We start from the raw sequence: 69,684 nt of genomic DNA on the forward strand, positions 1-69,684 counted from the left end.
CATGGGGGGCAATGTGGGGGGAACTTCAGAAGTCCTGGGCCCCTGAGGAGTTGCTCAAAATGTGGCATTTGTCTCGCGTTAGAAGGGGAAAGCTTCCTGGTATGAGCTCATCTGGGTGCAGTTCCTTCAGCGGCACCCCAAGATGGAGCCATGTTGCTAGAAATTCTTCACTAGAGGAAATATATGAATAATATCTATCTTCTCCTCCTCATAAGGTCCCAATGACAATTCACGGGTGTATGAAGCACAGGGGACCCCAGCACACCCCCCCTGGGCGGTCTACACTCTACATGGATGACAGCCACTCTGTGTCTGTGAGGAGGGAACATTTTCCCCTTGCATGCTGACTTTTGTTTGTCAACTTGACATACCCTAGGGTTATTCTGGAGGAGGGAGCCACAATTAAGAAAATGCCTCCATCAAATCTGGCCTGGAGACAAGTCTTTCGGACATTTTCTTGATTGATGATTGAGGTAGGAGGGGCCAGACCCTCTATAGGTGCAGCCACCTCAGGCAGGTGGTAACCAGGTTGTATAAAAAGGCAGGCTGAGCAAGCCATGGGGAGCAAGCTAGTAAGCAGCACCCCTCCATGGCCCTGCTGCAGTTCCTGCCTCCAGGTTCCTGATCAACTTGCCTTCATGGTGGATCACAAGTGTAAGCTGAAATATATCCTTTCCGCCCTGTACTGGCTAGTTTTGTGTCAACGTGACACAGGCTGGAGTTATCACAGAGAAAGGAGCTTCAGTTGGGGAAATGCCTCCAAGAGATCCAGCTGTAAGGCGTTTTCTCAATTAGTGATCAAGGGGGGGGGGAGGTCCCCTTGTGGGTGGTGCCATCTGTGGGCTAGTAGTCTTGGGTTCTATAAGAAAGCAAGCTGAGCAAGCCAGGGAAAGCAAGCCAGTAAAGAACATCACTCCATCGTCTATGCATCAGCTCCTGCTTTCTGACTTGCTTGATTTCCAGTCCTGACTTCCTTGGTGATGAACAGCAGTATGGAAGTGTAAGCTGAATAAACCCTTTCCTCCCCAACTGCTTCTTGGTCACCATGTTTGTGCAGGAATAGAAACCCTGACTAAGACACTCCCCAAGTTGCTCTATAGGTCATGGTGTTTATCCTATCAATAGAAGCCTAACTAGGACAGAAACTGGCTCCGGGGTCATGGGGTACTGCAGTGACAGACCTCCCTGTGTTGTTCTGGGGAGAAACATGTAAGTGTATGTTTAGAACTCCAAGTTAGAAAAGTCATTCAGGGCTCAGAGCTTACCTGGACCTTGCAAGGTAGGAATATTGAAAGCAATGTGGACGGCAGAGGCCTGACTGCCAAGTATTCCAGGGAAGGATGAGAGTTTTTCAGAAATTCTATTGGGGCTGTTCATATGATATATTTGACTTGGGCATCTGTTGTTTTTGGATTAGAAGGATAACTCTGTGGTTAAGGTCACGGCTACTCTTCCAGAAGACCCAGGTTCAATTCTCAGCACCTACATGATGCCTAACAACGATTGGTTCTAGGGAATCCAGCGCCCTCTTCTGGCCTCTTGGAGTACTGCATGCATGTGGCACACAGCCATAGATGCAGGCAAAACACCCATACACGTAAAAATGAAAATAGATAAATCTTCAAAACGGAGAGAGAGGGTTTTTCTGGTTAGCTGAGGTTGAAGAATCAGCCGCAATTAACAAGAGATCAGAGTGCCCTATTCTTCCACGGCCTGTATACTCTAGACCCTTCCTGAGAAGTTAGGGTAGAATTGCATACAAGCAGCTGGATATTTAGGTGGAGGGTCTAGCATCCATCCCTGCCCCATCTTTTTAGAATGGCAATGGTCAACAAGCTCATCTGTGATGATCTTTTGCAAGCAGACACAGTTGTTCTTATGGAAACGATGGTTGTCTTATTCAGAGGATGCCACTCTACCACCAGAGCCCCAGGGAGAGCCCAGAAGTTTCAGAGAGACACAGCCAGAGCTGGCCTGGAAGCAGAAGGTAGACTCTCAGACCTAGTTAAACTCCAGAATTCTTCCGGCTCCCACGGGTCCTTTGCGCCTCTCACTAATATGGACACAGGTGAGATAGACAAGTGTGGATCGCACGTGCAAGGGATAATGGCAAGGCATGGGCATGAAGCATCCACACAGAGCACAGGTGAGATGCACAGGTGCAAGGCACAGGTGTGAAGGACAATTATAGGTGCGAGGCACAGCTGCGGAACACTCGTGCAAAGGACAAGCATGGTGCACAGGTGTGGAGGCCAGGTGGAGGAGGGCACAGGTGCTATGCTCAAGGGCAAATGCCAGTGATTTGTTTCTGTAAGCCTGCGGGGTACCACCATTCAGCAGGCACCCCCCCCCCAAGCATCTACCACGCAGCAGTCCGCAGAGACACAGCTGAAAGGGTGGCTGGCTGGCTGCTTTCAAGGACTTTCCATTCTAGAGGGAGAGGGGGAGGGAAAGAGTGCATCTCAATAGCTGCTCTTCTCATCATGCTCCAGAATTCACAGCGTAGCTTCATGGCCAAAAAAACAGTTAGGCAGCACCCCCCCACCTCCAACCCCTGCACATAAAGAAAACCCAAGCCGGGCGTGGTGGCACACGCCTTTAATCCCAGCACTCGGGAGGCAGAGGCAGGCAGATTTCTGAGTTCGAGGCCAGCCTGGTCTACAAAGAGAGTTCCAGGACAGCCAGGGCTATACAGAGAAACCCTGGCTCAAAAAAGAAAGAAAGAAAGAAAGAAAGAAAGAAAGAAAGAAAGAAAGAAAGAAAGAAAGAAAGAAAGAAGAAAACCCCAACCAAACCCAGCAAATGGGACAACAGTCAAGACTCAGAGGTTCAAACGCAGAGGTCAAGAAGAGCAAGAGGAAGGATCTGCATAAACAGTCCTTCCTCACCAAGCCTTAGCTCCCTTCCCTTCTACAGATCCCAGTACACTGCACAGCTGCCTTTGCATCTCAGAGCCTAAGTGTGCGGGAGGGACTCCCCAACTGAAAGGAGACCAGAAGTGGGGCTGTGGTCCTCCTGATGCTGGAGGAATTCTTTCTGGAGAGGGGACACTGGACCTGGTGGGTTCCAGTCCTCCCACTGGATACTGGGGACACTTGGGAAGTCAGCCATGCTTTCCTTTTTAACCCCTTTGGTCCTTTAAATGCATGTGACGTTTAAATAATATTTAAGCACCAAGGGAAGGGAGCCCAGTTGATCTCTCCAGCTGCTGAGTTATTGATGGGAGGCCACAAGGCATGACAGTCAGTCAGCATCTGGTATTGGTTAAGTCTTATATCCAAGTTTCTTTGGCCGATCCTACCAATGGCCATACTTTGGGGACTCAAAGCACCGAATTTTGGCCTCTGGAGACTATCATCAGGACCAGATTCTTTCACTGGCTCTGAGGGAGGCATCTCTTATTTACCCTGTCAGCTACTCAAGACTCCCCCCACGCCAGCCTTGCCCGTCATAGCCTCTCCTCTCTGCTGTGTTGTCACTCCTCTATGTGGGGCACTGTATTGGCCTCGGTCCCAGTGTGATGATCTGGGCCAGAAGTCCCATCTCAAAATCCCTGGGCACAGTCACAAAGTCCCTCCTGCTGTAAGGACTATGTCAGGTCACAGGGACAGAGATGAGAAACATCTCTGGAAGAAGATATGACAGCCTGGAACCGAGCGTGGCCCCGGCAAGTCTCCCACACTGCTGAGCCTGTCTCCCTGACCTCAGCACACAGAGCCACCAGTCCACAGGCTTTCATCCACCTCACAGAGGACCAGTGGCTTCACTGGACAAATGGGGTATTAACAGACCTTCAGAGCACCCCACGCCACCCTGCCCCTGAGGCTGTGGAGGAAGTAAAGAGAAAGAAGTTTTGCACATGAGTTAAGATGCACCACACAACACTCAGGAGGCAGAGGAGGGTGGTCTCTGAACATTGGAGGCCAATGTGATTCCCATGGAGAGTTCGAGGCCAGTCAGAACTATGTAGTCTCTCTCTCCTTCCCTCCCACCCCCTCTCTCTCCCCCCCCCCACAGCAGACAGACAGAGAGACACAGAGAGACAGAGACAGAGACAGAGACAGAGAGTCACAATATATTTCCTTCACACAGGCAATTAGCAAACTTAAAGACTTCTCCATTCCTCAACCAGCAAATAAACCAAAGAAAATAAACTGCTATGATCCGCAGGTGCTGATGGCTCTTGCAAGGGACAAAGCCTGCGGATCAGAGTGGATGGCCCCCTAAGTAAGGAACTGCACCTGGCTGCAGGCCTTGCACCGTGTGCTGCTTGCACGAAGAGTAAAGTAAAAGAGAAAGCAGACATGGGGGGGGGAGTGCTGCTCAGTGGGTAGTGTTTGCCTAACATGGTCAAGGCCTCGAGTTCTCTCCCCAGCACAGCATAACCCTGGTGTGGTAGCGCACACACACACACACACACACACACACACACACACACAATTCCAGCTGTGAGAAGACAGAGTCAGGAGAGCTTAAAGTTCAAGGTCACCCTCAACTATGGAATGAGCTGAGTCCAGCCTGGGATTCAGAAGACAGACTCAATAAATAAATAGATAAATAAATAATAGCCAAGTGCACATTAGTAATTCCAGCATTTGAAAGACAGACCCATGAGGAGCTCTGTAAGTCTGAAGCCACCCTAGTGTACATAGCAGGTTCCAGGCCCAGTCAGCGCTACACAGTGAGATTCTGTCTCAAAAAAATAAAATAAAATAATGAAATAAACAGAGAAGGTTAGGACAGAGCACCCTCAGTAAACTACGATGTCTTCCCGAAACACTGGTGAGGATGGGGAGAGGTGACTCTCACGGAGGATAGCCATGGAAATGGCAAAGCAACCTGGAACACAGTTGGGTGTCTCCTCACACCCTAAGCATACACACATACCACAGAACCCAGCAATCCTGGGCCTGTTCCCAGACAAATGAAAACATATGTTCACACGAAAACCTATATGCTTTGCACTAGAAACAATCCAGCCGTCCTTCAGCAAGGGATAGGTTACATAAACTGTGCATGCCCATCCCTTGGAAGGCAATTCCAAAATCAAGACAAGAGGCGGGCTTTTGATACCTGAACCCAGTTGGCAGGCAGGCAAGGCAGGCAAAGAAGACTGCTGACTCAGCAACCGCACACGCGTTGGCCCTTTTGCGCGTTTTCTTGTACAGTTTTATTTGTATCACAGTGGAGGAGGACAAGCCAAGGCCAGGGCCCACGTTATTTTTAACCGGGTCTCATGTAACCAGGCTGGCCTTGAACTCTGTAACCAAAGATGATCTATAACTCCTAATCCTCCTCCTCTAATTCCCAAGTGCGAAGATGATTAGCTGTGCACCACCATACCCAGTTAATCTCTTATTTTAAAAAAAAAAAAAAAAAAAAACACTTACTTATTTATTGGAGGTGGGTGATGTGCCGTGGTACTCCTGTGGAGGTCAAAGACTGGTTCTCTTTTTCCACTGTGTGGGCCTTGAGGCTCAACCTTAGGCAATCAGGCATGTGCCAAGTATCTTCACCGCTTAGCCACGGTACCAGCCCTGTATTTTTTCTTTTCTATTTATTGGTTTTTATTTGTTTATGTGTATGACTGTTTTGCCCATGTGTATCTGTGTGTACCACATGTGTGCCTGGTGCCAGTGGAGGTCAGAAGAAGGCATCAGACCCCCTGGGACTGAAGTACAATCAGTCGCGAGCCACTGTGTGGGTGCTCGTAACTGAACCTGGGTCCTCTGCAAGAGCAACCAGTGTTCATAATTGCTGAGCCATCTCCCGAGGCCCCTGTATTATTTATTTCTTATAACTCCGTGTTATATCTGTGATCTGCTCAAAATAAGAAAATTTAACATGAGCCAGGCACGGTGACCCACGCCTTTAATCCAAGCCCTTTGGAGGCAAAGGCAGGCGGATCTCTGGGAGTTTCTGGCCAGGGTTGCTAGAGAGTTCCAAGCCAGTCAGGGGTGCTTAAGTAAAGGGAAAGGGATGTTTGATTTGAAAGTGAGATGGTGAGTGTATGTGGTCACATACCAGAGGCCTCCTGGGTGGCCAAAGGGTCCAGCACCATCAAAACCTTCTGTTCCTGTGTCTCTCCAACACCTCGGGAACCTCAGCCAACACCCCTTCAAACACAGTCAGCTCAGACTAGATGCCTCATGAGAACATGTTAGCCCCAGGTTTTGTTCCAGCCTGCCCTCTGCCAGGTACACCTTCCCTCAGGGAGTCTGCCTCACTCTTGGATTGTATGGGCCCCTGGGTCTACTCTGAATTTGGCTGGATCTGAATTTGTAGCCACCAGGAGGGCTGACACCTTACTTGTCATCAGTGAACACAACTTCTGAGCCAGCATGGTTTCACTTCAGATGAGCAAATGATGGGAGAGAAAGGGTGTGTATGTGAGAGTGCATATAGATTGGCACTATTGCACTCTAGAACTTTCCAACCATCTCTATACACACACATACACATACACATATACAATAACCAGCAACCATCTACACTGAGTCTTATGCAAGGAAGCCTGGACCCTGGATAGGTTTCCTGCCTGGGAAGTCCTGGTCCTGGAGTGACCTCTTCATCTCTTACCACCTCATCAGAAAAGGAGAGTGGGGGGGTCAGGTAAATTTGGGTGTTGGACATGTGTTGGTGTAGAGCATTGGGTATTCCCACAAGAACAATTCTTCAGCTGCAAAATGGAAATGGCACAGAGCTGTGACCCACCAGGAACTGAGCTGGGCCCTGTGGGGGAGGGAGACAGGATAGCGTTTCTCTTCTAATCAAGGGAATGCTGACGTGTCCCAGGTAGCTACAAGCTTTAAGAATCTTAGCCGGGATATTTGCAAATGTTCTCTGAGACTCAGGACAAGGACTGAGTCTGTCAGATTTTTTTTCTCACACCTGGAAGCTTTCGGTGGGCATTTAAGGACCACCAAGAGATATGTTCTGGGGGTTCTGCCCCAAGGGTGACTCCAGGAGCCTCCTACAGGGAGGATGGGATATATAGCTTGCGCAATGCACACAGTAGTATACAAGGAGGAGCCGCCCTGCTGAGATGATGGGCGTGTCCGCAGCCCCTTGAGCGTCCCAATTCCGTTAGCTAAAGACAGAGCCTCTACGGACTGGGCGGGGTCTCGCAGGGGCGCGGGCTCCGCGGGCGTGGTCTCTTGTGGGCGTGGCCTCCGCAGTCCCTCCCCCAGGCTGTCCGGACTCTGCGCGGTGGAGGCGGCTGCGGCGGCTGCACGGGGACCGAGGTGAGCCGCGGTCGGTTCTCGAGGCGAGGCGGGGCGGTAGGGAGGGTCCCGGGCTCGGGAGAGGGAGCTTCACACGCTTTCGCAGGAGGCGAGACCCGGGCGGCGCCGCGAGTGCTTGTGAGCGTGTGCGCGTGAGTGCAGCCGAGCGTCCGGAGGTAGGGTAGGGGTGGGGGCGGCCGGGGGTGGGGTGGGCTGGAGGAGTACAGCATCTCGGTCAGCCTTTCGGGATATTCCCGGTTCGTCCCTCAGAGGCCCCTGCCCCGCCCCCTTCTCTTGGTGTCTGAGTTTCTCTCCATCTCTGTGGGTGGGTCCCGCTGGGGTCCGTCCAGCCCTCTGTCCAGTCGCCTGGCCGTCCTATCACCCTCCCTCCATCATGATCCTCCTCAATGCCTCCTCAGTATCGAAGTCTGCCCCTCCCTCTCTATCATCCCCCTTAATAGAGCAAACAAAGATGGTCGAGGGAGGGGGACCCTTGTTTCCAAGCCGTTCCTGGCTCAGGCTATGCCCCCACACCCTCTGGCCTCTTGCCTCTGCCCTGACCCTCCAGCCACCTCGAGCTGAATGAGAGCAGCAGGCTGATCCCACACAGTCAGAGGCCCGGGGGGTGGGGGGGGGGAGGAGCACTTAGGTATCTGTCACTCTCCCTGGCCACTGACAGGTAGGGCAGGACACCTGGCAGATTAGCCCGGCCAGGGTCTGAGCCCGTGACCAAATCACATGATTCCTACACGCCTTCCCATATGAGCAGTAGAGTATAATGCTTTCCAAGATTTCCCTTGCCGAGCCAGGGTGAGAAGAAAGCATGGAGCTTCGGGAGGGTCCCTGGCCTTGCAGGCCCCAGAAGGCCAACTCCATCCTGTCCCCTGAGCCTCCATATCCCTGTCAGGCATGGGTGGGAGTGACGCTGTGAGGGGCTGTGGAGACTGTGACTTGACAAGGAAGTAGAGGGACTGGGGATATGCTTGGCTGAGAGAGTGGCTGCACCTGCTTGTGTCCAGGTTCCCAAAGGCCTTGGGCCTATTCCCTGGTCTGCATTCAGAGAGGCCCCATCTCCCTGTGGCTTCTGCCAGGGTTCACCCTGGAGAATCTCTCCTTGGAGAGGCTAGGGGCTCTCCTCATCAGATCTCTGGGCATCCTCAGTCCTCTTTGAGGATGTTTGAGTCATAGGATGCAGGCCCCTGGGTTGTCTTGGGATGCTTCTGGGGCCCCGGGAATCTGCATCTGTCCCTCAGTCCCTAGCCCTGGGCTGGCACATGTTCAGGTGTGAGCCTCATGGAGAGGAGGCTGGCTGACAATGGGTTCACCCTCAAGAAGGGTCCCAAGGCTCAGCTGTGTCCCTGAGCCAGCCATTGCTCTCTGTGAACCTGGGTCCCCTTGCCAGAGGTTACGACCTCCTGAGTGGTCCTCCGGCCGAGTCTAGTATCCAAGGCTCTTTGTTGAACGGTAGGTCACAGGTTGCTATGAAACCAAGTCAGCCTGAGCCAACTCCAAGGCCCACTGCTGAGTGAGTGTGTAGCTCTGGGGGAATCACTGTTTCTCTGATTCTTGGTGTCTCCTCTGAAAACTAGGACTTGGTATTTCTACCCACACTGGGTACCCCAGGAGGATCCACTGATGTGCACAGAAGTGTGTGTGTGTGGGGGGGGAATAGCAGCCCCAGGGTGGGTAGCATTTATTTTCAGGATAACTGTGTTAATGGAGGGTGATGGTCACAGTTGTATTTCCTCACCAGCAGGGAAAGTATTTGTGCAGCGGCTGCTTGGCAAATGGCTTTTGTTTCTAATGGATGGCTTGAAAGGCCTGGGCTGGCTGGGCGGAAATGCCTGGGGAGGAAGAGCGGGCACTCCGTGTGATGCCAGCTTCTATGAGCAAGAAGGGGCCTGCAGGGGTGGTGGGAGAGCCGCCTAGAGAACTCCCCACCCAGTCAGGGATTCAGACCCAGGAACGAAGCCCTCAGGTGGCTGGAGGGACTGGAGGTGGGACTGAGACCTCACAGAGAGAGCCAGGCACTCGTGACAAATGGATGGAGAGCTGGAGATCCAGATGAGGGTAACAGATGTCCCCTGCATTACACAGCAGGACCAGGGGATCCTGCCCTGAAGCCCAGGAGGCCACAGGGACCAGTCACTCCCCATTCAGAGGCAGGAGGTGGGAAGCAGAGGTCTGCTAAGAATGACGCCTTAAATACAATGTAACAATGTTCTTCTCTTTTAATCCCGTTCATCTTCATGTCTCAAAACTGAATCTGGATACAAGACTTTTCTTTCTCTGGATGCCGGACAGTATCTCAGCTGGCATCATAGCTCAGTTAATGGAATGCTTGTCTGGCATTTGCAAGGTCCTGGGTTCGATCCTCAGCACCACATAAATTAGGCATGATCCCAGCACTGGGGATGGGGAAGCAGAATGATCAGAACTCCAAGGTCATCTTCAGCTCCACAGTGAGTTTCAGACCAGCCTGAACAAGAGACTCTGACCTTGTCTCAAGAAGGGGGGGAAGGGAGGTTGGGAAGACATTTCATTGTTATCCAGGCTGGCCTTGAACTCCAGGGCTCAGCCTTGGAGTGAGTGCTAGGCTGCCAGTGCACACCACCACAGCCAGCACAGATAGGGGCTTGAGGGTTTGGAGTCATGTTTTCACGGAACCTTGGGAGCTCTAAACTCGAGAGCTTTGTAGTCAGTGCTGTTCTCGGCTTTCAAACCCTCAGGCCCAGGAAGAGAAGCCTAGGAGATGAGGGCATGAGGGGAAACCCAGAGCCACCTGCTCCAGGAAGGTACCTGACCCCCTGGGAGCTGTGGTTCCCTCCTCTGAAGCGTGAGAGTGGGAATAGACAGTTTGGGGCTAAGTAGAGGCTCTGGCCCGGCTGCCAGGGTCTAATCTGTGCACCTTTGCCAGCCCAGCAGTCTTGGCAAATTTCCCAGCCTCTAGCTGCTGCCTGCTTTGTCTATCAGATGATGAAAATGGCCACCACATGCCTCATGTGTCACAGTGAGAATTAGAGGGTTGCCCCAGCCAGGAGGGTTCTCTGCTGGTGAGGTAGGAAGAGGGCTCTGGCGATGGGACTGGGGTGACCCTATTGTAGTGACACCATCTTATAAGTACTGTTGGACTCTTGCGGCACTGCAGACTCCAGGGAAGCCGTCCAGGCCCAAGCTGTAGTGCCACTGTGGGCCTTGACATCAGGCCCACAGTGATCACCTGGAAGGGATCCAGGTGAGGTAGGGACAGGTGCCCACATCACAGAGTACAAGAAACCTTTAGCGGTCCTGTGCCACCTGTAACCACCCCAGAGGAGGGGAACCTTACTGCCTTGAGTCTACTGACCTCTCTGTATTGGCACATGTGGGGAGGGGACAGGGCAAGGCCCCTTATTAGAAGATGGTCCGGCAGGCGTGCAGAGGCCCTGTTCCACTTGGTCCTGCTGCAAAGCTTGGCTCACCCTAACGGAACAGGTACCCCTGTGTCCTGATCATCTGCTCGATGCTGGGCCCTTTGGGAGCTTCTCTGGCCTCTGTCTACTCTTGCAGAAGCCCAGGAGGTTGTTGTGTTTCTGCCCAGTTAGCAGATGGGTAGACTGAGGCCCAGGACCAGCAAGGAAAAGGGCCAGGGCTCAGACCTGGGTCTCTGTAGCCAGCCACTTGACACTTGCCATGTTGGTTTGCTTGTAGATAAGGAGAAGATACCTTATCATCAGGGGCTACCATGTGGGCTCCCTGGATCCCAGCATCAGTTGCATGCATTTGTGTGTGTGTGTGTGTGTGTGTGTGTGTGTGTGTGTGTGTGTTTTCTAGAAGGTTCTCAAAGTTTGCTTGCTAGACAGGTTGAAGGCTGTCGTTAAATTTTAAAATCATTTTGTCCAGCAGGACCTTGCACCCAAAGGTCAGTCCAGGAGAACACCCAGCCTGGAAGACAGCCCCCTTAGCTCTAGACCCAAGTTCTAGACCTGGCTCCACCCTCAACACCCTCTTTGAGTTTGAGGAGTTCTTACTGTCCGTGCCTCAATTTTCTCCGTGTAAAACAAGCTTTCTACCCTGTGTGGCTGCAGAGTGTGACAGGAGCAGCCTGCAGTACTGTGAGCCAGTGTAACCCATCTTGGCCTTAGGAACATTCTAGAAAGACAAATCACAGGTACATAGACCTGCTTCCATGTTGCCCTCTGCAGATCCTGCAAGGTTGCACTATGGTGACACCATTGTACAGGTGAACATGGGGCAGTGAGGTCAGTAGCTACATCCAAGGTCATGCTGCCGGTTATCCCAGTTGGGAGGGAGCTGACTCCCCTAGGACTGCCAGTCTAGGACATGGGTGGTCACAGCCCTCATTTAGATTTGTAGCCTTAACTGTACCAGGAGAAGATAGAGCATGGCTCTGGTCCGGCTGCATGGGCGGGGCTGGGAGGCTCCTCCCACTTACATCATTCACAGCTGTATCCATCCTACCTCTCTTCAGCCAGGCCTGAGACCGAGGGAGATGCCAACAAGGAGAGTAAATAGGATGTGCCCAAAGACCCTCTGGTGGGCCGGTTCCTTGTCACCCGTGACACCGGCCTATTCGTGCCACACAAGGCCTGGAAGGAGACTCCAGCCTCACTTTGCCCACACCCTCAGACCAATGCCATTATTTCCAGAGTTTGAGTTTTGTTTTCAGAACCATGTCTTACCCTGTAACCCAGGCTGACCTGGAACTCACTATATAACCCAAGCTAACCTCCTATGTCTCAGACTCTCAGGTACTGGAATTATGGGTGAGCACCACTGTGCCCAGCTTCTGGTTCCTTTCTTCCTTCCTTCCTTCCTTTCTTTTTTCTTTGTCTGTCTGTCTGTCTGTCCAGATAAGTTTTCTCTGTGCAGCCCTGGCTGTCTTGGAACTTTCTTTCTGTAGACCAGGCTGTCTTTGAACTCAGAGATCCACTTGCCTCTGCTTCCTGAGTGCTGGGACTAAAAGCATGTGCCACCACTGCCTGGCATGGGCTTTTTTTCTTTCCCAATAGATCCTGGAGAAGGGTGGTGTCTATGATGCCCAGCCCACGTGTGTCAGGCGCCATCTGAGTGTGTGTCCAGCTTTTCATATGGTGTCACCCCAGCCTCCTCCCTGTCTTTAGACAATGCCCAGCTCCCAGCTCCTGCCATGCCTGAGTTCTTAGCCAGGCAACACCCTGCATCCAGCACATTCTGTATGTCACACACCCCTTTGTGGGGTCCCCATGTCACAGAGATGTGACAGTCCTCTGCATCTCAGGCTCTGCCAAATGAAACCCAGATCACTGTATCTCAGAGACCTCAGAAGGAGTGAGCCTTAGATGGGACATCATGGAAGGTGCCTAGCAAGCTGGAAAGGCCTTGATGGTGGCTGCTGTCATCCTGAGCTATATTGGCGGTAGCCTTTCTACCGTGCTTGTCCCCAAAAGAAGGGGCTGGGTCTTACATTCCGTGCCCACCTGACTCAATGCAGTTTCCCCGGCTAGAGTGAGCCTTCGTATGTACAAGGCCACACTGCTTTCAAACAACCTCATCTTGTTCCCATCACTGGGGCACCTTGTCGAGCTGGGCTCCAAAATAGGCTTTCCCGGGATTACATGACAGGAAGGGACATCCAGGAGGGCTTCCTGGGGGAGGTGGCTGGCACTGAACCAGCAGGATAGCAGGGCTGAGTCTGGCTGGCATTCTAGGTAGAGTGAAGAAGGGAGCTTCGTGTGAAGGGCATGGCCAAACCTAACCTCAGCAGGGTTGTGTGCTGAGCTGCGCCAAGATACCCTGAAGTCATCTTGGGTCAGAAGTGAAAGGAGATGTCTGGTTATACCTCCTGACACCAGCTATTCTCACCACTTCAAGCCTGGACAGGAAGGGGTGTGCTTTAGGCTTCAGGGCTACGGGCAACCGCCTGGGACCTGCTCCGTAAGCATGATAAAATATTTATCGGAAGCCAGGCAGCTGGGCTTCCCTGCGTAGGCTGCCATGGGCAGCTCCCACCGAAGCTGGCTGCAGCCTCCCCCAGGTTCCGCTGAGTCACAGCCCGTGAGCCCTCTGCCCAGCCCTCCTGCATGCTGTCCCGTGGCCACGTGGATTCCCCGTAATATGTAAACCATTGGGTAGCCCCAAGACCAGGGCACCCAGAGCAGTGAATGCTGAGCCGACATCAGACTGCTCTGGGCTGTGCGGGCCTCCGCCAAGGTCACAGGCAGACAGGCCACGGGTACTCCTTCCCTCGCCCACCCTGCGGCCTCTGGCTCCTGAGCAAGGTAGGTTTTCTGCCTCTTTAGCACGGGGACGCTGAGTCTGTGTGGAGGTGGCATGGATCAGGTCTCTCCGGAGCTGGTGGTCAGAGGAGATTTGCCATTTGTCTGATCTCGAGTCTGTCTCTGAGAAGTGTCTGACTCGGGATAAAGACCATTTCCTAGGTCCAGCCTCGTGTGGCAGTATGGGACTTTACGTTTGAATCGGCAACAACAAAAACAGCGGCAGATGGTCCCTTCCTTCTGCTGCGCGGGGTGCGAGAGCGCCCAGGCTGCCGAGTCGTTTTTTTGCTCATCCATTCATAAAACAGCCGGCAGTCTAGCTTCTGTCATATGTGTGCTCTGTGCTGTGTGACCTTGGGTAGGTTGCTCCACCTCTCTGATGCTCATAATTCCTTCGTGTCCTTCATGTCCTCACATCCCAGAGGCTGGGATGGGCCTCAGTGGGCATTTGGAAAGGCTCCATTTTCCAGAAAGGCCCTGGCACAGCCTGAAGGAGGCTTGCCTGGCGGTAGACCAGAAGCTTGAGGAGAGAACTCGCTGGGCAGGATGGAAGTGTCTCTGAGGTTGTCAGGTTCCCTGGGGAAAATCTGTGGTCCCTGGAGCTGCCGCCACAACATCTGAGGATGAGACAGGGAACTGGCCACACCAGTCACTAGTGGGGACCCTGTGGGCTGCCAAACCAGGGCCACAATTCCAGTTCTGGCCAGGCCACCATGCCTCTGGCTGCCTTTGGTGTCTGCCCCTCCTTCCTGCCTGCTCAGCTGCCCCTCGTAGGCCTCCCTGCTGCCGCCACTTTTTGCTGCTGCTTCTTCTGAAGGGCGCTGTGTCTTCAAGCTCCTGCGGGAAGTTATCCTGCTCTGCAGGGCCTTCCTGTCTGTCTGTCTGTCTGTGCGCACACACACACACACACACACACACACACACATACACGCACACACACACACTCCCAGTCATGTGTCCCAGTGTCTTCCCATGTCAGCCATGGCGTCCTGCTCCTGGCCCTGAAAAGTGCTTGCTACAGCACTTCCGTGTCTTCTCAGGACTCTGTGTGAAAGTTCCTGGGCCTAGAGATGCCCTAGAGTGTCTGTTGGGTGAAGACAGGGAATGCGGGTGGCAGGTGTCCAGTGAAGGCACCGAGGAACAAAATGAACCCTTGTCTGTCTATCTATGCAGAGCTCAGCAAATAGCCTCTGTTTGCCTGGCTTTCAAAGGTGGTGGAAGATGGGCGGTGGGAGGAGAGTAAAGCCATCTGGGCCTGGGAGACAAGTGGGGCCCAGGGCAGGAGACACCTTGTCTCAAGTCCCGGGGGCAGGCCCAGTGTTGTCCACTCTAAGAAGCAGGCAGGGGACAGGAAGACTGGGGCTAATAGCCACTACTAATAGTGGCTGACACATATGCACAGCCGGGCGTGGAAAAGGATGACATGGGAATGCCCTGGTGGGGCTAACGCTTTCTCTAGAGGTTCCTTTCTTTTTTATCTTCTGCTTTTGAAGAGCGTTCTAAGGTTCCTTCAGTGACTTTGTATATATCGGAAGTCCCGTGACAAAAACCTCGAATTCAGTGGCCACAAGGTCGTTCAGGGACACAGCCTGATGAGACAATGGCTGACCACAGTCTGATGGCAGAGGCCGGCAAGCCAGTCTGTTAGGTTAGGTTCGCCAGACACAGTCTGACGGGAGAAGCTGGGCAGACAGTCTGAAGGAGGAAGCTAACCACCAGGCAATCTGATAAGGGAGGTTTGTTGATAGTCTGACAGAGCCTCATGGCTTGCCAAGGTGTCCCTGCTGGTGAATTCCTAGAGCAACATCCGCAGAACTGGGCACTCCTCCCAGCATTCACATAAGGGACTTGTGCCTGTCACTTCTGAGTGTCTAGTATTTGAGAGTTGCACAGCTGAGAGCCAGCTCCCCTCCAGTCAGGCTCCCGGGAGTCCTGTGCTTTGCAGAACACACACGCAGCAGGTATGGGATGTTCTAGCAGTCTTTGCCGCTCGGGGGTGGTAGGGCCTGATTTAGCTAGCCTGCTTCAGCCATAGAGCCTATGGAGCTTACTCTAGGAACACGGGGGCCGCTTGGGAGATCACTGAGCTGTGCGGTCAAGTGTAATGACTACAGCAGGCGGTTGGCCAGAAGGTGGCAGCCTCGTGCAAGGTGTGTACACCGCCTGCCCTGCCCCACCCCCTCCCCAGACACAAGCACTTAGACTCTGATAAAGTGGGTCAGGGCAGAGAGATTTTGAGGCAACAAGATGGAGACCACCTCGCTGCGGCTACTGAGCAGCCCCATCTGGTGCTTTTCTTCACTTGGCAACTCTGGGCCTAGGAATTAGCCAGCCTTGCCCTTTGGAGGGCCAGCATGTGCAGAATGGGAGACCCACTGAATGCCACTGCCTGTAGAACCTACCTTCTAAGCTGGGAGCCTGGTTCTTCTCGTGGGGGAGTGGCACTTCTGGTGGCAGGTATATACCCCAGTGAGTATGCTTCATGGAGATGTACACCAAGTGGGGAAAATAAGGACTGCGTGGCACTGAGCACCCTGGGGCACCAACCTCAGGGTGAGCACCCTGGAGACACCACCCCGAGAGTGAGTTCCGTGGGACTTTACCCTCGGAGTGAACTCTATAGTTCTCCACTGTCAGAGTGAACACCATGTGGGCTCCACCCTCTGAGTGAGCACCATGGGAGCCTCACCCTCAGAGGGAGCACCGTGGGAGCTCCACCCTCAGAGGGGAACCCTGTAGGGCTGAGCATAGAAGCATATCCTGAAATACTTTCTCAGAAGAGCAGGAAAGGTGGTGCTGGCCAAGATGTCTGGGGACAAAGAGCAATGCACAGCCCGTGGAGGGGAAGGCAGAGGAGGGGAGAGAAGGCCATGGGACCCGTGACCAAGAGGACAAAAAAGAGTCATGTGACAGTGGAGACCAGTGGAGAAGGGGCTTGGTGTGAGGTAGCCCTGCCCTACAGGGAGCAGAGTGGACCCTGGCCATTTATAACCCACCTCAGCACCCAGGAGCCCCAGCCCCAGGGCAGCCAGCCCAAGATCCCAACCAAGCCAAGGGGGAGGAGGAATGCAGAGGGAAGAATTAGGTCAAGGAGTCAGAGGGCTTCTGCCAGGAGGGAGCCTGACATTCGGGCAAGCTGGAGCCAGAGGTGACCGAGGTAGGCAGGGTGGCTGCAACGACGGTGTCAAAAGCAGATTGCAATGCATTCCTGTGTGGTTCTCAGTGCCCCATTCCATAAACAGTAAAGGAGTAGGGCCAAGAAAGAGATTCTGTGAGTAAAGGTGGTGGCCTGGGTTTGATTCCTGGAACCCACTTGGTAGAAAGAGAAAATGGACTCTCATAAGCTGGCCTCTCACTTCTACGTGTGTGTCAAGGCACATGAGTGTATACACACCCACACCCACACACACACTAAGTAAATCAAGGTAATAAAAATGTTTAAGTTAGGAAGTGCTATGATGAGCTAAGGACAAGGCTCACCCACATTGACCCCAGGCTGGGTCCTTTTCTCCTCGGAATCCCAGGACTCTCCAGGGAGGCCTAGCTGGTCTGGGGAGAAGGGAAAGCCTGGTCTGGATGAGAGTAGAAGGATCTGGAAAAAGACCCTCAGCTCAGCTTTCCCATACTGGGAGTGAAACCACAGGGTTAGAAATGCCAGGCCTTGTGGCCCACCTGATACCACTTGAGGCAGGAGAAGCACTAAGTTTGAAGTCTCCTAGCCACAGCTACATAGTGAGTTCCAGTCTAGCCTGAGCTACACTGTGAGACCATGTTTCCTTTTTAAAAGATTTATCTTACTTTTATTCATGTGCAAGAGCATGTGTTTGGAGGAGCTCACAGAGGCCGAAAGAAGGGTTACATCCCCTAGAGTTACAGGCAGTTGTGCGTCACACCCCCTCCAATCCAACCCACCCCCGCCAAGTGGGTGCTGGGGACTGAACTACCTTCTAAAAGAGCATTAAGAGCTTAACTACTGAGCCACCCATCTCTAGCTCCCCTGCAAAACAATGTAAGCACATACCTAATTAAGCAGTCCTGGTGAAGGTGTAGCCTGGGTGACCCCCATCTAGGTTCTGTTTGGCAAGGTGGTCCCAAGTTATTCCTGCTATGTGAGGACTGATCTGATTCCTGTAAGACACTCCTGGTCCAGCATGTAGCCTGGCCACCCTAGAAGAGGCCCTCCTTGTAGGGGGGCAGGGTGTCCTGTCCCTTGAATCTCTGCAGTTCGCCATTGCTCGGGAGTGTGTCTGTCCCTTGTCATAAAGATTTTTGTCTCTCAGTGTTGTTTGGCATCCCAGGTGGCTGCAGGTTTGGGACAGTGACTGGAGACCTTTGGGGCCTTTCAGGGTCGGGAACAGGACATTGTAAAAGTTGGCTCCATCTGCCTCAGTTGTTCTTTGTGCCTTTAGCCTTGAAGCAAGATGCTGGGCGGGGGTGGGGGGAGGACAGGTAAAGCTTTCAGACAGACAACCCTTGGGTGACTGACGGGTCTACCCACAGAAGTAAGCAAGTGACCTGCAGTGAAAGAGGCAGGCAGATGGATCGAGGCACGCTGTGCTTCCAGTCTGCCTTTAATGGCCTGGTTGGACCAGAGAGAGCCTGCACGGCGGCAGCGCGCTTTTCATCAAAAGTTAGCTTTCAGGAGCCGATTGCAAGGACATGTCCCTGACACTAATGGCTATGTTCAGAACCAAACCAAAACCAAAACATAACCATCCATCGAGAGGTGGAGCCAAAGAGAGATCACCAGGCCGTACCTTGACCAGGACCGCTTAATTATGCATGTGTGATTAAGTTGTTTTGCAGGGCAGAGCCTGGAAAAATGCTAGGTGGGAAGCAGGCGGGATTCTGAGGTCCCAGAAGGATGGAGAACAGGACCTGGAGGGCTCGAAGGAGGGAGCAGGAATAGGGGCTGGACCCCGCCTGCCTGGGGTCCTGAGTGCCAGGCTTTGGAATTTGGAGTTTTCTCAGAAAGCACAGATCTGAGGATTAGGTAGGCAGGGCAGGGACCCATTTAGAGGGGACCAGGGATCAAAGCCAGTGGCAGGGAGCAGTTGAGCCCACAGATGCTGCTGTTCCCTATAAAAGCTCTGGGGGGCAGTAGAGAGCCAGGATCCCTAGAGGCCTACCCACAATGCCCAGGCAACAGTGGTAGGCCCAGCTGTCCTCGACTGGGTTCCAGTCTTGCTGCCTGATATCAGAGAAGCTGGAGGCTGAATAGGCAACAGGAACTCCAGAGTCAGTCCTGGCCCTGCCTCTCACCAGCCGGTGACCCTGTTGTGACCTCAAGATTTGGAACCTCAGCTGGGCCTCAGTGGCCTGGGCTGGGTTTAGCAGGTACCTGATACACATTGCTGCTTTTCCTGATCTTGGTCCCTAGGTCCACTGGGAATGTCACCATCCAGGGAGTCTCTCCTTAATGGAGATTTTGAAGGAGCTGAGTTTTGACTGCTGCAGTTTGTCCCCGCCCCTCTCCACCATGTGACCTGACCCTTCTCCCAGCTCAGGGATCAGAAAAATTTTCCTCAGATAGTTTCTTGGGTGTAGAAGTCCAGTCTTGCTACCTGATATTAGGAAAGATTGGGGGAACAACCCCCTCGATAGTTAGCACCCTCCTCCGAGAGGCCCTGGCTGGCTCTTTGGGCCTCAACCAGGAAGTAAGGGACACAGGCCAAGGGTTGGTTCTCTCTGTTCCTATCGCCCACGTTGGATCTGGGTCCCTGACAGCGAACAGTTCTTCCTACCTGGCAGGCAGGGCTAGGTGCAAGGTTCAGACAACAGAAGAATAAATGAACTCTCTCCACTCAGCTCTCCTACCACGCCTCTGTGTACTCTGTCTGGGCTCCTCTCGGGTTGCACCCGCAGGAGCTGATTCCTACGTCATTCACTCTTTCCAAGAATGCTTCTAAGGAAGAAAGCTACTGACAAGGAGGTGCTGCGAGGAGACTACAGAGCAGGAAGGCAAACTGGCAACCTGCAGGTCACTGCTGCTGCTGGTGGGTGGGCCTTCACCCGCAGAGTGGGGGAGCAAGCGCCATAGGCATCCACGTGAAACAGGAGCTGAGGTCACGGTGCCTTTGACAGGGCTGGGTCTCCTAAAAGGGAATCAAAGTACCAACTCTGCCACCCCAAGATTCAGCTCCAAAGGGAACCTCACTGTTCCCAGGCACTGAGTGAGAGATCAGCACCAGGGTTCTAAAACTCCTCCCCAAAGAACTTTTGGAAACTGATGTACCAAGACTTTCACAGATGGGAAACTTTTGGAGGGAGAGAGAGTCTCTTGGGATCACATGGATGAGGTGAGGGTGTTGGAGACAAGGGATCTCTGCTGGTCAGAATCCCACAGCGGCCAGAAGCATTGGAGGGGAGGAGGGGAGGAGTGTTTAACAGGGGGACCAGGAATAGCCAGGTGGGGTGTCCTGTGTCAGGAAGATCTGAGGGAAGGTGGCATGAAGTAAGAAGGCAGATGGCATAGTGTGTTGCTTCTCACACTGATGGACTCCTGTCCTGCCCTGAATGCCGATTGGTCAGCTGGCTTTGCTGTGCAGGGAGAAGAGCCCTCCAAGGTCTTAGCCTCATCTTGCCCTATGGTGACAGGCTCACCTGGCTTCTGCAGCCCACCTTCAGGGTCCCTCCCACTGTCCTCTATAACAGGAGCAGTTACCAAGCTCCTGGTGTGACCCCATGACCTGGTGATTCTCCTGTTCCACCCTCCTCTGCACACCAAGGATGAGGCACAGCCCGGGGGCACAGGCCAGAGAGACAGAGCAGGCACATGCCTTCTCTGCCCGTGGTCCTTTCCTGGGTATCTGGGACCACAGTATCTGGTAACTGTACCACAGGCTGCTAGAGACATCATGCCAGTCAGCTTTGGGGAACTGCTGGACCTTGCCAACAGGGAGCAAAACGACCCCTTCTGGGGTGGATGACCCTTAGAAGGAGAGCCTAGGGAGGAGGGTGCATTGTGGGTGGCAGGTGACAGTGACTAAGTTGGAGCTGCTTCTCTCCTGCTCACCAGGCCAGGCTGCAGCTTCAGCCCTGCCACTTACACACCCTGACTCCGTGCATGTGCCCCAGCCTCCCTGAACCCCCGTTTCTCTGTTGTGACATGAGACCCCCATCACCTCCAGGGAGCACCGCAGCCTTGGGAGCACCAGAGCCTTGGGAGCACCAGACGAGGCAGTCTGTTTAAGCCCTGCCTCTCTTGTCCTTTCCATCCCAGGCAAGGATCCTTTCTTCAGTTGACTCCTTCAAAGAAGTTCTCTGTCCTCTTTGATTGACATGGGAAAAGAGAGGGTGAAACCACATTGTGATCTTGTCCTAGACTAAAAAATCAAAGGTCCGGGGTTGAGAGTCCTGTGCCCTGAAAATGAACCACCTGGGCCCAGCCCCTCAGTACTTCCATACCCCATGACTCAGGACTGTGGGGAGTGTGGTCCCTCGCAAAGGGCTTCAGCTTCTATCTTTATTGACCCTCGAGTTCTGAGAGGCTGCCCATTTTCCAGATGTGTTCACTGAGTCCCTTAAAGGTTGGGTCAAGCAAGGCCAGATGAACCTCCATCCTAGCTGCTCACTTAGGGCTCACTCTGAGAAGGATGGCCTTTGAGTCTCCCTCGGTGGCCAGTATCCTGTCTTAAGTTCCTGTTTCTAGCTGGCCAGGTGGAGGTGGGATGAAACCTGGGTCCTGTGAAAGGAGACTGTGGTTCTGAGGTAGGGACACTGGCAGCTTGAGGGGTTCGTGAATGAATCCACTTCTCTCCCTTGTCCTTAATCAATAATCTTAGGCACAGGCAATTCTCTTCAAGGCCACTCCTAAAACAACTGTTGAATCCTGGATCCAGGCACCAAGGCCAAACGTCCCCATCAGTACCCGGAGGACCCAGAGAGGCATGTAAGGTCCCTGTACCTGCTTACAGAGGTCATAACTGTACCAAGAGCTGTCTAGGAATTCTGCCAAATTCGGCTGTTGTATTCTGGTTTGTTGGGATTTTCTGACACTTCAGGCCACAGGAACACTTTTATAGGAGTTAGTCTTGCCCCCGCCCAACTCCTTCGCTGTCTTTTTTGGAGGAGCCTGGTTTCCTCCCAGACTCTGCTGTGGATTTCTGGGCCCAGGGAGCTCTGCCCTTTGCTTCCTACCGCCAACACTCACACCCAGCAGCACTGAGCTGCCTACCACCAGCCCCAACACCCGGCGGCACAGCACCCCCGCGTCTCCGTCGCACTTCTGCATTGGGCTGTGGGTGTAGCCAGTGTTCGTCTGTGCTGGGGCGGGGACAGCTCGTTTCTTCACTCTCTGGAGATGTTGTCTTTTTTTTTTTTTTTTTTTCTTTTCCTTTCTTTGAGACACTGTCTCCTCAGAGTCTATAATTCGCTACAGGGCCCAGGCTGGCTGCAAACTCAAGGCAGTCCTCCTGTCTCAACCCTCCGACAACCAAGATCTCAGGCCAGCACCCCTACACTTGGCACTAGAGATGTCTTTTAAGTCTCACCCATTCTGGATATTGCTTGTCCTGCTTCTCGATCCTTCCCTAGGGGCCCCCTGCAGTTCACTTCTTCCTTCCTCTCCTGCCCACTGTGGTCTCCCCTCACCTCCCAGGCTTCTCCCTCCCTCTGGTTGCTCAGACAGCCTCCCTGTTCCCATCTGGCCACCCCTGCCAGACGGGCAGCCAGGGGTCAGTTCTGCCCCTTGTCCTGCCCAACTGTGCTGGATAAAAGGTCAGGCCTTTCTGAGGGGACCCGGGTTTTGCTGCAGCAACACCCGTGGCAGAGAAATGGCAGCCTCGTGTCTATGCATCTTGGTTTTCACCGATATGACCTAAAACATGAGATAGATATATCTAGCCATTCCTATTGAGTAACTACTGTGTGCCAAGCATAGGGAAGGTAGGTATGAGCAAGTTCCGGCTCCTGGCTCTGATAGACAATTCCAAAAAAAGCCAGACTAAGTCTAAATCAGGGCAAGGGCAATCAGAGAAGGGGGAGATGATCTTCAACTTTGATCTCCACTGAAGGGTGTTCTGGAGAGCAGAGAGGCTCGCAGGGTTTGAAGGCATCGCAAAGATTGGGGGCTTTGGGCTTGCTCTTCAGCACAGTGGGAACTCAGGAGGGCAATGTGTGTTGTGGCCAGCTCTAGCTGTTGTTTGTGAGGGCAACGGGCGACAGTCGGAGAGAGTGGTCAGAAAGGGTCTGTAGTTCAGGCTAGGGTGCTAAGGACCTAGGACGGGGCAGGGTGGGTAGAATCAAGAGGAGGTTCTAGTAAATATATCCGACCTTTTTAATTAAAAATTTTGATTATGTGCATGAGTGTGTGTTATCTGAGTGTGGGTTTGTGTATTTGCATGCAGTGCCCCCAAAAGGCCAGAAGAGGGCGCTGGATTCCCAGAGCTGGAGTTACAGGTAGTTTGTGAACTGCCATATACTAGTGCTGAGAACCAGACTTGTTTCCTCTGTGAGAGCAGTACAGCCTGAGGGTTAGGGTTGTGATTTTACGTTGGCCGGCATTCACACCTATCCTGACTCACATAGAGTTTGTAGACAGAGACTGGACATACATGATACAGGATGTAAAACCCCAGGGCCTGGACTGGGTGTCCTGGAGGAGTAGAGAGGGGCCATGGATGTGTGGCCTTCACTTTCCACCCAGGAAACTGAAGCCTTTGAGAAGTGACTCACCCAAGGCTTACAGCTGCTCCAGGGGTAGAGAGCACCCACCCAGAACTTTCAAGGCTAGTGCTATGGAGCAGTGACAGCCCTCCCCTCCCCTCCCTTCCCCCCCCCCCAGCCATGCTGGCCACCACTGTACACCTATCTGAGTGAGCAGTCTATACACCCCCACCTGAATGCCGCGTCCTCCCAGACCTGGGTTCCTTGGCATGGTTCAGAAAGCTGGTACCTGTCGTTGACACCTCCACCCTTGCTTGGAGACTGGCGAATTCATCTGCTGTTGACCCCCAAATCAGGTCCTCACTGGAGCCATTGACTGAAGGAGGCAGAGGGAGCCCAGTCCTTCCCTGCCCTGGCTACCATTTCACAGGAGGTTGAGTGGCCTTCGGCTCTGTGAGAGTTCTTGCGAACAAGGAGTTGTCTGTTTGATCCCTGCCTCCTAAGACAGGCATGTGGGGGTGTCCAGTACACAGTGGCTGGTTAGGAAATGCTGATGGTGGGAGCTGTTGAACCATGACTCTACTCTCCTGCAAGTCACCTGGGGCTGTGCTTGGAAGTGGCAGGCAAAACGAGTGGGTGTCCCAGGTCTTGCTTGAAGGAGGCTGTGTGTCAGGAGTTGGGGCACTGTGTGTTCCTGAGCCTTGGTTCAGCCTGCCATGTTCTGCCGGCAGAACCCGGGAGAGATTATTTTGCCCTGGGTGCCCCACAACATCCCCAACAGGTAGAATTCATATTTGTCTCAATGCCCCAGGGCTCTCCTGTCCTAGGATCATTTTGCCTTGTGCCTAAGTCACAGGGATTGAGGAGACACTCAGACTTCTACCATACAAGAGGATCTGAGATTCAGGGGGTGTCACTTCCCTCCATTCCTTCAACCCACGTGCAGCAACCCCTCTGGCCAGTCAATCATCCAAGGTACCTGCCTGAGAGGACCTTAGTCTCTGGCCCCTCCCCTGAGAAAAGGCTCTAGGAGAGCCTGGATCACGCTAAAATCAGGTGGGGTGGGGCTGATGGCTGAGGCACCCCGCAGAAAGCTTTGATCCGCAGTGGGCGGAGCCTGTGTCCACGTGAAGGGGTCTGGATGGATCTCTGTGGGCACAGTCTTTCCTCCTGGGATGGGTGACCGGAGAGGGAGTGAGTTCAGGAGACGTTAATGGGAGCCTATGAGTCCCTGTGCATGGTGTGTGTGTGTGTGTGTGTGTGTGTGTGTGTGTGTGTGTGTGACACCACAGTGTTGGTTGGGTGCCGGGTGGACAGTTGGGGTTGAACTGCCCTGTGGCTCCTGTGTGTTGGCTTCCGAAGGGAAGAAGGGAGGTGGCTGAGTGCAAACCCCTTGAGCTGGCCCTTTGGCCGCAGAGGGCTCCAAGACGCCGGACCCGCCCTCCCAACGGGAGACCACGCCCACTCTGGCCCCGCCCAGGCGGGAGGCCCCGCCCCCGGCCTGCTTTTGCGCTCCGAGCGCTCCACGCTGCGCCGCCGCGAGCCATGGTTCACAGGGCCCCGCGCTGGGCGTGCTGCCCCGGGCGGGGGCGCAGGACCGGGGCGGGACCCCACGGGGTCGCCGGGTTTGCTGCTAGCAGCCGACAATCGTCGTAGGGGACGCGGGGCGAGCGTGGGCCGGGGTGAGCATGAGGACTCTCCGCAGGTTGAAGTTCATGAGTTCGCCCAGCCTCAGTGACCTGGGCAAGAGGGAGCCGGGCGCGGCGGGTACGGACGAGCGGGGCACGCAGCAGCGCCGGGCCTGCGCCAACGCCACCTGGAACAGGTAAGGCGCGCAGCCCGGAGCGGCGTGGCCGGAGACCGCACCGCGCCACTTTGCGCGCAGCTCGCCCCGCCGCCGGGCCGCGCGCGGGGAGGGAAGTGAGTGCAACGTGTCGGCGGCTCGAGCCCACGATCGCTCCCCCCCCCCGGGGGTGGGTGGGTTGGCGGCCGGAGAGCAGGAGGCCTCTGAGCCCTCACTTCGCAGGGGCGCACTTGAACCTCGCGGGCCCCCGGCGGGGCGCCGCTGCACTTCCTGTATGCGTGTCGGGCCCTCGGCGCGGGGTGGGCGGTGGCTTTCCCCAAGTTGGACCCCGGGCCTCCCAGCTGTCCGCGGGGGTGCGCCAGCTGCCAGACATTCCTTACCGGACCCTTCCGGAGGCCCATCCAGGACCAGCCGGCCGTGGGAAGCCCCTCCCCCAGCTGTGCTCCTAACCAGTCACAGATAGTTCTTTTAGCCGAGTTCCCCGGTGGGTCTCCTCTTGACTCTTAAGAAAAATAAAAAAAAATATATTTCCATCCAAAGGAAAATACGGATTGAGGGAGGTCTATGGATGCTGGCTCTCCACTCCACCCCTCCACCTGGCAGAGAAATCCTGCCAGGTTCTTCACCCTCTGTGGTCTGCCACTAGGGACACGGCTGTCACTTGGACACACATGTCTTCTGTTCATCTAGTCCAAGAGCAACCTGGGGGCACCCAGCTGCCAGCTGGGACCCTAAATTCCACCCTCCACTAAGCTGCAGCTTGCTTGAGAGCTGAGACTACCTGCCTTAATTTCCCTCTATGCTGGGCCTACACCGGTCTCCTCATTGGGCTGGGAGCAGAACTGTGAGAGAAGGAAGACTCCTTTTGCCCCAGAACTGCTCACCACTCTCTTCGTCCCCTTCCTTGTCTCTGGCCAGGGTTTAGTGGAGCCATGCTGACTTTTGGCTCAGATTTCAACTCCACTCCTCTGCTGTGTGGCCCTAAGCAGTTTGCTTTCCATCTCTGGTCCTCAGTTTCTTTATCAATAATATGGGTGAGTGACTTGTGTTGGATTAAATGGGAAGATGTATAATCAGGCTGTGAGCATGAATTCTGGCACCCAGTAGGTATACCCTGTAACTCAGAACTCAAGTCTAGGAACATTCAGAGAGTAGTGTCTCGGAAGTTACTAGAAGCAATTTTGTGGGGACCCTTTCACCCCATCTGGGAGCCTCTGGCTCAGAGGGCTTTGATGGCTCCACGTGCCACCTGTCATGGCTGTGAGATTTACTCTTTGCCAGAGCGCTGGGAGCGGGGAGGCTTGCTCCCTCTGCCTGGGGAGGCAGGCTCTGGCTGTGTTCTGTGCTCCAATCCTGGGCCAGCCTGTTCAGGGTTCTCACCATCCTAGCCAACAAGAGAGGTTTTATGCCCCCATCCCAGCTGAGGGATTCAGGGTCGCCCAAAACAGCCAGGACCCATACTGTACAGCATTGCGTGGCTTGAGTCCCGATACCGTCCCACATACAGACACACATAAGTGAAGGGACTGGAGATGGTGGCCCAGAGTCGCCTCCTAGCCCCAGCTCCTGCCTCATTTTCTGCTGCCTTTCCAGTGCCTGCAAGGGCTCCAGGACATGAACCCTGAGCAGGGTCAGGACAGCTGTGTCAGCCTCCTGTATTCTGGCTAGCCCTGCAAGCTATGGTCCTCATTCTTCATCTCGAGACCATTGCAGCATTAAAGAGTCTTAGTTCCCAGTCAGATTGGAGGCTTTAGCCTTACACCAGGGACTGTCCAACCCACTGCAGGGACACTGGGTACAACCCTCGAATTCAGTGCCCAGCTATTGCTATGTCCTAAGATAGTCCACACATTCATTCACTCACTCATTCATTCACTAACTCACTCATTCATTCATTCATTCATTCATTTTTTTCATGTTGGCTTGACCAGGCTGAAGTCTTAGTTTAGGAGCGAACAGCCTGCTTAGAGCCAGAGACCCTAGACCAAGTCGGAAAATAAACCAGGGGCTTTGAGGGGGTGGTAATTGCTGATGGCTTAGCTCCTGCTGTCCTCCAGCCTCTCACCCCTAGAGGCTCCAGAAAAACTCCCAGAAGCTAGCCGGTATCCACAATAGACCTAAGGTGCTAGGGGAACTCGTGGGGGAATCCTAGCCCCTAGCCTTCACTCAGCCAGTGCCTTGTCTGTCCCCCAGCAGGTGGGAGCCCTAGGCAGGCAGGAGCAGGGGAAAGTCTACCCCAAAGTGCAGGACCCCTGCAAGGCAAGGTGTGTGCCCCTGCCCTCCTCTTCCTTCTCCTCCTCCTCCTCCCAGTGGGCTATCCTTATCCATGTCCATAAAGTGAATGAGGATGTGAGAGGGAGGGGGTGACCAGGATGTCCCCTGACAGCACTGTCTGGAATCTGAACCAGGCCTTCCAGGGAGCCCAGTGTCCAGGGATGCCGCTGAGTTCCTGTCCCATGTGGGGCACAGGGAAGCAAGCATTGGTGATTAGAGATTTATGCCCGGGGCTGATGGCCCTCACTCAGGTGGGAACAATGAGCAGCAGGGCTCTCGGGAACCTTAGGTGGGGTTTGGCATGTCATGGGAATATTGGGGTTCAGAGAGATGCAGGAGTCACCTACACCCTAAATCCCACCCAGGTCAGAGCCAAAGCTTCCAGGCTAGGACCCTCAGGTTTCCGGTCCTCACTCATCTTGCCTTTGAGCTCTGCCTGAGGGCCCAGGCTGAGACTGGACCCCTCCATCCTCCCTCACTCCAAGTAGCTGACAGGTTTTTTGTTTTGTTTTGGCTTGGCTTGGGTTTGGGTTAGTTTGTTTGCTTGGACTTTGGAAAGCCCACAGAGCTAGGGAGAATCAAAAGGAGCAGGGTCTAACCTGTGTATCCTGAAGAGTGGGGACAGGAGGACTGGTAGGCCAGTGCCTCGTCTCAATTCTGGTCCTGCTGAATAAACGATGTGACCCTTGGCCTTTCTAAGCCTTAGTGTTTTCTTCTGTAATTGGTGTCCCCACCACGTATTGGTGTTTGCAGCACTGAGGAGACCACAGATAGTGGGCGGTGGGTTGGGTGTAGCCCAGGTGTCCTGGGTGCCTGTTCCTGAAAGACCCCCAGGAGGTGGGCACTGTGCCTTCATCCCCTTGGGGTTAGCAGAACAGTGACCCCCAAAGTGTCCCTACCCTTGTTCTCAGCCTGTGGATGCGGGCTTTCATGTGGCTAGGAGACCTTGAAGATGCGGTTATATTACAGTTGTGCTGAGCTGAGGTGACGGTCCAGCCTGCCTAGGTGGCTTCGTGTGGTCACGGAATCTGTGAAGGGTGGGGACAAGCCAGGTGGGGACAAGCCAGAAGGAGCTAGCACCTAGTGTCCTGTCCTGTTCTTAAAGACAAGGAAGGACCTGGAGCCGAGGGACTCAGGTGCTTCCGGAAACTAGGCAAGGTAGCACAGAGCGCCCAGAGCCACCCTAAGAGGCAGCCATGCTGCACTGTGCCTTAGCCCAGTGTGGCTGAGTGACACATGTCGGGACAGATTTGGCTTTCGTTAGGCGTGGTTTTAGCAGTTGTGAGATAAGCACCCCTGGCCCCTCTTCTTCCTTACTTGGTCTCAAGGACCAACCTTGGTCCCTAAGTACTAAGAAACAAGTCTGAGGTACGGCCATGGCCTCCTGTCATGTAGCTTCCAGGTACATTAAGGAAGCCGGCCCCAACCCCCAACCCCCAGCCCCCAGCTCCCCCGTGCCTGACTGTCTCCCTGTCCTCTGATGCCTCTAGGCACTCCAGACCAAGCCAGGAATCTGGGAAAGATGGTGTTCCTACCCCTCCCTACAGGAATCTCAGACTCTTGGTGAAATTGTTCATCCTCAGGAGAACCAAGACTGGCCTTCAGGGACCTGCCCTTCCTCTCTGGAGTAGGCAGCCCCTCCTCTGGTGGCAGTCTTGTCTCAGGCTGAGCTGTTGCTGGGCCCGGCTTCTGCTTCTCCCTGTGCCTACCCAATGAGGTCATACGTGCTCCAGGGCCAGAACCTGGCCTGCCTGCACAGAGAGCCTTGTTTTCTGGTAGATGCTAGAGGCCGGAGAGGGGTGGGGCTTTACACCTGAGGATGCCCTCCCCTGGCCTCACCCGGAAGTCCCTCCACTTCCTGTGGTTTCCAGGGGACCATGTGCAGATGTCCTGACTGGGCCTGTCACACTGGCCTGGAGGCTGTGGCTGAGAAAGGCAGGGTTTCACTTCTGTGTTTCAGGATGACAGATCACATGGGGTCCTCTGGTCCTCTCCTCCCTCTCTCCCAAGTAGCTGACAGGTTTTAATTTTTATGTGTGTATGGGGGGGGTTGTTTGTTTGTTTGGGGTTGCTTTTTTTTTTTTGGTTTTTCAAGACAGGGTTTCTCTGTATAGCCCTGGCTGTCCTGGAACTCACTCTGTAGACCAGGCTGGCCTCGAACTCAGAAATCCGCCTGCCTCTGCCTCCCGAGTGTGGGGTTGCTTTTTTAATTGTTTTTTTTTAAAGATTTATTTATGTATGAGTACACTGTTGCTGTCTTCAGATACACCAGAAGAGGGCATCAGATCTCATTACAGATGCTTGTGAGCCACCATGTGGNTGCTGGGANTTGAACTCANGACCTCTGGAAGAGCAGCCAGTGCTCTTAACCGCTGAGCCATTTCTCCAGCCCTTGTTTTTTGTTTTGGGTTTTTTGTTTTATGGGATGCGGGGACTGTAAGCCAGCGCCTCATTTCAGTTCTGGTCCTGCTGACTAGCCGTGTCTCTTGGCCTCTCCAAGCCCTAGTGTCTTCTACAATGGAGGTCTGACTTTCCCCACCATGCGTTGGCCTTTGAAACACTGAGAGACCACATGGGTGGTCCACAGGCTGGGTGTGGCCCAGGTGTCCCTCCCCTGAAACACCCCTAGGAGGCGGGCACTGATCATTCAGCTCAAGGGAACACCAGGGCCTGGAAACTAGAGCAAGACATAAACCCAGGCCCGCCCCTTGGGCTGTCTGTCCATCAGGCTGAGTCTGTGCAGGGCACAAGGGGTGGGTGGGAGAGGCCTCAACCTGGACTAGCGTAGGAGATGGTCAGCTGACTCTGTGGTGGTGGGTGGGACTTCGGGGCTGCTGGCTTGGCCATGGGTGGCCTAGGGTAGTGCAGGAGGGGAGAGTAGTTAAGTAGATACCTTCACACCCAGTGTGATTCACACCATTGACAACCAGAGGAGCCCAGCCTTGGGTAGGAGGGGTTCCAGGGCACTAGGACCACTGCACCCTACACCACAGGGAGCCAGGGAAGTAGAGTCAGGGTGTCTCTCCAGAAGGTATAATGGAAGAAGGACAAATAGAACCTTAAAAACTGGGGCTGTTCCTACTTTGGCTAGTCTGGACCTCCATTGTCTGCTCTGATGGAGTCCTCAGCCCCCCAGGGCATGCTTAGCACCCCATACCCCCAGTCGATCTGTTTCTATGGACAAGGCTTCCCTGGCATGGTAGGAAAGTTCTCGGGTATCACTCTGGGCCAAGTTCAAGAGAAGGGCAAACAGTGATCTGGTCTTCACAAGGGTAGCTAGCAGCAGAGAAAGGCTAGTCCAGGGACCACACCGGCTAAGCATGTCTGAGTTGATGTAGGCTGTACGGGCTGAGGGGAGCTGTGACCTGGAAGAAGGGACCAAGTAGATAGTAGAGGATCAGGGGACAGCCATGCAGAAGAAAGGCGTGTGCAAATGTCCTGGGGCTGGCAGCGGCTTCCCCTGAGTGCCCGGATAAGCACAAGGAGGGTTGAGTGCCATGGGGCTCAGCTCAGGGGCTCTCTGCAGGTCATGCAGGGCTTGAACTTCATGCAGTTGCCATGGGCTCAACCCAGTCTGTCATCTGACATATGAATAATAAAGTTTTATTGGTATACAGTCCCACTAACATTTCTAACTTCACGGCATCGAAGCAGATAGCCAGATAGCTTCAGGAGACTGAGTAGCCCTCGGACCTTTAACAGCTGACCCTCTGGCCCTTTAGAGAAAAGTGTTTGCAGCTTCCTGCTTCAGAGAGTTGTAATCAGCAGAGCCTGGACAGGGTCAGCTTCACTGTTAACATCCCTCTGCCCCAGGGAAGAGGCTGTGGGGACTGGGACCCCAGTGGCTCCTGGGGGGCTATGTCATGGGACTAGATGCACTGGGGAGTGGGGGCAAAGTCAGGACCTGGATACAAGGGAAGGAAAGAGAGAAGAGATGCAGAGAGCCCCCCAGCATCTGGCCCAGCTGGGAGGATGAGGAACATACAGGAAGGAAGGGAAGTTCTGCCCAGGTTGGACTACAGGATCTGCAGGGTGCCTGGCAGGTTCTGGTGAGCCAGAGTGTGTGTCAGGAGCCCAGACCTGGAGTTGTAGCAGGGTGTGGGCAGGCCCATGATTTCAGGAGGGGCTGAGTGGGACTGGATGGGACTGGATAGATGGGAGGAGACATGCCTGAAGGGATGTAAGAGACCCAGTGCCTTTGGGTGACCACTCTCCTTTCTGCCCACAGTATCCATAACGGAGTGATCGCGGTCTTCCAGCGCAAGGGGCTGCCCGACCAGGAACTCTTCATCCTCAACGAGGGTGTCCGGTGAGTATGAACCAGTTCTGTCTGGGAAACCCATCTATGCCGCCAGGGGGGTGGGAGAGGGAGGGCCCACACTCCACCCCTCCTGGAGCCGCCCTTCTAGGGTCAGCAGGGTGTAACTTGGACAGTGGCTTGAGATAATGTCCACATTCCTTGCCGTCCGGTACATTACAGAGGATATTTATTCTGTCAAAGAGGAAGGGCCCACCTGCTTAATGACCCACTGCCATTCCGGAAACAGCCCAGCCACGAACACCCCTCATTTCCTTTGACTAGCTAGGATCCTGGTTGGGAAACAGCCGAGGACAGACGAGCCCTCTCAGACTGTTGCCGTAGACCAGGCCACTGTGGCTTTGAGAGCATTTTCAATCAGCATTTGTAGTGGAAGAGGATGGAATTCCGAGTGGTCAAGCTACCTCCCCCGGGGTCACACAGCTGACACAATGGGGCATTTCCAGTCTGTGCCATTAACCCCCAGCCCTGACCCAGAGCACCCTGTCTCCAGATACAGGGTATATCTGTAAGAGTCAGCAGCGAATCTTCCATTTGCTGGTGAAAGCCAGACCTAAGTGATAATAGGACAGGGGTCAGCCACACCATACCCACCTGAAAGTGCCCTTACGTGGGTAAACAGAGGCCCAGGGTACAAAAGGGCACTGGGAACAGCATGGAGCGAGGTACCTCCGAGTCCCCATGCTTGTCACGGCTGACAGTCCCCCACTGCTCACAGTGCATCTGTGAGCCTAGGGAACCCATTTTATAACAAATGTGAACAATCTGCTGGCCAACCTGGGGTTGGCTAGTGAAGAGCTCCAGCCTGGCCTGTGTGAGGGAGGCCCCAGGCTCTGACCCCAGCATCACACCCAGGAAGACAATCTGCTGGTACAGAGGGCACACCCACATCTTTAAATCCACAGAGCAGGTGGAGCCCAGCACTGCACAACCCCCTTGGCCCTTCTGGTTCTGACTGCCACCTCCTCTCTTTGTGTGTGTGTGGGTGGGGGGGGGTCACAGTTCAGAGAAGCCACCCCGTGTCTCAGCACCTGACTAGAAAGCAGGGTGATGGGAGATGCTGACTTCAGGGACACAAGATGGTCTTGGGACAGCCGCTTTTTCACCAGTGCAAAACAAAACGCCAGGCATCCTCAAATCATGGCCGTGGGCTTCCTCAGGGAAGTGCGCTCAAGCACGCACTGAGTGTTTGCTGTGCCTTTAAGCCTTCCACGCACCACAGCCCTTGGGTCCATGCTGTTAGGTCTGTATTTTATAGATGGTCACTGGCTGCTGGTTGAGTGGTGTGATGTCTGAGCTAGAACCCAGGTCCCAGCTCCAGGGTCTGTTGGCCATTCAGAACTGTCCCTTCCCGCTGTAGTGCTCCTCCATGCGTGGCCACATTAAATTAACAAGGTCTAGGGCTGGGAATGTGGCTCAGCCGCTAAAGTGTTTGCTGAGTGTACACGAATCCTGAGTTTCAACCCTGATGCTACATCAATGGTTCATTCCTGTAATCCCAGCACTGGGGAGGTAGAGGCGGGAAGATCAGGAGTTCAAGGTCATCCTTGGCTATATATTGAGTTTAAGACCATCCTGCCCAGCACTCGGGAGGCAGAGGCAGGTGGATTTCTGAGTTCGAGGCCAGCCTGGTCTACAAAGTGAGTTCCGGGACAGCCAGGGCTATACAGAGAAACCCTGTCTTGAAAAACCAAAAAAAAAAAAAAAAAAAAAAAAAAAGACCACCCTGACATAGCTGAGACCCCGCCAGAAACAAAAATTAGGAAGGTCTGATTGTGCTTCAAACACATAGCTGGCCATTTTTGGCTTTGATCCAGGGAGAGAATCCGTGGAAGGAACCGTTGACGGCTGCATTCAAAAGTTCCCCACCATCACTATAGTAAGGGCTAGTTAGTGACACGAATGGTGTGTCGGTTGTACCTAGGTAGGGACAGCTGGTCACAACTGAAGACTCTGCATGACTCTTTCCTCTTCATATGTGTAGGTATGTGCACATACACATACATAGAGCTTTGTGTGGTTTGGTCACATCGACACCCCCAGGGACTTCCACCATGAGATAATCACAGTGTCTCTTTTCTAAACCCAGACAGTAGATCCAGCCAAATGCCTGCACTGCAGAGTATAGCCTGCCCCCGGCTCCCTGGCCACCTGTGGGCCAGTCACTGTCCTGAGCACTAGGCCACTGTGACTCAGTGCCATGTATTATGAACAAGGTACAGAGGTACTCAGTGGTGTGAATCTCCAGGCCCATGATGCACCTGCTCAGCCACGGTCCTTAACAGACCTGCTTTTGTGTGCATGGCTATGGGCATTGATTCACAAGCAGTTCATATACCATAAAATGCCCTGGTCGGTATTGAGTGCGCTCATGTGGTTGCGTGGTTGTCACCAGACTTCCAGCTCATTTTGCGTCACCGTACAAGAGTCCTTCCCTTTTACAGACCATCATTCCACCCAGCCTGGCTCCTCTGGACATTTCATATGAATGGCATTTCATGATAGCATGCAGCTGTTCCCTTATGCCTCTGAGGCCCGGCCGTGTTGGAGCCTGGGTTTGTGATAACATTGATTTTTGCTCCGTCTGATTACCTGTGTGGCCTGTGGCTGTGAGTACTGGGTTCTACTGCTGTGAGCTCCTTATACAAAAAAGGTTTAAGGGTTTTCATTTAGTTCTGGGTTTAGCTTTTGTTTTCTCGTTTATTATTTTGAGACAGGGTCTCAATATGTATCATTGTCTGTAACTTTCAACTTAGCCTGTGCTGACCTTGAACTTACAGAGATCCTCCTGCCTCTGTGCCCTGAGTGCTGGGATTGAAGACATGTGCCACTGGCTGTAGTTTTGATTTTGAGGAATGACTCTGAAGACCTGTAACCTAGTCTAGCATATTCTTGAGATCCTCCTGCCTCAACCTTCTGCTGGGATTGTAGACTTATGCCCAGGTTCCATGTTCAGGAGTTTGCATAGACGTGTGACGTGGCTTTTCCTAGCATATGTCCAGATCTGTTGAGGGCTTGGGTTTCTTTGGGGGGAGGCTTCCCACTTCCCACAGAGTGAGCAGCAAGGGGCATCCTAGCCTCTCACTATATTGCTTTCTGGTTGAGAGTCTCACAGTCTTGTGGGGACCTCGGGAGCTCCCTGTGGCTTTGGTTGGCATTTCTTGGTGACTAACAGTACCAGGCACCTTCTGGTGCTTGCTGGCTGCTCACGCATCTTCTTTGGAGAAGCATCAGCTCGCATCCTCGGCCACTCCTCACATTGAGGAGTCTTTACTGTAAATTGGCCAGTTTGTAGTGTTTCCTGGTCTAGTGTGTGTCTCAAGCCTGCAGCCCTCGGGCCATTTGCATCCCTGGATAGCTATGAATGCAGCCTAGAACCCTCATGATGCTATCCCCACAGCACACTGTCCGATGACTGAACACCCCGGTGAAGTCTCAGCCTTTAACCGGTGCCACCTCCAGTCACTTTCTCAAAAGTCCCAGATCCCTTCACCTTCTCCTTGGCTTTCTTCAGAACATAGAGGGTTGGCTGTTGAGAAAGGCTGACTGTCTTTCCCCTCTTTCCTTTTCTTTTTGTAGTGATCCCCCTGCCTCTGCCTACCCCTGTCTGGCATTACAGCTGACACCACCATGCCCGGCCAGGTTACCATTTACCCACCTAGTCCATACTAGGGAGCCAACTTTGGGTTCTATGACCTGACTCTGACCACATACCACATCGTCTGCCTTCCCAATTTCAGTTTCTCCTTCTGAAGACTGATCACTGAGTTCAAAACCAACCTAGGCCCCATAGTGAGTTGGAAAGGCAGTCCGCTCTGTAGAGCAAGACCCTGTCTAATGTGAGTGGACAGGCAAGCCTCCTAGGAAAGGCTCTGCAGTGTCGCTTCTCACTCAGCATGCCGTTGTCTTTCACGGTCCCTATGAGACTCAGTAAGTTGCCTGAGTCAGCACTTTATGTCAGTTTGACTGACGGGAGACTGAGTGTGTTCTGAGCATGTTCAAGGTGGGCCCGGCCACACTGTGCAGTCCTTAACTGAAGTGTGGGTGCATCTTTCGCTTTTTTGAGGCAGGGTCTTTTGTAGCCCAGGCTGGCCTACAAACTATATATAGCCAAGGATGACCACAATCTCCTGCCAGATGTGCGCCACAACACCCTGTTCGGTACATATATTTTGGATGTAGGCATCCTCAGCTTCCAGTGCATGTGTGGGAACAGCGTCCTCTCCACCTGGCTGTGCTCGCCGTTGCCTCTGCTGGTCACTTCCTCTTTTTGTTATGTTTTATGTTTGTGTTTGGTTTGGAGTTTTATCCCTTCTGTGTTTCCAGTTCCTGTGTGGCTTGTCCTTATTTTTGTTGTTTGTAGGTCTGGGGGCCGACCCCAGGGCTTTGTATATGCAAGGCAAATGCTCTACCACTGAGCCACCTTTCCGGCACCTGATTTGTCTGTTTTCGTAAAGCATCTTGGCGGGTGGGGATTGTTCCTGGGAGACAAGGAGATGACAGAGTCACGTGCCAGGTTGTGTATGAACTGAAGGAAGGACAGATGCCCAAGACCAGACGCAGAGTAACTTCGAAGGAAATGCCAAACTCAACCCCCTTGATAGAGGAAGTCACTGGGGGAGGAGCTTATATTGTAGACACTTATGTGTGGGAACTGAACTAGGACCATGCTGTTGGGGATGGTGTTATTTAAGCCTGAGTAACTCAGGTTTGTATGTATCGGAACCAGAGAGGACCACCTGTAATTCAGGACTAATTACATCTGCCACGTGGAGCTAGCAGCCAGAAAATTTTAGACTTCTGCCTGATTTGTCTCAGAACATGAAGACTGTACGGATGTCCATGGCTGTATTAGTTTCCTTTCGGGTGCTGTGATTAAACACCATGAACAAAGCAACTAACAGGAGGAGACATTTATTTGACTGAGACTTCACAAGGATAAGGGTCCATCATGGCGGGGAAAGCATGCCAGCAAGGGACAGGTGTGGCTGCAAGGGGCAGGAGCAGGAAGCCTAGAGTTCCCCTTCAAACCCAAGCATTAAACAGGGAGTAAAGAGGAAGTGGGGCCTGTCCCCCAGTGACTTCCTCTATCAAGGCTCTGTATCCAAGAGGTCCCACAACCTCCCCCAAACAGCGCCACCATCTGGGGACTTCGTGTTCAAGTATCTGAGCCTGTGGGGGACATTCACTGACAATGTCAGTGGCTGTACTTCTTCAGGATGGGGTCAGGGTGGGGGATGACTCCACGAGAGGCAGGCGGCTCTGTTCACAAAGTAGAGGTTCCTGTGTTAATCTGGCATGGGTTGTGTGGCGTGGGGTCCGTGAGGAGCTGCAATCAGTGCCTGTCACTGATTGCAGTGAAGACTCAAGTTGGTGCTCATAATAAAGCCACTCAGGAAAGGGAGTCCCTGCGGGCTGTGGGATTCAGGCAGGCAGATGATGGGTGGAGCCCAGGGTTGCAGAGCTAGGCCTGTGGGTGTCTGCTTGAGGAAGAGAAGGTGTGTGGTTGCATTGGGACCCTCAGACTTCTCTTCTGTGAGATGCATAGGGGAGATCTCTGTGGGTCATAGAGGGAAAATAATCTCTCGGGCCACTGGTGTTGCTGTGCTGAGCAGGTTGGTCCCGGGCTGTCCTCACCGGTACTGTAGGATCTCAACTTGTCCCCTATCTGGCCTCCCCCACAGGCAGCTGCTGAAGACGGAGCTGGGGTCGTTCTTCACTGAGTACCTGCAGGTATGTGGGCCTTGCCGCGGAGAAAGGCTTGCTCTGTCTCTCAGAGATGGTCTCTGTAGTTCTGTGACCTGTGACAGCCCGGGCAGGCTCAAGGCTGGCCTCTCGGGGTGGGTGGGGTTTTGACTGCTTGGCAGGAGGGTGGGTCTCATGTCTTGGCTGCTTGTGGGTGGGCTCCTGGTGGGTCCTGTAAGCCAGACCCTCCTGGAAGAGCTACAGGCAGTGACGGCACCTCTGTTGGCTTTCAGAACCAGCTGCTCACAAAGGGCATGGTGATCCTTCGTGACAAAATTCGCTTCTACGAGGGTGAGTCTCACTCGGGGCTGAGTATGGCCCGCCTGGCTGTGACGTGGCATGGGACAGTGGCATGGCAGATGTTGGGAGGCAACGGTGGCTCTCTGGTTAAGATGGCTGGAAAGGAAGGGAACAGGACTGGGCAGCGGGACTGAGGTCTGGACTGGGAGGGGACCTTGGAGAGAGTTTGCCCCCACCCCCTTGGGAGCCCAGGAGGGCTGCACAACCCAAGGAGAGGTGCCCTGCTTCATCTCACTGCTCACAGGGACTGTGCCCCCAGCTTTTAATCACTGCCAGCATTTTAAGGGGTGTTTTCATTTCTGTTGGTGTGATAAAGCACTATGCAAAAAACAACTTAGGGGAGAGAGGGTTTATTGTGTTTAGAGTTCCAGGGTACAGGCCTGATAGCAGAGATATCAAGGTGGGAATTGGTACAGTCACGGTCAAAATCAGAGATGAACATGCACATGCTGCTTTCTGCCATGCTTAGGCCCTCTTCTTCCCTGCCTAGGAATTGGTGCTGCCCACAGTGGGCTGGATCTTCCCATATCAGTTAACAACCAAGGCAGCGCCCCGTAGGCATGCCCATAAGCCCAGCCTGATCTAGATAATTCATGACTGAGCTCTTGCTATGTGATTATAGGTTAAGCTGGCAAAGATAACCATCGCAGAGGGAAAAGGTTTATTTCGGTTCACAATGTCAGAGGTCCCTGGACACTTGACCTCATCATATCGAACCTGGCATGAAGCCAGCCGAGCCATGTCAGAGAGATGTGGGCTAGCCAAATTGTTCGCCAGGAACAGCTTCTGTGGTCAGGAAGCAGAGAGACGGGAAGAGACCAGAGGCAGAGCCTACCTTTGTGCGTTAGTTGTGTTTCTTGTTGCCATGACAAATGCAGCTTAAGGAAGAATGTGTTTTGCTCCCAGTTGCAGTCCATCATGGTGGAGATAGCATGGCAGCAGAAACGTGAGGAGACAGGTCACATCGTACCCATAGCCAGAAAGCCGAGAGAGAGCTGAGTGCTTTTCACTCAGCCCAGGGCCCCAGCATCTGGGATCCAAGGCAAGTCCTCTCTCCTCAGTTAATCCTGTCTAGAAACTTCCACCACCCGAGGAGGTGATTCTAAATTGTGTCAGACCGACAGTCATTGTTAACCATCACAACACAACCCACTGTCTTCCACCAAGCCTCACCTCCCAAGGCACATTCAGCTCTGAACCGGTCGATGGGTCTGTCCAGTGATGCAGCCAGCGCCCTCATGAGCCAATCACCTCCACAGCACCACTGGCTAGGGACAAAGCCATCCACACGTGAGCTATTTCAGTGGCTACCTTATATCCAGGCTGGATATGAGGAACATCAGGATATAAGGTCTAACAGGAACCCCATTCCATTGCCTGAGAGATACCATCTTGAGTCTGACTATCCAAAGACCAGAGAACTAGCTTAGGGCAAAAGGTCATTGTCCCTACACGGGGAAAGCAGGGATAGTAGGCAGTTGGACAGCAACCACACTACAGGGAGATTTGAGCCTTGCTGTGGTACCGGGGCACCCCTAGTTCTCTCTCAGGCCTCACAGTTCCAGCAAGTCTCTCATCATAGGGCAGAAAGGGCTTTAACCTGCTGGTCCCAGCACCTCAGGCCCCTGGTGTCTGATGATCTTGAGGTCCAAGGAGGGACTTGGCACTACAGCAAATCTAGTGTCTAGAGGACTATGCAAATTTCTACTGTATGCCAGGCCCTGTGCTGACCCTGGATCCCATAAGCATTTAATGAGCACCTACTGTGTACCAGGTCCTATCCTAGCTTCAATATACAAGCATTTTATGTACACCTACTTTGGGTATGCTAGGCCCTGTGCTGGGTTCAGGCTGTGAGTATTCCACGAGCACCTACTATGTGGCCAGGCTTCACATACCCGTAGGCTTTATGAACGTTTGCTGGGCGCCTCCCACGGACCAGACACCAGGTTGCTCTCCACTAGGTGGGTTTGCTTCTGACCAGGTGGGTCACCCAGCAGCTCTGGGAAGGAGGCGCTAGCTCAGTCCTGCTTGTGCCACGCTGGATACATGGCCTCCCAAGTGCAGAGCAGGTGACTGGCTTTCTGGAGCCCTCTCAAGTCACTCACTACTCCAGATGTCTCCTCCACGTGCTGGGCCCTGGGCTAATGCCTGTCAGCCTACTTCAGAGAGTGAGAGGCTGAGGCCTGGAGTCCCCAGTTCCCCATCATCTTCCTGCGTGAGGCAGGTCCAGACAGGAAGAACACCCTGAGAACAGTGGGTGTGGGCAGGAGGCCCAAGCAGCCAAGGTCCAGGGGGCGTCCGAGTAGCCAAGCCCCTGGATAGCGCTGTGAATGTTTGGCACCTGAGGGAAGAGGCCTCCCACACCCTCCTGACCTGGCTGACTCAGCACATTCCCTGAGGGGCCTCCCACTAACACAGCCCAGGGGAGCTTCGTCCTGGGAGAAGAGCAGCTTTGTGAGGCCTGTGAAACCTCAGGACCTGGGGGGCAGGGCATTCCAGGGAAAGGGGAGAGGATGCCCTGACGTTTCATATCTGGCCTCTAGGCCCAGGGGAAGGTCTGGGCGCATGTGAAGACACCATGGTTATCATATACCACAACCTCCCTCCCTCCCTCCCTCCCCTGGGGGCCCATTTCTTACCACTGGAGCAAAGAACACACTGTGTCCACGCAGGGCCGGCGGGGAGTCTCTGGGAACCTGGAGATAGAAAAGATACAGGCCCTACCCTACAGGGACTGAGACATAACCACATGTTGACAGGACAGTGTGACGAATGTCAGGTGAAGGGAAACTCCGGGGAAGGGACGGTGGCAGTAGCAGGCCCTGGAGATGGCCTCCAAGAGTGGTCTGCACTGGGAGCTTGTCCGTCCCGTGCAGCCACTTACCGCTGCCCTGTGGCTCTGCCATCTCACCCCCACACCATCTCATAAAATTCTCCCCCTTGAATCCCGGAAGCTGGCTGTACCCTCAGCCCATAGCTGCCACGGGATGGGAGCCAGGGGGAGGGGATGGACGTGGAGTCAAATGGTAGCCTCAAGAGGGCAAGCCAAGACTTTGGTGAGACCTCTGCCATCATTTCCCAAACTAAGTGATTCCTGGAGTCTGGAGGCAGCTAGAGCGGGAGTATCCCTGGCACCTCACAAAGGGTCACCCAGGAGGCCACAGGGGTCTGCTTCTGAGGCTGCCATCTGCATTTCCTCACCCACGGGTCAAACTTCGTGTAGCCGATGTGTGTGCAAGCCCCCACACATACACACACACACACACTCCTCCATCCCGGCCTGGCTATGCAGTGGCTTCAGCCCCCTGCTAGACGACCGTAGTCATTTCTCTGTGGTGGTCACCATCTCTGGAGCCTTCCCTGGGTGCCTGTGGACTGGAGCTGTACCCACCTGGTTCCCCTGTGGGTCGAGTAAAGGAGAGACTGACATCCCAGTGAAAGCCATCCCGGAGCCTCAGCCTGGCTCTTCACCAAAGCTTTCTGCTCCACCTCTGGCTGGGGCCCAGTGAGGGTACACACGTTCACTGGCTGCGTCATACCAGCAGCAAACACAGGGTACCTTGTCATCAAGCCCTGGGGACTTACCCTGTCCCTTACACAGAGGGTGCCACTAGGTCTGGCTGGAAGAACTTTCTGGGGCCCCACTGTAGCCACAGAGCAAGGCTTCAGCCCTCGTCCGTGTGTCTGGCAGTAGCCTCCGCTGACCCCGCTCCCCGGCACACAGCCCAGTCCACAGTCCCAGGCAAGAGCCCAGCCAGGGACCGGGCTCTCCTTCCGGGTCTCTGACGGCACACAGCTCCAGCTGGGGCCTGGATTCTGTGTTTTACAACATCTGCTTTTCTGTGGTGTGTCCGCCCTGTGGGCTAGAGGACGACCTTCACTTGGTGGCACACAGCCCTGGCCGGCGCCCAGAGCCACCCCACAGCCAGCCAGGACTGAACAGCCTTTCTTCCTGTATGATGGCAGGAACTGAAGGGACTTTGTGTTCAGGCAGGGCTCCGAGGGGCTGTGAGCATCCGCCTGCCCCCGGGCATTCCTGCAGCCTCCTTGCCCCTGGAACCAGGTGTGGGCCACCCGGGAATGTTAGAGCTGTCTGCCAGCAGACAGCCCTGGGCGGCCACACACAGAGGCCAGCCTGCGCCTGGAGCTAGCTCTCTGTTCCCCTCATCCTCGCTCTAACAGACCTAGGGTTTCCTATGATGGAAAGTTCTACCCATACTGGAAAGCTGGACTAAGGCCTCCACAGGCTCCCTTGTTCCCACAGAATTCGGGAGACAGGCAGGCAGGCTGACCAACAGTCAAGGACCCTTCCCTCCATGGCATGGCACTGGAGTCCTATGGGACACACGGCTGGGCCTGTTCACTCCTAGACCCAGTGGCCATTTGTCTCAGCTGTGTACCCTGGTGACAAGTTCCTGAGTCTGCAAGCCACAGAGTCGTCTTGGGGCACCTACCTGCCCTGTTCTCTAACAACTACCCACCTGCCAGGTGGTACCACCCAGCCTGGGGCCAGCCAAGTTCCTACATCTTATCCAAACTCCGGTTTCCCACACAGCTGCTGCTTTCTCATGGCCAGGGTAGGGTAGGGGTGGGTGTCACATGCCCGACACGTATCCGTCTGAGAAGCCAGCTCAGACATCAGACAACTCCTCCAGGAAGTCCTCCCTGCCAGACCTCTGCCCCTTCTCCCACAGGTAGGGTGAGATGTTGGGACCTCAAGAGAGGGAGTTGGCGACTGTAACCCGGGCCACTTTCCCTCGAGGTTACCCCTTATCCACTGTCTTTCCCACGGCTCTAATAGTAGGTGTCCGGAGCCACCGGGGGCTTGACTGTCCCCAATGCCCAATGTTTCAACTAGGCGTTCTATCCATGGATGGACAGAGGAGAACAGGCAGGGTGATGAAGGGTCTGAGCCCAGCTCCTGCCCAGGTGTGCCCAAGGCAGGACAGGAACCAATACTCACCCGGGCTGAGCATCTTCATGACTTATGTCTTATCTGCCCTAGATTATAGGACTTGTCCTGTTCCCCCCCTTCGCAGGTGAAGAATGGGCTCAGTGGCAGACCACACAATTTGGGGGTGGGTGGGGCTTTCTCAGAGCACCTCCCACTCTTCCTTAGCTCCTTGTCCTGGGTAAGTCTGCTCCTGTGTTCAGGGCATGCTGTAATGGCTTCTTGTGCCCACAGGACAGAAGCTGCTGGACTCGCTGGCGGAGACCTGGGATTTCTTCTTCAGCGATGTGCTGCCAACCCTGCAGGCCATCTTCTACCCTGTGCAGGTGTGTACTGGCTGGGGGCGTGGGAGTAAGGGGACCATGGGACATAAGATGGCTCTAGGAAGGAGGACTCCAGCCCTGACCCCTTCTGTACTGGCCCAGGCTGTCCCTTGCAGACCAACTGAGCCTAGCAGGCGTGGAAGGCCTGGAGTGGGGAATCCTACAGGCAGAGATCTGCTCTGCGTGGTAGAAAAAGTCCTGCCAGAGGAGGCTCCTGGGAGTCCTGTATCTTTAGGGCAGGGAGAGAGAATGGGGTAGGCTGGGTGTCACTGGGCCCTTTCCCACATCCCACCCTTGACTTGTGGTAGAGAGAGAAAACTGCGTAAGAGCAACGCGGCCAGCTCCTCTCTTCCTGTGTCTGCAGGGCAAGGAGCCGTCCGTGCGCCAGCTTGCCCTGCTGCATTTCCGGAACACCATCACCCTCAGCGTGAAGCTGGAGGACGCGCTGGCCCGCTCCCACGCGCGTGTCCCCCCTGCCATCGCACAGATGCTTCTGGTACTGCAGGTAGGACAACGGTTTTGGGACCCAGGACTGACTGGGCAGGGAATGGGCAAGTGAAGCTTTGGGGCTGGGATGCAAAACCAGACCACAGTTACTTGTTCATTGTGTCGGCAACTGGCTTCTGTATGCTTGATCAGTTACCAGGGCTGGGCTCCCAAGCGCCCACCCCCACCCCTGCACACAGGTGTGCACACATGCGTGCGTGTGAGCACACCCATACACACACACACACACACACACACACAAAACTGTTCTAGCACTTGGTACAGATAGGCCTCATCAACAAGGCTAGCTTTGGAGAAGGGACAGTAGCCAGCTAGTACAGCTGGATTAAAGGGACTTGACCCAGGACATCCCCTTAATGTCTCGCTCACCATAGAGTTCTCACAACCCATAGTCCTGCAGGACTTTAGAGGTACCACCAACTGCCCCATCTGCCTGACCGGGAGACATTTCACTGTTGGAGGGATTGTAGCCTCACTAGGACTTCCCTAAGCACCAAAAGCCCTGTGGTCGTGAGCCCCCTCCCCATGCTTGTGGAAGTCCTTTTAGGGTTTGTGGGCTTGGGCCTAGGGGCTGAAGGAAATTGTAAAGGGGTCATAGCAAAGAATGGGCTGCAGTGTAGGCGCTGCAGGGTCCAGGGGCTGCCCTGGGTCAGAGGCTTACGTCACCTTGGAATGGAGCCACGTACAACCCGGTGGGTGGGATTCCCATAGACTGCAGCTAGCCTGGCAGGGTGAGTGTGCAGGGAACTGGGAGAGCTTCAAAGTCAGATCTCTGTGTGCTGGGTCCTGGGATTCCACTGGAGGAGGTGATCAAGGCCAGAGCAGTGCTGCCCCCTGCTGGCTAGTGCGCGTCCTGCGGCTTCCCAGCTGTGCTTCTAGAGTTCCAGCATAGCCTCTATACCACAGCGGCTGGTGGCTGGCATCCATTGTGCCTCCTGCCACCTCTCCCCAGACTGAGTGGCTTTGCCCTAAGGCCTCTATGAGCATGTCTCCTGACCTCACCTTGGTCCCCAGGTGAATCCAGCCCCCACTGTTTTAAGTCTTGAGTTGCTTTGAAGTCACGGCTGCTAGTCAGTGTGTATTAAGGACCTACTGTGTGCCCCTGACTCGCTCCTAGGACCACAGCTCCTGTTGGGGGTCCAAATGGTGTGGTGCCGGTCACATTTAACAGCCACCTGTGAGTTAATACAGATGAACCAGTCCTCTTATTTCTCTCTTGTACTGTGGTGGGTGAGGGAGATGTGACTTCATAAATGTACAAGTAGTGGAATGGGCAGTCGGGTGGCACACACCGGCAGACCCAGCCCTCAAGAGTCAGAGATAGGAGGATCTCACATTGAAGGCAGCCAAGGACACATAATGAAACTTTATCTCAAATAGCTCATGGGCTGAGGACCCAGCTAAGCGGTCTAGCAGCCTTTCCTGGGTATTACCAGCTGTCTCTCAAAGGACCACTCAGGGCCCCCAACACACCAGGGCTCTGTGACTTTAGTGTAAATCACCTCATGTGGCTATAAGGGCGCCCAGCCTCCTGCCTGGGACTCCACCTGGGGAAGTCGGGGAGAGATAAGCTCCTGCTGGACCAGGGTGTGTGACCTCCATTCCTTTGCAGGGAGTACACGAGTCCAGGGGTGTGACTGAAGACTACCTGCGCCTCGAGACATTGATCCAGAAGGTGGTGTCGCCATACCTGGGCACCTATGGCCTCTACTCCAATGAAGGGCCTTGTACCCATTCCTGTATCCTCGGTAGGTATTGACTGGGGCTGGGGCTGGGGCTGGGGCTGGGGCTGGGGCAACAGTGTTGGCAAAACCAGGATCCCACAGGGGACCAGCTACAGTCACACAAAATATCTGTCCCATGCACCTGTCTAGCCTTGCTGTGTGTAGATGTGGACCTTCAGGGTAGAGGGGGTATTGGAGGGTATCGGGCAACCCCCAGAACAGTAGTGACTCTCCACAGAGACCCGCCATGCAGAGAGCTTCCACCATCCCCAAGATGTCATACCTGTGCTGGCTCAGGAAGGGATACAGGGAAAGTAGGCCCTAGAGAGCCTGCGGGGTTCCTCAGAAGCCTGCCATGTCTACCCTGTTCATTCAGCAATGTCACTTGGGCACTTGCTATGTACCAGCCCAGAGACCAAGCCCAGCCTTCCTTCATAGCTTTGGTCTAGCAGGAGAGATGGGTCAGTGAGCCCCATGGCAGTCACTGGGCTGCAGAAGCGGATGCAGACTGATCGTAGGAGGAGGCCAAATGGGGTCACTTGGGAGGCTTCCCATCATCTGGGCTGCTTCCTAGGGTACTGGGTGTCTTCCAGCTCAAACAAGTTAGAACTGGGAACTTCACACCTCCCAGGCCCTGTTTGGCTGTAGACACCTGACAACCCCTCCTGATCCGGGGAGGCGCTCTGACAGAGCTTGTACTCAAGAGTGCCACCGCATGGGGACTATTAGGCATTGCAGGGTCCTACATGGCCAGTGGAATTTGGCTCTCTCCTCATTCTCTACACTGCCAACGAGGCCTGTAAAGAGCCGCTTCATAGCACTGCCTCACCTCATCCTGCAGCTCCTCCATGCAGGCTTGTGGCCTGGGTGCCCAGTCTTACCTAGGAAAGCACTGGTACCTCAGATCCATAGGCTTCCACGGGTGAGAAAAATAAGACACGGATCTATGACTGACGGGGTCATTCACAGGTCACCATCAGCTTACAGATTTGAACCTGGGCAGCTGAGGTTCCACTGTCTGTTCAGGCCAAGCTGGGAATGTTAAAAGTTCCCCAGCTAAGGCAGGAAGTTTGTACCCCTCCTTAGCAGGCAGGCTGGGCTGGTCCAGAACTAGTGGCCACTGAGCCTTTTATTGGGTGGCCCTTTTGTGGATTAGATGCTTGACCTGAAGGTGGGACTTGGATGCCCCGAGAACATGTGGGCTGGCACCCACCGTCTTAGTGTATGACTGTGTCTGTTCCTGCAGAGAAACGGTTCCTACGCCGCTCCCGCTCTGGGGATATCCTAGCCAAGAACCCAGTGGTGCGCTCCAAAAGCTACAATACTCCCCTGCTCAATCCTGTGGCTGAGCATGAAGCAGAAGGCACAGCAGCCAGCGGCACGAGCATCCGCAGACACTCAGTCTCCGAGATGACATCTTGTCCGGAGCCCCAAGGCTTTGTGGGCACGCCTGGCCAGGGCCCTTCAGGGACCTTCAGGTCTTCTCCAACACCCCACTCAGGGCCTTGCCCCAGCAGACTATACCCCCCTGCCCATTCCCCTGAACAGGGCCCAGGCCATGGCTCCCCACCCACCTCCAGCCCAGAGACACTTGTGGACCAGATCCTGGAGTCCGTGGACTCAGACTCTGAAGGGATATTCATTGACTTTGGGCGGGGTAGTCGCTCCAGTGTGTCTGACTTTGAGGCACCAGGCGGCCGGCCAAGTGTTGTGTGATGGTCTGAGACTAGTTTATGTTTTTACTGACTCCTGTGTGTTTGCGTGCCTGTGTATGTGTGTGTGTGAGCGAGACTTTTGTTGCTCTTGCCAGCCCCCTGTCACTGCCTCAAGTCACTTTATACTCCCAGGCTGTTGGAAAACCCATCCACCACCCCCTGCTCGCCCCTGGACTGATTGGGACCCACAGTTGGCACTGCCCAGAAGCATACTCAGCCACCTGGAGGATGGATGGGGTCACCACATGCCCTCCTGCCTGCCCCACCCTTGGTGCACACACTTACCCAGGACAATGTGAAACCAGCAGCGGGCTCTGCCTATGCTGACCCAGCCTGGCCTCTGGAGTGACGGGACTCAAGCCACAGTCAGACCTGCCTGTCTGCCTCCCTCTGCCCTGGGCGGCCACAAAACAGGAAGGCATGAAATAAAGTTACAGCTCCAGGCTCCTGTCTGCCCCCTGGTGTCCTTCTGGGACCTCCCCCCACCCACCCGAGTCCAACCTCCCTGACTTCTCTCTCTTGTCAGGCACATTCCCAGGCTGGGGCCAAGGCCGCTTGTTCTTAGGTCCAGTGTTGCTATGTCATCTTAATGGAAGGCCCGAGACCTTAATGAGTGATGCTTAAGTCTAAGACGAACCCTACTGAGGTTCCCTGGTCCTGGCCCTGGCATAGGCATTGGCCCCATGCAGCCAGGAAGGGAAAGGAGTCATGAGATCTACTGATCCTGCTCTTTGGGTTGCTGAAGACCCTGGTCAGGTAGGAGGGGTAGCCCAGCTTTCCCAGAGTCTGAGGGTGGTCAGGACCTCCCTGGTCCACAAACGGGCTGGTCCTGCTGCCTGTCCTTGGTAAATGGTGTTCTTGAGTGTTGGCAGGGTCATTCCGGGCCTATACTGACGCAGCAGCTTAGCCTAACAAGCCATGCCTGGAGTAGGCCACTGTCCCTTTCAGGTCCTATTTAAAGAGCCAGAGGGGGTGTGGTCCTCCTGGACCACACGCTGATCCCCTGCCGCAGATCCTTCAAAGCTCTCAGGTCTTAAGTGATTGTCCACTGAGAGTGGCAAAGCAGACAGACCTAGGAGCAGGATAGCCAGGTCTGGTCCGAAAATAGGACAGGAGGCAGCTACTTTATGCTTGTGGGCCCATGGGACCTGCTGGAGATAGAGGATGGGAGAGCTCCCCCCAACCCCTGGGTGGGAGAAACAACCTGTTCCAGGCAGGGATGGCCTGCTTGAGCTTCAGGGTTGCCTCTAAGAGCACATGGTCACCTCACAGGGTGTCTTAGGGTGACTGTGCTGTGATGAAGTCAAGGCAAGAACCTGGAGACAGGAGCTGATGTGGAGGCTGTGGGATTGCTGCTTGTTCCCCAGGGCTTGCTCAGCCTGTTCCCTTTGTCTTGTTCTGAAACAGGGTCTCTCCACATAGCCCCGGCTGTTCTGGAACTCGCCACATAGACTAGGTTGGCCTCCAACTCATGGAGATCCACCTGCCTTGCCTCCTGAGTACTAGCTAGGATTAGAGGCCTGGACCACCACACCAGGTCCAGCCTGTATTCTTATCAAACCCAGGACTACCAGCCCAGGGTTAATCCCACCCACAATGGGCTTGGACCTCACACATCACACACCAATTAAGAAAATGCCCTACAGGCCTGCCTGCAGCTCTAGCTTATGAAACATTTTGTCAGTTGAGGTTCCCTCATCTCAGATGACTCCAGCCTGTGTCAAGCTGACACAAAACTGGGCAGCACGCAAGGGACCTGGGAGAGCAAGAGCCACCCCAGGCTCCAGACACCAAGGGCGTCAGGCAGGAACCTGAATCTGGAGAGAAAGCTCAAGTTCCTAGCTAGAAGCTCGCGGCAACGATGCAGGCTCTCAGGGAAGCAAGAGAGGCCTGGGGCCTGGCTTAGCTCTGCCCCCCTGCCTCCGTCAACACCATCAAAGTCATCATTAAATCTCACTAATCTGGAACCCCTCTGAGAGGTGGAAATGGAATGATGGGTAGAGGGTTCCCCTGTGTCAGCGGTTCTGCTGTAAGCAGAATGAGCAGTGTTAACCAGGATAGTTAGGGTTCTCTGGAGTGGAGGCTTTCAGTCTTCCTAATGCTGTGACTCTTTAATACAGTCGCTCATGATGTGACCCCCCACCCCCACCCCACAACCATAAAATCATCTCGTTGCTACTTCATAACTATAATTCTGATACTGTTATGAATCATAATGGAAATAGCTGATATGCAGGACATCTGATATGTGACCCTGTGGAAAGGGTCACTCGGCCTCCAAAGGAGGTCACGCCCCACAGGTTGAGAAACGCCAGAGGAACGCAATGGATAGACTATATATAAGAGGTAGGCGCTAATGTCAGAGAAGGAATGTTCCTGCCAGCGAGGGTGAAGAAGGTAAGCAGGCAAAGAGAGCAAGCTTCCCTCGTCATGCCCCGTCTATAGGCTGCTGCCGGAAGGTGTGGCCCAGGTTAAAGGTGGCTCGTCCCACTTTAAAAGATCCAGATTAAAAGTGGGCTTCTCATTTCAAGTGATTTCATTAAGAAAGGGGAAAAAAAAATCCCTACGATTGTACACAGCAGTTGGGTTTTAGTTAACTTCAGTTGTAGTCAAATTGACAACCAAAAATAGCCGACGCACCAGGTGTACAGGGACAGGCGCACCAGGATGTGACATGCAAATATGTTGCTAGGGTGCCCCACCCACTCCTTGAAGGAGCCCTGAGCCAGGCAACCCAAGTTCCTGCTTCATGAACCTATACCAGCCTTGTGCTAGCTGAAATGAGTTGTTTCATGGTTTGTAGCCCCCCTCCCCCTCCCTTTCCAGGCAGCTCCATCTTTGTTCCACTGAACTCCCAGTGCTTGCCCTGTGTCCTATTAGTTACTACGTCAGCACGGGGCATGGGAAGCCCAGTGGGCGGGGGTGGGGGGAAGGCCTTCAGTGTCCTAGGCTGATTCCATGGTTTCTGTGGGCCCACAGTCCTCTGCAGACCTGCATGTGTGTTTCTGCCACCCGTGGGGTTGGGAGGCAGGTGTCACAATTGACAAGTCTCGCTGACTGATCAGCGGTTCCAGCACTCAGGCAAAGCATACAAGAAGTCCACGCACTGCCGACTATCATGGGAAGGGACACCTATTGGTCATTGACTCTGAGCCCTAATCCACTCTGCTTTGTGTGTGTGTGTATGGGAGGGGTATGTGGATATAGGGAGCCCACAGGAAAAGCTGTTAGGAATTTTTAAATTTTTTTGTAATGTTGAGTGGGGTATGATGGGTACTCGCCTTTAATCCCAGTGCTTGAGAGACCAAGGCAGGTGGATCTCTGTGAGTTCAAGGACAGCCTGGTCTATGTAGCCAGTTCTAAGCCAGCTCGAGTGACATGACAAAACAATGACCCAAAACAATAAAATGACATTGGAAACATGTATTCAACTGGAGGGACTCCTGGTGTCTATCAGCAGCCCGGTGAGGCTTCCGGAACATTCCATCTCCAGGGCTCTTGCCTTGTTCCGTGCTAACTCCCAAAGGCTTCTGGGACAGTTCTTCTGTGGAGAGGATGCTGTCATGGCCTTTAAAACCTTGTCATGGAAGAATGGGTGTCCATCTTTCTTAACATGGATGGCCACTCACTGGAGATGTCAGGGAATCCCGGGAACACACTGTCTGGGCAGGGTTCGTCGCTAGCAAGCCAAGCCCTGGGCTCTGTCCCCTCACAAGACTTTGCTGACGCAGATGCTGTTGCTTAAGGGTGAAGATGTGGATCCGTGGGTAGAGTGCTTGCTTAGTCGACGCACAGGCCCTGGGTTTGATCATAGGGTGACTCCCTTCTAATCCTAGCACTCAAAATGAGGATTGGTGTCATCCTTAGCTACATAGTTCATCTGAGGCTAGCCTGGTCTATGTGGACCCTGTCATTTTGGTTTTTGTTTTGTTTTGTGACAGGGTTTCACTATGTAGCCCTGGCTGGCCTGGAACTCTCACTGTGTAGACCAGGCTGGCTTCTAAGTCACAGAGACCCCCTGCCTCTGTCTCTTGAGTGCTGGGATTGAAGGTGTGTGCCACTGCTGCCTACTGAATTCGGTCTTTGTTGTTGTTGTTTACATCACTTTTCCATCCAGTTAGCAGACACCTGGGCTTTGTCTCCTGCTGCTTAGAGGCAGAGGTGGCCCACAGTCCTGGGCCTCAGCATGGCTAATGGCAATGTGAGGTGCTTTGTGGCCTCACATGAAGCCCTGGTTAGTGTTAGTGTGAGAGTTAAGTTTCCTGTCTGACTTCTCCCTCATACCCACAGGTCCTAGGACCCAGCAGGCCATAGGGGCTTGTTACCTCGAGTCCTCTGTCTCCTCAGCAGCCTGGCCCAGATGTCACAGACAGGGATTAAGGAACAGTGCCCTTTGCCCCAGTTCTGTGCTGTCCCCACCATGGTGGTGAAGGTCATTTTGTCACAGAGGTGTGCTTGCCTCCCCACCCGCTCCCCCATGAACATGCCCTCAGGCCACAGGACTGTACCTCTAAGTGCCCTTCCCCACATCTACCTGGCTGTGGCCACAGCTCTTGGAGTCCCCAGGCCCTGCACGTCTGGGCCACAGCACAGGGAGAGGGGCAAACTGGGCCCCGCCATTACTCTCAAAACCTTTGATGCTTCTTCCAAGGACCCGGCAGCCTGCTTCCTGAAGCTGCAGGGCTCTTCCCACCCTCACTGTGGGAAGCCTCTCTGTCCTATCTCTACAATGACACTAGGACATTGGCTGAAGTCCCAGCACCATTCACACATTCTGTCCCTTACACACACACACACACACACACACACACACACACCCTACTTACATGTTCACATACACATGCACAAATACATAATCCCACACACATACATATACAGATGTATGGACACAAAAGGGACAGAGGCTGGATATTGGGTTAATTGGTACTCTGTTGTTGCTGCTGTTGTTGTTGTAGACAGGGTTCCTCTGTGTAGTCTTGGCTGTCCTGGGACCCACTCTGTAGACCAGCTGGCCTTGAACTCAGAAATCCTCCTGCCTTTGCTTCTTTTTTTTTTTTTTTTGGTGTTTCGAGACAGGGTTTCTCTGTGTAACCCTGGCTGTCCTGGAACTCACTCTGTAGACCAGCTGGCCTTGAACTCAGAAATCCTCCTGCCTTTGCTTCTTTTTTTTTTTTTTTTGGTGTTTCGAGACAGGGTTTCTCTGTATAGTCCTGGCTGTCCTGGAACTCACTTTGTAGACCAGGCTGGCCTCGAACTCAGAAATCCACCTGCCTCTACCTCCCGAGTGCTGGGATTAAAGGCATGTGCCACAACCCTACATCATTCTTATACTCCACAAGCTGTAAACACCAAGGAGCCAGGAATAGAGTGTGTGATAAGGTTCTATGGCCAAGTGGTAAAGGAAGAGGGCTAGAAAAGGAAAGAGGGAGGAATGGAGCGGGGATTCCTGAGCCTTATCCTCACAGTGGCATGGTCTGCCAGGTGTGTGTCTATGTGGGCCTCTCAGTGACCTTTCCCACACCTTTCTAAAAAATGACATTTGTTTGGAGAGTAAGAGGGGGAGAGACAGAGACAGAAACAGAGACCCTACAAAATAGAGGGGCACATAGCAGCAGTTGCCCCTCTCAGATCTATGTAGCCCAGGTTAGACTACAACACACATATAACACTGTGAATATGTTGTATTGCATGGTGTTTTGCTGGGGCAAACACGTGAGGGAGTGTTGTCCTGAAGTGGACCCAGATGAAAGACTAAGGCAGACTCGTGAAGGAACGTTTAGTTGAAGCAGACACAGGAGAGAGGATGTCTAAGGCAAGCACATGAAAGGACACGTGATGAAGAATTGCTTATGATGAATGATTCTTCACTAGCAACGCATGTATTGGTTCGCCTTACATGGTAAAGTTGAGCTGCATTTGTCGGGACTCCATAGAGAGAAACGCGCCAAAAAACTTCTGGTGGTGTGCTGCAGTGTCTTTCCGCTTCCTCAGCTTCCTCAGACTCAGGCTAATTGGCAGAGTGATGTCAGCTGAAACAGATGCACGTGCTAAGGCAAGACCTGTGCTGAGGCAAGACTCGTGGAGGGCACGTGATGTTTGGAGGTGATAAATGGACAGTGACGGAGGCTGAGCTAGGCTTGCTTATAGAGCTAACTGTGCAATGCTTGTTGGTTTTAAGTCTTCACTGTTCTTTGCTTCGCTGAGAGAGGCACACTTCTGGTGTCCCTCCTGCTGACTTGTGCCGACACTGAGGCCTGCTGTCTCTGCTAGGTAGCGCCACCACTGCTGATTCAGTGAACTGGATTGCTGGTGTATCCGTGAAGTGTTTGCGAGTGGATTGAGCTGCCACTGCTGACCTGTAAACTAAATTGCCGACTTCCAAAAAACTTTTTAAACAGGTCCACTCTCCCTTACCTTTCTTTTCCACTACCTCTGGTGGGTGGTGGGCTACAAGAACCATCATTTAAAAAGTAGATTTTAGCCAGGTAGTGGTGGCACACACCTTTAATTCCAGCACTTGGGAAGCAGAGGCAGGAAGATTTCTGAGATAGAGTCCAGCCTGGTCTACAGAGTGAGTTCCAGGACAGCCAGGGCTACACAGAGAAACCGTGTCTCAGAAAACCAAAAAAAAAAAAAAAAAAAAAAAAAAAGAAAGAAAGAAAGAAAGAAAGAAGTTAAGGGTGCTGTCATTTGGGGAGTGTCAATCAGTATGACTTGAGTACACATGAATCTTTCCAGGACTCCAGAGATTGGTGGGGTTCCCAGATGGGGAGAAAGCTGATGGAGGAATCTATAAGAGAGCAGGTTGAGCAAGCCAGGGGAAGCAAGCCAGTAAAGAGCATCTCTCCATGGCCTCTGCATCAGCTGCTGCTCCCTGACCTGCTTGAGTTCCAGTCCTGACTTCTCTCCCTCTTTCTGCCTTCTCTCTTTCTCTCTGCCTTTCTACAATAAAGCTCTAAAACCATAGACTGTCTCTGCTCATCAAGGCCGGCTGTGCTTAAACAATGGGATAGGCTTTCCCCTAAAGAGCTGAGTCTAACCTCCCACCTGAAGGCCTTCCAGCGCTCGCCCGAGTAGCTTGAGTCCACCCAGTGCCCCTCTCTCCCTGCCCTCTTCTTCCTTTGGCCCTGGGGATGACTGAGCTGCCCCCAGGGCCTCCACTTTGCCCTCTACTCTTCCTCGGTATCCAGTGGTGTCTGGCCCAGAGACCTCAGACTGTCCCTTGTCCAACCCCTTCGGGCTGGATCTGTAGCTTCCCACAGCCAGACACCCACCCGGGGCCATGTGAAAAGCGTATGGCATTCCTCCCGCGTCTCCCTGCCCAGAGCACCGGAACTCTGGTGGGACTCAGGTTTTCTCCCACTCCCTTTATTCCCCCACGCCCACTGCCCCGCACTGTGTGAGGTGGCAAGGATGCTTGGGTGATGCCCTCCCCTGCCCCTCACCACCTGCATCAGTCAGGAACTCTGGTTCTGGGGTCGTGAGCACGGGTGAGCTGGCCCTGTCCCTTGCCTCCTGTAGCACTCAGGAGAGCAGACCTTGCACCTTGTATAGGCAGCACCGTAGAGCTGGCCCTGGTGGAGGAGGCACAGGTGAGCTTGCCCCGCCACTTGTCTGGCGTGAGGTGGGGTGGGGGTGGGGGTGATGACCTCTTTCCTCCCCCCACCCCCTTTGCTACCTGTAGTTGCAATTCCCAGCAACCACATGTTGGCTCACAACCATCCGTAATGGGGTCTGATACCCTCTTCTGGTGTGTCTGAATACAGCTACAGTGTACTCATATAAATAAAATAAATAAATCTTAAAAAAAAAAAAAAGATGTGTGGACAGAGGGATATATGCTAGGACACACTGTTAATGTTATAGCTTCCATGGTAAGAGGTTTTCTCTGCTGTTTGTTTGAGTGTTTTGTTTTGAAGTGGAGGCTGCAAGGGTGAAGAGCAGATATGAAGGGAGGAGGAGATGAATAGGACCAGGGTGCATGATGGGAAACTCACAAANAATCAGTGAAAANTTAAAAAAAAAAAAAAAAAAGTAAAGAATCACATTATCTGCAGAAAGGACCTGTCATCCCAGGACTCTCTGGGACTCTCCTCAGCCTGTGTTCGGTGGGGATGAGGACAATGTCCGGGTGCTGATGAGGGACTTCCCTGTGAACCACTTGAGTAGCCTGTTGATGAGGCGATGCTGATTGCCTGTTTGTGGGAGCGTTTCCAAGTTACGGTGAGTGGGGAGCCACCCTCAGGCTTAGCTTCCAGGGACAGTGTCCAAAACCACCCCCACCTAGCAGAGTGGGCCTTCAGGGCAAAGCAATGACTGTTACAGCAACTGACAGAAGACTCCACCCAGAAGGAATCCGAATTCCAGGAGACACCTACCCAATAGGGAGACTACCCCGCAGGAAACTCCTGTTGCACTGATCCAAGATCAACAGCCACAGTCAGCCTGTAGCAGGGGTGTACACACTCCTAGCCTCACCGCAGGGGTCTCTGCAAATACCACAGTCAGCAGATCTGAGAGAGCCAAGAAGGCAGTTCAGTTCAACTCAGTAGCCAGTGATGGTTCACCCTTCGAGAGTCTGACCTTGAGTGATTTCTTTTAGGTATATTTAAGCACAGCACAATTTGGTGGAAATTTTCCTGGCGATCATGGATTCTCGATCCCGTGTACACAACAAAGCTTAGGACGTGACGACTCTTTGTAAAGTACAATGGCATCTTCTGTAAGATATTAACTGAGAAAACAGGCTCAAGATAAGGGTCTTGGGGAGGAAAACCTGACCACGCAAATAGCGCAAAGGTCACCAGGCTATGAACAATGACTGCTCCCAGCCAGACATTTTCTGGCTAGAAAACAGGTTATGCATCTCTCTCTTGGAGGAGACAACTGTGTGTTTAACATTCCTGGTTCCCCTAGTGCTTAGATGTAAGCACAAGGACCTGCCTGCATGCCTCCTACACACACACACACACACACACACACACACACACACACACACCCCACACACAGCCAGGGTGGACACAGTGGCTTGACACAGTGGTCCTGCTGACACAGGACCCAGTTAGCTCTCTTTCTTAGAGTATACCTCATCACAGTGGAGCCGTCACTGCCCATGCCCTGATGACAAAGGAGCCTGTGTTAGCTTGTTGTTATGTCACTGTCCATCCATGAGAGTGTCTGGTTAGTTTTATGTCAACTTAACACAAGCTACGGTCGTCTGAGAAAAGGGAACCTCAATTGGGAAAATGCCCCCCCCCCCCCAGATTGAACAGTGGCAAATTTGTGGGGCATTTTTTTTTTTTAATTGGTGATTCGTGTGGGAGGGCCCAGGCACCTGTGAGTAGTGCCACATCTGGACAGGTGGTCCAGGATGATGTAAGAAAGCAAGCTGAGCCGGGCAGTGGTGGCATACACCTTCAATCCCAGCACTTGGGAGGGAGAGGCAGGCAGATTTCTGAGTTTGAAGCCAGCCTGGTCTACAGAGTGAGTTCTAGGACAGCCAGGGCAATGCAAAGAAACCCTGTCTCGGAAAAACCAAAAAGAACTGAATTTCCCCCAAAAGATGCTGTACTTGTAAGGCTGAGTCACTGATTGGGAAGAGGTTGGAATGTCGCAGAACCAGAGCCAAGTTACCTGGTGCTATCTCTAACGCCTTGATAGCCATTCATTGCCCTCCTCTTATGACTATCTCGTGAGACCTTTGAGGATGTCTTAAGAGATCCCCATCCTCCCGTAACCTAAAAGCTAAGTATGTCATCAGACAGCATCTGAGGTCTTTGTGGAACTTGCCTACCTGATGTTCCCACCATTGTGTTGGAACAGTTGGTTTATGACTTTCTTTGTTCTGTCACTGTAAGAACTTCATGCAACCATACAACATTGGCGTCACTTAAATTTGGCTCCAGAATAAATGCTCATTCCCCTTGAGGTAATAACTGTTTTAGTCAGTAGGATATCCAGAGCAGGGGCCACTCAGCTGGGAATCAAAAGGGTTTCCACACTGGGCCACAGTGTCCCACAGAACACACCAGGAGAAAGCACCAGGATTCCTCCGCGTGATGTCAGGACGGCCTCTGTTCTAAAACAAGAGCATGACCTTGTCTCCGCTACCAGCAGAAAGCAGGCGCTTGATCGGTGGGTTACAGTAGCTTGGCCTGCAGAGGGAGTGGCTGGGGGACGCCCAGATTCCTTTCTGCCTGCCTGTCCCCCTGCGTCAGCAGCGCGGAAATGCAGGCTTCCTGGAAGATTGCAGCTCCTGCAGCTGGCTAGGCGAGCCGCCGGTGGCGAGAACACAAACAGGAAATCCTGGACCTCTGCTGGTGGCCTGGTCTTTCTCCTGTCTCCAGCGCTCCACCCAGGCATGCTCATTAACTTAGAACTCGCTGCTTGGGGAGAAAAAAAAAAAAAAGAAGAAGCCTCCGACTTCATAAACATCTGCAAGAACAAATTTAATAAAGCCAGTAGTAACACCATTCCGAGGCACCTCTTCATTTCCCATTATCGTCCTTCGAGTTTTATCGCGCGGCCTTTGAAAGGCAGAGTTATTGTTATAGAAGCAGAAAGGAAAGACCAACCGGCTGCTTACTGCAGAAGAAAGAAAAGGAAGGGCTCCTGGTGTGCAGCTACTTTCCAGGCCTCTGCACTTTTGTATCAATGGCAGCACACGCACAACAGTGTTCCTAGCCATGTAGTCACTCTAGATGGCTGGTTTATTGTGTGTGTTTTAATGTGTGTGTGTGTGTGTGTGTGTGTGTGTGTGTGCGCGCACCCAAACCCATCTGGAAGATGTAGAAAACTGACCCCCAAAAGTTGTCCTCTGACCTCTACATACATACCCTGGTACACATGTGCCACCGTAGCACATCAATAAATAAAGCAACAAATAAATCGAAAGAATTAGGCCTTCTTTTCCCCCTCCTGCCACCCTGAGTCCTCTGTGAGACAGAAGATGTTAGATAATCATATCCAAGCTGTGCTGTGTTGGTTGACAGGCCCACCTGCCAAGATGATTGCAAATTGTCTTTGCAGAAGGAGGCAACTGTGAGGCTACAGAGGGAATTCGGAAGAGATCGCCCCACCACCCTACTGTCCAGAAGCAGTCCTACTATGTGCAGGAGCACTGAGCAAGAGGCCTCACACTGGCCTCTGCTTAGCACAGGTCACTGCTGCCCCTTTCTAAGAACACACATTTTAGTGATTTCATGGTTGTCTTCAGCAAAACCAGTGACCAGTCTTATCTGCATAACGAACCTGTGTATGTGTGAGTTGGCTTTTCTAGGTTGTCAACTTGACTATCTGGAATTAACTATTCTGGTTGTCAATTTGACTAATCTGGAACTAACTAAAACCCAAAGGGCTGGGCACGACTTTGAGGGAATTTTTCTTTTTTCTTTTCTTTCTTTTTTTTTTTTTTGAATTAATTTTTATTTTATATTTACTTATGCTTTTGCTGCATGCATGTCTGTGTGAGAACCCCTGGAACTGAAGTTACAATAGGTGTGAGCTCCATATGGGTGCTGGAAATTGAGCCATCTGGCAGATGAAGAAAACTGACCCCCAAAGGTTGTCCTCTGGCCTCTCTCTACACACATACCCTGGTACACGTGTGCTGCTGTAGCACAGCGTAAATTCATCAATCAATAAATCTTAGCTGCTGAGCCGTCTTTCTAGCCCTGGGATTGTTTGTTTTGTTTTGTTTGACATGGGAAGACCCATTTTTAACACAGATCTTTTGAGGTAGGAACATCTACCTTTAATCTAGGCCACAACTTCTGGTAGTAGCCTATAAGAAGGACATGGAAGAAGGAAGCTTGCTCTCTTTGCCTGTTTGCTCTCGCTGGCGAGCCCACTTCTCCAGTGGCTTTAGAGCTTCTTTGGGATTCCAGTATATATTGAAGACTAGCTGAGGGCTGGAGAGGTGGCTCAGAGGTTAAGAGCACCAACTATTCTTCCAGGGGTCCTGAGTTCAATTCCCAGCAACCACATGGTGGCTCACAACCATCTGTAATGAGATCCGATGCCCTATTCTGGTGTGTCTGAAGAGAGCAATAGTGGTGTACTCATATGCATAAAATAAATAAATCTTAAAAAATAAAAATAAAGATTGCGAAGAAGAATAAGAAGGAGAAGGAGAAGGAGAAGGAGAAGAAGAAAGAAGAAGAAGAAGAAGAAGAAGAAGAAGAAGAAGAAGAAGAAGAAGAAGAAGAAGAAGAAGAAAAGAAGAAGAGCAGCTGAAATATCCAACCTCATAGACTGAATAACTACTGCATTGTTGGACTTTCTGTTGGTAAACAGCCATTGTTGGACTAATTGGATCACAGCCTGTAAATGTCTCTAAATGCCATATAGATAGATAGATAGATAGATAGATAGATAGATAGATAGATAGATGTTATACATTCTATCAATTCTGTTTCTCTAGAGAACTCTGAGTAATACAGTGTATCTTAGACTCAGCCAATCAGAGGTCTCCCCTGGGATAACCCCACCCTCATCCGAGGACTGCTAGCATTGTCAAAGGGCAACAATTTTGCAACTTGGATAGAGAGCCAGAGCTGTGACTTTATGCTGCATGCATAGCTTTCTGTGAATGTGCAAGACACTGGCTTCAATCCCTGGCCTTGCCAGAAATTTTTTTTTTTTAAATGGTTGCTTTTTCCACCAGGATGCTCCGAATCCTGTGGGACTAGAAAACTCAAGCTCAAACAATCATAGGCAGCTTTGGTGCCTGCAGCTAAAGTAAGAGCGGCCACAGGCAGGTTGGATGCAGGGAATGAGCAGTGTTAACCGCAGACTCAAGCCCTTGCCAACTCTACCTCATCCTATGTCTAGATCCCACCATGGTGACCAGATAGCTAATGATGTCAGCTCAGAACACACTGCCCCCAGATATGGCCCTTGGGAAAACTGATGCAGGAAAGGGCTGTGACAGTTTGAAGGGTTAAGATTCAACCTCGGAGATGCTTGTGGGCATGGCTCTGGGGGTGCTTCCAGAGAAGTTTGACTGAGGAGGGGTTGGCGTCCCCCAGGTTATTACAGTTAGGCTCCAACCTTTTGCCCTCCTATCATCTCCCTCCATGACTAATACCCTTCCTAAAGCCAAAGCATGAAATACACAATGCTCTGGTTTCTCTGAGTCCTCCTTTCCTTGTGAAGTTTTTCCATATCCTGTAAATCTTTCATGCAATGGGACTGAAGAGATTGCGCAGTGACTAAGAACATTGGCTGCTCATGCAAACAAATGGACAAATTCAGTGGCCAGCCTTCTTGATCCTGCCCTCTTTAACTCCAGTTCCAGGGAATCAGATGCCCTCTTCTGACCTCCAAGGGCACACTGCATGCATGTGCTATATGGACATACATCGAGGCAAAACACCCGTACACATGAAATAAAAATAGATGAGAAACAGTAAGCTCTTACAGGAAGAAATCACGCATGCTACCTGCTCGTTGCGCTGTCTTCTGTCACAGGGCTTCAACTGTGTGCTCAGCAAAGGTCGGCGGGGATGGTTTCGACGCTCACTAAGCACCCACAGTGAGCCAAGCTTCCTCACTAGGATGGGGATGGTAGATGCGGCAAGCCCTGTTTTCTCTTCCTCTCCATTCAGCAAGGTCCATCAGATCCCCTGGAGGAGCCTGCCCTCCGAGGCAGCCTGTGCTGCTTGGCTGAGACCCAGTTATTTCTGGAAACTGGAGATGATGGTTTATATCGATTGTCCCCTGAAGTCACAACACCCTCTAGAGGTGAGTGGTGTCTTATCTGCTCTGTCTTAGCTGCTCCACAAATGTTCCCCAGGACCATGATCGCTTCACACAGGGGCAGCTGGGTTGTGGAGCTGCCTCATCTACTGGGAAAACTTCAAGTGGAGTTCCATGTGAGGCTCCTCAGAAAGGGGCCCCTGACCCTGTGTGGAGACAGATGGGCCTGCGAGGAAGAGGCTAGGAGATCACCAACTTGACCCACCCACCCCCACCTTGTCCCTGCTTTCTGTGCCCCCCTGCCTTCCTTCTGACCTGGGTCCAGTCCCCTTTGGTCTCCTGGGGTCTCAAGCCCCCAAGAACTCCTACTTTGTAGGGGGCTTGAGAGTGGACCACACATAGAATATGAGGAGAACTCGAGAGTTTGGACCCCACCATTGGAAGAATGAGATGAGGGGGAGTTGGGAGGCAGTAGCGTGTCCCTGCATAGGCTGGGTATCCAACACAGCTAGGAGCCTGAGCTTAGGTGAGAGCTGAAATCATCAAGGCTGTTAGGTTGGTGGACAGCAGGTGGAGGCAGGAGATGAGGTGTAGGTGGAAAGAGGTACAGGAAGCTTGAAGGTAGAAGTACACGCTCTGGTAAAGCCACCTACGTGCCCCCACCTCTGGACTGCTTTCCCTAGGACAACAAGGCCTCTTTGTACCTAGAGGCAAGTCATAGGGTTGTGGGAGTGGTTCTGAGCCTTCAACTCCGACTTCGTGTAGCTACGAAGGGCTGGAGACTCAGAAGGGCAGGGACAGCGACACCCTAAACCAGACTGAGAGCCCCGTACCCCCCACCGAGGTCAGGCCTTGGAGAGCAGGTTGGACGCTTGGAGACGCGGGCTGTGTTTTCCAACTCAGCACAGATCTCCTGTTTCCCCTCTCACCAGGCGCATCTCAAACGCGGGTAAATGTGAGGGCTGGCAGCTGCTGAGGGCCAGTGTCCCTTAGCTCCCTCCCGCCTAGAGTTAGAACCACCTACCCTGGTCCCGCCCACCCTGGGGACTCCCGACTTGCGCTCTGACATTGGGCGGGGCCTGTTGGGGAGGGGCCTGCCCGGGGACGAGCCAGGTGTGCGGCTGGAGTTGCAGAGGCCAGGTGAGGTGCTCGGTGGTTCGGTGAGTCCACCCCTTAGGGACCTGCTCGGGTGGGAAGGCGCGGCTCCTATCCCTGACCCTGGCCTCTTCCCGCCCCAACTAGTCCTGGGTGTTCCCCCACACTCCCCACTTTGTCCCCGCTTTCTGTGCCCCTTCCGACCCAGATTTGGGGCCCGGGGTCAGCACATGGCAGTAGCCCCTCGGCTCCCGCACCAATCCTGAGTGCTTCATGGTGGCATCTTTCCCGCCTAACAGGTGGCAACACTGTGGCTAGGGCGCATGCTGAACTCGCACTTGGGGCAGAGGTTGGGGTCTGTCTGGTCACCTTGTCATACTGGGTGCAACTCCCAAGATTTATAGGCCGCGGGCCTGGAAAGTCCCCACTTAGGTAAGGCAGACTGCTGCTGGCTTCTTGCTTTTCCAAACCTGGCAAAGGCCTCCCAAGAATTCGAGAATTCTTAAGAGGGAGGTGCAGTCAGTGTAGCTAGCTGCCGAGGCCCTGCTAGGGGAACTGCGGAGGCCACTGGGGGGAGGGGTGGCATTCCTTAGTTCTTTTGGCTCGTGTGGGGAAAGGGCCTGACGGTCCCAGGTTCTGCTCTGGGACTAGCAGATTCTAGTGCGCCCGCTGTCAGCCAGAGTCAGGTCGAACTTGGGTCGGAGTGAGAACTCAGTACGCCTCGGAAAGTAAGCAATCTTCATTGGCCTCTGTTGTTTCAAGATATGTTTATGAGTTCCTTGTAGAATGCCCCGCCAAACCCTTCCCCGAATCAGAGCCGGGATGGAGGAGGGGGCAGGTAACTGGAAGTCTGAGTCCAGCTGTTCCCAGAGGTCAGGTCAGCCTCTTGTCTGTTCTCAGCTCTCTCAGGAGCCCAGAATAAGTTCTCCGTGATCGAAGCCAGTGTGTGTGGGGACTTTTGTGGAGGACGCAGCTGTAGAGCTGGAAGGTGGGGTGGGAGTTAAGCAAGTGGGTGTGGCCCTAGGTTGCTGGGTGGTCCAGAAGAGGTTGAGATGGGCGTGCCCCGGGTATGTTCTTGGATCCAGTAACAGTAAAGTGCAACTTTGGAGAACTATGTAAGGTTGGGGGTTTCCTGTCAATGATGGGCATAGAGGTGGCCTCAATGAAAGAGAACAGCAGGGTGTAGCTAAGTTAGTAGAACCTCTGCCTAGTATACACAAAGCCCTGGGTTTGTTTCCCTGCGACACATAAACCAGGTGTGTGGTGGCCTGAGGCTGTAATCCCAGGACTTTTATCAGATTGAGGACAGAAAGCCATCTATAGCCACATAGTGGTTTGAAGCCAGCCTAAGTATGTGAGACCTTGTCTCTAATAATAAACCAAAATATATAATAAGGTAGCCAAGAGCTGTCACCTAGAGGTGCCTAACTGTATACTCTCATCACACCAGAAAACCATCCCGATACCTGAATCACCCTCATCTCACTGATGGGGGACATTGAAGCGCTGGTCACATGACACAGATAAAGCTTCAGGGGAATTTTGGGAGAGCTTGATAATTTTTCCCCCTTTTCTTTCTTGGAGACAGGGCTTGTCATTTAGCCCAGGCTGGCTTTAAACTCAAGGTAATCCTCCTGCCTCAACCTTCCAAAAGCCGACGTTACAAAGATGAACCATGTTACACCTAGCATGATTAGCGGATTTTGAGCCAGCCACTTTTCTCATGTAGCCTCTACATCTGCCAAGTGTTCTGGTGGTCCTTTCCAGCAGAGGTCAAATCCTGGCCTGCTGATTGATTGCCTCCGTCCTCACTCACACCAGCCTCCTGAGATGGTAGAGCCACCGCCCACCTCTGCAGATGAGGAAACAGAGGCAGGGGAGCCTTGGTCTTCCTGCTGGTGAATGGAAATCCAGGCTCAGCATCTGCCTTGGTGGGAGTAGGCTGTTGTAGGTTGGAAATGTTTGGAAGCCCTCTAGCCACTGTCTGCCCTTCCAGGGGTCTGCAGCAAAAGGCGGACAAACACGCATCCCCACACACTCGCCCTCAGTAGCCCTAGGAAATTCCGGAAGACCTCACCTCGAGGCAAACCCGAGGTCCGTGGCTTCCACTTAAGAGAAATTTCAGCACACAGGGAAACGGGGTCCGAGTTTTGTTAAAAGTAGAAAGGAAGGTGTTCAAGAAGAGGAAAAATAACACAAGGGGAGGCTTCCCAATGAAAACTATCTTTAAGGAAGGGCTGGAGAGATGGCGCAGCCCTTCACAGCACCCATTGCACAGAACCTGGGTCCAGCACCCATGTAGTGGCTCACAACCACCTGTAACTCCAGGGAATCCAACACCCTCTTCTGACCTCGACAGGCATGTGCAGGCAAAGCACCTATATTTGTAAAATAAAATAAATAAATCTTAAAAAAAATAAATTATAAAGACTTTCTTAAGAAAGATTTTATTTTAAATGTATGTGTGTAAGTGTGTGTCTTGTGTGTGTACGTGTGTGTATGGGGATGTGTGAACAGGAGTGCAGGTGCCTGTGGAGACCATAAGAGGCTGTCAGATCCCCTGGAACTGGGTTCCAAGCAGTTGTGAGCTACCTGAGGTGGATGCCAGGAACTGAGCTTGAACCCTCTGCCATTTCTCCAGCCCCTAAACAACTCTTGTTGATGTGTTGAGACAGGGTCTCTCTATGTAGCCTTGACTGTCCTGGAACTTGCGATATAGGTCAGGTTGACCTTGAACTCACAGATATCCTCTTGTCTCTTGCTTTCATAGTGCTGGGATTAAAATCGTGCACCGCCATGACTGTCCTCTAAAGGATAATTTTTACATAAACGTTAAGCATTGGAATTAAAAGAATAAGAGGAGCTTAAGGAAAGAATTAACAAAGCCAAGCATGGGTATGGGCTTCTCAAGGGAGAGTTAATAAATACCCTAGCATTACCCATACATACCATTTTAATTTGACTTACACATTATATCTCAGAAGGTTGTTAAGAATATTCCTTTTTATTCTCTCTCTCTCTCTCTCTCTCTCTCTCTCTCTCTCTCTCTCTCTCTCTCTCTTTGCTAGGTAAAATTACAGGGTGGCTCTGGAGCTGGGAGATATTCTAATAAAGTTAAATAAAGAGCCACTAAGGCCTTGGGGTATGTTTTTCTGTAAATGGGTTTCAGGTGAAAAACCCTAGAAAGCGGAGGGTTTTCAGGTAGGAATAGAGACCTTAAGCAGTTGTTGACCGGGCTAGAATTCTGTTTCTCATCTGGGAAGAAGTTTCAGGGGTGAGAGTGTCTTCTCTCTTCATGGCTTCATAATTTTCCCTTCCTTTCTATCCTGTGTAACAGAAATTAGCAAGGTGATATAAATAAGTTTTCTGTCTCTTATGCTGAAACTCAGCTTCCCCTGCTATTTGGTTGAATTTGATGCTTGAGGAAGAAGTCTTATCCAGCGGCTTCTTGGGTGACTGACGTGGGTAGCGACAGGCTTGGACCTGGACCACTCTGTAGGATTTCTGGCTGCCCGTTCTGTCCAGGTTTCTGGGTTCCTGGAAGCAAGGCTGGGTGACTGGCTCTCCCTAAGTCTGTTCTTTGGATTCCTATCTTCTCATCTCTGTCATAGGCATCATAAGACCATTTGCAGCTTGGAGGATAAGGCGCCTTCAGTGGAGGTGGTCCAGTGGTTAACATCTGGGGATAGGGGACCCACACAGGCTGTGTATCCTTGAGTCAATTGCTAGCCACTCTGTGCCTTGGTTTCCTGGATTGTGAAGTTTCACACTTGTGATGGTTTACATATGCTGGACCCAGGGAGTGGCACCATTAGAAGGTGTGGCCCTGTTGGAGTAGGTATGGCCTTGTTGGAGTAGGTGTGTCACTGTGGGTGTGGGCTTTAAGACCCTAGCTGCCTGGAAGTCAGTATTCTCCTGGCAGCCTTCAGATCAAGATGTAGAACTCTCAGCTCCTCCTGCACCATGCCTGCCTGGATGCTGCCATGCTCCTGCCTCAATGATGATGGACTGAGCCTCTGAACCTGTAAACCGGTCCCAACTAAATGTTGTCCTTGTAAGAGTTGCCTTGGTCATGGTGTCTGTTCACAGCAGTAAAACCCTAAGACAATACTCTACAGTTATGGAGCGGTTGAAATGAGTAGATTTTTGCGAGTGCCTCAAACCAGTCACACAGCTTTGTGAGTGATGGTGTTAGCAGTCACTCTGTCTGTGGCCTTGGGGAGCAAGCCTAGGTGTTGAGTGAATTTGTATGTTGCAGATCCTTCCCTGCTGAAGGCAAGCCAGTTCTACCTTGGGAGCAAGAAATGACCTTTCAGCTGGAAGGGGCAGGAGCCAGGGACTCTCAGAAGGAACTGGTTAGGCCGGTCTGGATTCTGGAGACTTCTAAGAGTCACCTTGCCTGTCCTCCACTGGAGGGACCTGTGCCTGGGCTGGGGTTTGCTGGGCTTGTGACCTGCAGTAAATTGAAACCCTGGGGTCTCAGGACAAGCTCTGAGTTAGTGTCTTGGTCTCCCTGAGGTCTTTGCAGATGTGCCACCTGTCTCTCAGGCTGGGCAGATGGGTATGTATATGTGAGTGTGTGTATGTGTGTGTGTGTATACAGGTGTTTGTGTAATAGTAGGTTTTATTTCTCTATCTTTAAAAGATTCATTTTACATTTTTTCCTTTCTCTGTCTGTCTCTGTCTCTCCTCCCTCTCTCTCTCCTCTCTCTCTCTCTCTCTCTCTCTCTCTCTCTCTCTTATAGTAGGTTGTTTTATTTATTTTTCCATCTTTAAAAAGGTTCATTTTATGTTTTTGTCTGTCTGTCTGTCTGTCTCTGTGTGTATGATAGTAGGTTAAAAAGTTGTTTTATGTTTTCTCTCTCTCTCTCTCTCTCTCTCTCTGTGTGTGTGTGTGTGTGTGTGTGTGTGTGTGTGTGTGTATACTCTGTTGATGAGAACCCTCAGAGACTAGAATAGGGCACCAGATCCTTAGAACTGGAGTTCCAGGCAGTTGTAAGTCACCTGATGTGGGTGCTGGGAACAGAGTTCAGGTCCTTAAAAGGGCTGGAGCTCCCAAACACCAAGTCATCTCTGTGGCCCCCTCTTTATCCATTTTGGAAAAGAAATAAATCTTTTATTTTTTTTTTATTTTTTCATTACATGTATATGTGTGTGTAACTGTGTGTCTGTATATGTGGGTTTGTACACATGAGTGCAGGTGCCCAGGGAGGCTGGAGGGGTCTTGGATCCCCTGCAGTTGGAGTCACAGATGGCTGTGAACTACTCTGGGATCTAAACTTCAGTAAGAGCAGTGTTCCTAACTGCTGAACTGTTTCTCCAGCCCCTATTTAATTATTAAAGATTTTTTTTTTATTTTATGTGTATGAGTGTTTTGCCTACATATATGTCTGTGTGCCATGTGTGTAGTGCCCCAGAGGCCAGAAGATCCCCCGGAACTAGAGTTATGGATGGTTCTTAATTCCTGTTAAACATGGGAAGGTCAGCAGAGAATTGTTGGGTCCTTGTGGATCTCATTTGAGCTCCCAAGGAGCAGACTTGAATCCAGACTGGACTTCAGCCAGGGATGGTGGTTGAAGCTGCTTATGGATCCCTTGCCTGGTGTGGGACTGTGTGTTCCAGGTAACAAGGACAGTTTGTGCAAAGGCTCAGAGGTGGTCACAGTGCAGTGCTTGAAGCGTGCCTGAGGCCCACTCGGCTCAAGGAAAAGGGGATGGGTGGACGTGTTCCGTCTTGTCTTCTGAAGGGCAGCATTTGGGTGGGGGATGGAGCCTCAGGAAGCCATCGATGTGAAGGAAGTTGAAACAGGAAGCATCGGGTAGGCATTATGAAGTCAAGTCTGGTGCTAGGGTCCCGGTGTGGGGTGTGTGTGTTCTGATGGGTTTTTACTCTTAATTCAATATACCTAAGATCACCTAGGAAGAGGGAACTTCAACTGAGGAATTGCCCAGGTCAGACTGGCTTGTGCGGCCAAGTCCGTGAGGAGTCCCTTGATTGATATTTCACATGGGAGGGTCCCGCCTGCTTTGGGTAGCTCATCCCGAGGCACAAGGCACGTGGTGTTAGCACTTTGTCTAAGCTCCACCCCACAGTTACCTGGCAACAGCTGGGTATGCCTGACTCACTATAAAAAGGGGCTGCTTGCCCCTCGCTCTCTTGCTCTTGTTCTGTTCTCTCTCTCTCTCTCTCTCTCTCTCTCTCTCTCTCTCTCTCTCTCTGCCTTTCTCTGCCTCTCTACCCTCTCTTTNAAAAAAAAAAAGATTTATCTTTTTTATCTTTTTTTGTTTTGGGTTTTTGTTTTGTTTTGAGACAGGGTTTCTCTGTATAGCCCTGGCTGTCCCGGAACTCACTCTGTAGACCAGGCTGGCCTCGAACTCAAAAATCCGCTTGCCTCTGCCTCCCAAGTGCTAGGATTAAAGGCATGCGCCACTACCACCAGGCAGATTTATTTATCTTATGTTGTGAGTACACTGTAGCTGTCTTCAGACACACCAGAAGAGGGCTGTGAGCCACCATGTGGTTGCTGGGAATTGAACTCAGGACCCCTGGAAGAGCAGTCAGTACTCTTAATTGCTGAGCCATCTCTGCAGTCCTGTCTACCACCCTCTCAACTCCTTTCCCCATGCCCAGAATAAACTCTATTCTATCCTATACCTGTGTGGCTGGACCAGCATGGGCCCACAGAAGCACCCCCTCTCCCCATACCTGACTGCACCTCCACCAAACGTATCCCCCTCCTCTCTTTATCTTTTTATAAACACATCAGGTGGGCCTGGGCTATATAAAAAAACTGACAGTGGGAGCCAGTGAGCAAGCTCTTATCAGCGTTTCTCTTTGGTTCCTGCTTCAGTTCCTGCTTTCTCGGTCCTACCCTGCTTTCCCTCAAAGATGAACTCTGACCTGGAAGTGTAAGATGAAACAATCCCTTTCCTCAAAGTTGCTTCTGGCCAGAGTGTTTTATTGCAGCAACGGAAGAACAAACTGACACAGGGATGTCTGAGCTTGAGCCTGATCATTGAGGGTGGGGCCTGGGGTTCAGCATCCTCTAGGGAGAGTAGAAGGCCAGGGCCCCAGCCCAGCACTGAACATGGGTGGTGGGACCTGGGACAGAGGTACCAGCTAGTCCCCCAGATGGTGATAGGAGGGGCCCCAGACTGTTAGAGTGAGGTTGGACAAAGAGGGACCTTGAACTGGCTCCTGCCCATCAGCCACATGGACTTCACCCATCTCTCACCCCACTCTACCCCCAGTCTCACCTGAATCTGGATTCTGGTGACTCCTTATATCCTTATATCCCATGGACAAGGAAGTAGTCTGTGTGTGCCAGCCCCTGAGACTGTGTGATGTTGGTGGTAATGAGCGGTCAATGAGCAGGCTTGTGGCCACAAATGAAGCTGAGACAAAAAACGGTCCCTTGGCTGTGGTGTGTCTGAGGCACATGCCTCTTTCTTTCTGGATCTTGGAGGGTTAGGCGTGGTAGCATGGGGCCCCTCTCCTGAATTCGGAGAGAGCCTGGAGGTGTGCACATGCCCGGAGCTCTTTATCAGCCTGTCCCACCTCCCCCACCACGGATTGTGCTGCTTAAGGTAAACCCTGCATTAATTTGCCGGAAGTAAGTAGGTACTCATTTGTAGCTACTACATTAAGATAATTGCTATAAGGGTCTGTTTGTGTAATATGCAAACACATTTTGACAGCAACAAACCATTTTGCTGTGAATTATAAATAGACCCCTTGGGTGGTTTGGAATCTGTTTTGCATAGCACGCCTGCTGCTGAATCCGCCTGCTCTAGTCTTGGGCGCTGATGAAGACCGAAGCTCTTCTCGGCGTCATAAATGCCGATGGCTCCCCCAGGAGTAAGGCCCCTCATGGGGGAGGCTCTGGAGCTCAAGTGGAGGCAGTGAACACAGGCAGAGTCAGGCAGGCTGGGGACAGGACTGAGGCTCAGAGCGCTGAGGCAGGACAAAGGGTCTGTTTACAGTGTGACTTGTCACTCTGGCACGTAGAAGGGGTATAAGGGGTCTTGACTGTTCTGGCCCTGCATGGGGTATGGGGGCAAGTGTGCTCTCGAGCCCCTGTGAAACTAGTTGTGAATGTCTGGTCATCCCTAGTGAGAACTAGGATATCCGTGCAGTGTTAC

The 69,684-nt window shown here is 52.8% G+C and overlaps 2 protein-coding genes and 1 long non-coding RNA gene across 7 annotated transcripts in view; 2 read left to right on the plus strand and 1 right to left on the minus strand.

Annotated features, from left to right (window-relative positions):
* Positions 1–7,192: 7,192 nt before the first annotated feature.
* On the plus strand, positions 7,193–47,191 carry Prr5 (proline rich 5). Of its 4 annotated transcripts, none has more exons than XM_021216519.2 (9): positions 7,193–7,244; positions 24,792–24,911; positions 31,393–31,473; positions 37,167–37,215; positions 37,461–37,518; positions 42,716–42,807; positions 43,169–43,309; positions 44,924–45,059; positions 46,282–47,191. In XM_021216519.2, exons 2-9 carry the CDS (start codon positions 24,802–24,804, stop codon positions 46,749–46,751), a joined length of 1,137 nt encoding a protein of 378 aa, XP_021072178.1. In that variant the 5' UTR covers positions 7,193–7,244; positions 24,792–24,801; the 3' UTR covers positions 46,752–47,191. The 4 variants fall into 4 exon arrangements, with proteins under 4 accessions (XP_021072178.1, XP_029403889.1, XP_021072177.1 ...); XM_029548029.1 differs by lacking the exon at positions 7,193–7,244 and adding an exon at positions 13,360–13,483; XM_021216518.2 differs by lacking the exon at positions 7,193–7,244 and having other exon boundaries at positions 24,596–24,911.
* Positions 47,192–56,676: 9,485 nt separating this feature from the next.
* On the minus strand, positions 56,677–68,425 carry LOC110334686. Its single transcript, XR_002381135.1, has 4 exons — positions 68,415–68,425; positions 61,473–61,739; positions 60,193–60,654; positions 56,677–57,184 (listed from the first exon to the last, which is right to left on the minus strand). It is a non-coding gene; the product is annotated as an uncharacterized LOC110334686 (long non-coding RNA).
* Arhgap8 (Rho GTPase activating protein 8) overlaps positions 61,531–69,684 on the plus strand; it is a 51,396-nt gene continuing 43,242 nt past the window's right edge. Inside the window, exon 1 of one of the 2 annotated variants that reach the window (XM_021216514.2) lies at positions 61,531–61,588. Coding sequence is in view for 1 of the 2 variants with exons in the window: in XM_029548028.1 (XP_029403888.1) it covers positions 66,101–66,104 (4 nt within the window). In the remaining variant the exon portion in view is untranslated. Of the gene's footprint in view, positions 61,589–66,026; positions 66,105–69,684 lie in introns of those variants that run through there. The other variant, XM_029548028.1, reaches the window with a different exon arrangement.

The sequence above is a fragment of the Mus pahari genome, chromosome 17 (assembly GCF_900095145.1).
Source record: "Mus pahari chromosome 17, PAHARI_EIJ_v1.1, whole genome shotgun sequence".
Classification (NCBI taxonomy): domain Eukaryota; kingdom Metazoa; phylum Chordata; class Mammalia; order Rodentia; family Muridae; genus Mus; species Mus pahari.

Coding starts and splice junctions, on each gene's coding strand:
- Prr5 (XM_021216518.2), top strand. CDS start 24,775: ATGAGGACTCTCCGCAGGTTGAAGTTCATGAGTTCGCCCAGCCTCAGT. Junction 42,808..43,168: donor CCATCTTCTACCCTGTGCAG/GTGTGTACTGGC, acceptor CTGTGTCTGCAG/GGCAAGGAGCCGTCCGTGCG. Junction 45,060..46,281: donor TACCCATTCCTGTATCCTCG/GTAGGTATTGAC, acceptor CTGTTCCTGCAG/AGAAACGGTTCCTACGCCGC.